The 72,089-nt window shown below is 41.7% G+C and overlaps 1 protein-coding gene across 1 annotated transcript; it reads left to right on the forward strand.

Moving 5' to 3' along the window:
* The first annotated feature begins 27,300 nt into the window (after positions 1-27,300).
* On the forward strand, positions 27,301-60,451 carry LOC147636265 (transcription factor GTE9-like). Its single transcript, XM_086801708.1, has 13 exons — positions 27,301-27,437; positions 27,841-27,999; positions 29,851-30,457; positions 30,563-31,437; positions 31,527-31,569; positions 31,656-31,787; positions 32,039-32,127; positions 32,343-32,412; positions 32,544-32,618; positions 32,711-32,829; positions 59,653-59,719; positions 59,808-59,938; positions 60,019-60,451. Exons 2-13 carry the CDS (start codon positions 27,949-27,951, stop codon positions 60,304-60,306), a joined length of 2,547 nt encoding a protein of 848 aa, XP_086657834.1. The 5' UTR covers positions 27,301-27,437; positions 27,841-27,948; the 3' UTR covers positions 60,307-60,451.
* The last annotated feature ends 11,638 nt before the right edge of the window (positions 60,452-72,089 follow it).

The following is a 72,089-nucleotide window of genomic DNA, read 5'->3' on the forward strand; positions in this document are numbered from 1 at the left end:
CTGATGAGGATAAATGAGGAATTAAGTGTTGAGGTAGAAAAAGATGTGATTAGATGAGAATGGGAATTCTTATGAAATTGTGTGAATAATGTGGATTGATGTGAATGGATGTGTGGATAATGTGGATTGATGTGGATGGATGTATGGATGATGTGGATTGATGTGTGGATGATGCGATTGGATGTGATTTGATGTGGGAATGATGTGATGTGATAGGAATCGATGAACAAAATAAAATTGTGGTAAGATGAGAAAAGATGAGGACTAATGAGAAAGGATGCGGAGTAATGAGAAAAGATGGAAATATTGTTGGAACTGTATTTATATGTGAAATCTATTTTTAAATGACTGTTTTATGTCAAGATTGCTGGGGAAGCATTTTGACCATCTTGTGAATGAGGTCGTGGAGACCTATCTATTAAAGTTGCAACTGCTGAGACAGAGAGTCAACGGAGGACGTCTCGCATAGCAAGGTCAACCGAGGACTTGACCAGCCTCGGTTTGATTTAAATGGTGACCTTCCGATACAGTGGATGAGGGACCAGGGAAGCGGCCTATGAGTGATGCGCTAGGTGATATGCGAAGGATCCTAGAGGGTGCTGACCATATGATGCTCGGACTCTAGGTCGCCGAAGATACCCACAAGTACGTCGGGGAAGATATTGGAACAAGGAGTAAGAGTTGTTTTCTGAATTCGGGCATGGATCTGGTTGATTGACCTTGCTGGTCCTCAAACAGATGAGTCCATGGCTCTTTTATACGGATCTGTTGGTTGATCTTGCTAATCTTCAACGGAGATTCCATCTGGATATTTTTATGTGATTATATTGCCGGGTACTATGAGCTAGGAACTATTGAAAAGGCCCTTGAGTAAATAGTTGGTGAGCGTTCTAGTTGCCAATGATGCCATAGGTACACCGATGAAGGAAGGAATCGAAAATTAGGATTCAACTAGATAATTAGAGGATTATGATCAGTAACGCTATGGTTTCATTAAATGATTGTTTTAAAGATTGATGAATCTGTGAAAAAGGCAAGTTCATATTGGGTGTGTAAGTGGTGTGATTAGTTTTATGTTTGCATGAATATCCAGCTAGGGGGCCTTGGGAACTCTTTTCCCTGGTACCCGGGACAAAACCTAACCAAAATTCCTAATTGGATCCCATCACTACAGTGGTTGGGCGGTTGGCTAACCCATGGGACTGGATGGGGTTAGGTAGGCTGGACTGATGGATCCCTATATCGAGACTCAATTTCTGTATAGTACGATAGATGAAGTAAATCCCGGACAAAAATTGTTCTATGGAAAAGAATCAACGGTTGTGCCTCTCGATGAAGAAAAAAGCGTTGGTCTCTATGATCCAAGTACAATCTTTTCCCTGATTCTGACTATGGGACTTATGGGTTCGGTCAGATCAGTTATGTTAGTTAAGGCTTTTGACTACGTTAGAGAAAAGTTATCCTGGAGGAATCGTCCGTGCTTTTCGGGCAAGGGAAGTTTTTCTAGGTTCGGTTTTGGAAGAACCAATGGATTAGTCTCTTGTCCGGATATCCATGGTGGGCGAGGCCCCGAGTGTGGGACCCTTCCCCGTGCAAGAAGTGCTACTTCCACTGCTAGCACCCTTGAATTCGTTACGCGTTAGGGTCAGGGATCTTACAGCTGGTATCAGAGCAAATTGGCTAATAAGAATCAACAGAGAAGCCAAGAATGTCAAAAATTCATGAAGAAGCAATAAAGGGTTGTAATTGTGTGATAAAATTCATACAAATTGATATTCAAACTGAAATTCATAAATTGGTAATTGGGTCTTCAGATGGAAGTACCACAATTGTATGGAGTCCCTGACTTTCTTGAGGCCTAGACATGATGGTATTTACCTTTTAGTTCCAAGGACCATAACTACCCGTATATACCGAGGGTATAACTGTAGCTCTTTACTGGCAGTATATACGAGTAAATCTAAGACTTGAAATTATAAGCATTAATACTATCCAGATGATGAATTCGAATGTGGTTGATATGATTTTAAATTCTGATTGAGAAATGATGAGTTGATTTGGATTCTGATTGAAAAATGAAGATTTCTGAATTTTGGCTGAATTGTAATAATTAAGCAAAACCACAATGAGGATGAATGGGACGAGTCCCTGTGATAATGTTCGTAGAGCTGGAATGACGTTAATGACTTCAGCAAATCACTATGAGATTAGTGGATTGTATTGTGGCAAATTGGTGTTGTTAACACTTAACCCAATTGATCAAGTTAAGGGGGTGTCAAATTAAAAATCTATAAATTTAAAAATTTCCATGGCGGACTGTTCAGATAGAAACCTCGGTCCAATGGACCATTATTGTGATAAGGATTTAAATGTTATGATCTGAGTGAATTGTTATCTAATGATGAGTTTTATATAAGGGATCTTTATCCCGGGACTCTGTTGGGTTCTCCAGACTATAAGGAGCCCAGAATCAGTTGGATCTTAAGGAAAAGAATTCTCCTCTAGTTTTGCGAGATGAGGACATCTCGCGTTTTTTAAGTGGGGTAGCATGTAAGATTCCTCCCCAGTCTCTCAGGATGTCCAGTATCTTCCCCTGTAATGAAATCCCTCTTCAAAAAAGAAAGATCTTGTTTCTACTTCTTTTAGCTTAGAGAGAGAAAATATTCTAGAGAGAGATTATTCAGATTTTGGATATTTTTGGATGGAAAAATATCTCTTCTTATTAAAATAAATTCCCCTGAAACAAAAGTTCAAAAAGATTTTCACAAGGTGCATTAGAAATCAATTATAATCTATTCAAAAGACCTTATTCTAGGGGTCCAAATTTTTGAAAAATCTTAAATTAAGGTTCTGAGGGGCCAATCAGATTCATCCAAATGTATGGAGGAGATAAATGAAGAAATAAAGAAAATCCCCCCAAACATGAGTAAATACTCACATAAGATGAAGAGTTGACTAAGGACAAGGATATTAGTTAAAAAAGAAGAGATATTTAGTGAAATGATGCATTTTTGACACCTCAGTGTGGGGAAATTCTCCTCATGAAGGAGGCGCCTATTTCACATGTGTGGGTGAGTTTTAAACTCACAAATAATGAGATATTTTCATCTCTCCTCTCTCCTGCCTCAACTAGATCCAAAAAGTAAGCTAAACTGACCTAAAAATGGTCAAAAATTGACCAAACTGATCTGGAAAATTTTAGAAACAGTTTGCTTGGTTAGAGACTCACTTTTTCCTATAAATAGAAGCCTCCCCCTTTGTTAAAGCTTAATAGTGTTTTATGCACTGTTACTCTGCTCCTCCCTAGAGCCAAAAACTGTGAATTTGTTTAATAATTCATTAGTTTTTTGACCATTCCCTCTTCTAAAGAATTGGTGGCCACTCTTGTTGCAAACAAGAGTAGATCCCTCAGACCATCAAGCCAAAGGAAATCTCCCAGAAATTCATGTAAGTAAGAAATCTTACTTTTTCTTTATTCTTTTAATGGTTTTCTGATTTTTTGTTATCTTTAAAATGATCAATAGGTGCTATGCCTTGTTGGAAAGGCTTTCCCCCTCTCTTCTTCTTAAATTCAGCCCTTCTTTATCCTAGTTAAGTAATCTAATTGTTGGAATTAAACTTTTCATATTGTTTCTCTTTTAAAAGTAGAATTTAATTAGTTTGGAATGCTTTAGACCAATTTGGGATAATTTTTAAGTAATTTTAGGATAGAAAATTTGAAAAATGGTCAGCCATACAAAGGAGATTATGGCAAAAGTTTCTTAAATTTTATGAAATAAGTTTTATCTTTTATTATTCAAAAAGAGTAATCCCTATCGTTTGTGTATTCTAAAAGTGTTATTTTCATTCTATGCATAGTAGAAATAATTTTATTATAAAAGTGTTATTTCTATTAAAATTAAATTCTATGCATAGAAAGATGCATATTGGTTATTTTTTTATTATAAAAGAGTGATTTTCATTAGATTTTGATTTTATGCATAGAAAGATGCATAAAGAATTTATTTTTATTCCAAAAGAGTTATTCTCATCAATTTTGATTTTATGCATAAATAGATGCATAAAGAATTTTTTAATCCAAAAGAGTTATTCTCATCAATTTTGATTTTATGCATAGAAAAATGCATAAAAGATTTATTTTTATTTCGAAAGTGTTATTCTCCTTGAAATTGAAATTATGCATAAATAGATGTGTAAAGAATCTTTATATAAAAAATAAGGATTATCTTGCATTCTAAGAATAGATGTGATGAGATGTGATGCTGCGAATCAAATAGATGAGAATGAATGGATGGATAGATGTGATGAGAATGAGAGGTAAATAGATGTGATGAGATGTGATGCGAATCAAATAGATGAGAATGGATGGATGGATAGATGTGATGAGAATAGATGTGATGAGAATGAGAATGAGAGGTAAATAGATGTGATGCAAATCAAATAGATGAGAATGAATGGATGGATAGATGTGATGAGAATACGAGGTAAATAGATGTGATGAGATGGGATGCGAATCAGATAGATGGGAATGAATGGAATGGATGGATGCGATGAGGATAAGAGTGACGAGAATGTGAGGTGAATAGATGTGATGAGAAGTAATGTGAATAAGATAGATGGGAATGAATGGAATGGATGGATGCAATGAGGATAAGAGTGACGAGAATGTGAGGTGAATAGATGTGATGAGAAGTAATGTGAATAAGATAGATGGGAATAAATGGATGGATGGATGTGAATATATGTGAAGAATAGAAGTGGATGTATGTGAAGAATAGAAGTGGATAGATGAGAAAGAATAGAAGTGGATAGATGAGAAAGAATGGATGTGGATGGATGTGAAAGTATGAAGAATGGATGTGGATGTATGTGAAGGATGGATGTGGATGTATGTGAAAGAATGGATGTGGATGTATGTGAAGGATGAAAGTGGATGTATGAGAAAGAATGGATGTGGATGTATGTATAAGAAAAGATGGATGTGGATATATGTGAAGGATGGAAGTAGATGTATGATGAGAAAGAATGGAAGTGGATGTATGTGAAAGGATGGAAGTGGATGTATGTGAAGGATGGAAGTGGCTGTATGTGAAGGATGGAAGTGGATGTATGAATGTATGAGAAAGAATGGATGTGGATGTATGTATGTGAAAAGATGGATGTGGATGTATGTGAAAGGATAGATGTGGATGTGTATGTGATAAGTATGGATGTGGATGTATGTGGAAGAATATATGTGGATGTGAATGTGATGGATATGAACGAGGATAGAGGCGATGAGGTGGAAGTAAATTGGATAGATATGAATGATAAAGGATGTGAATGAATGATAAGGGATGTGAATGAATGTGATAAACTGTGAATCAGGATGTGAATGAATGTGAATCATGATGTGAATGAATGATATAGGATGTGAATGAATGTGATATGATGTGAAATGGATGTGATAAGATGCGATGTAAACTGGATAGATGTTAATGTATGTGAAGTCATGAGATGTATAAGTAGATGCAAGTGGATGAGATCTGATGAGGATAAATGAGGAATTAAGTGTTGAGGTAGAAAAAAATGTGATTAGATGAGAATGGAAATACTTATGAAATTGTGTGGATAATGTGGATTGATGTGAATGGATGTGTGGATAATGTGGATTGATGTGGATGGATGTATGGATGATGTGGATTGATGTGTGGATGATGCGATTGGATGTGATTTGATGTGGGAATGATGTGATGTGATAGGAATCGATGAAGAAAATAAAATTGTGGTAAGATGAGAAAAGATGGGGACTAATGAGAAAGGATACGGAGTAATGAGAAAAGATGGGGACTAATGAGAAAGGATGCGGAGTAATGAGAAAAGATGGAAATATTGTTGGAACTGTATTTATATGTGAAACCTATTTTTAAATGACTGTTTTATGTCAAGATTGCTGGGGAAGCATTTTGACCGTCTTGTGAATGAGGTCGTGGAGACCTATCTATTAAAGTTGCAACTGCTGTGACGGAGAGTCAACGGAGGACGTCTCGCATAGCAAGGCCGGCCGAGGTCTTGACCAGCCTCGGTTTGATTTAAATGGTAAGCTTCTGATACAGTGGATGAGGGACCAAGGAAGCGGCCTATGAATGAAGCGCTAGGTGACCTGCGAAGGATCCTAGAGGGTGCTGACCATACGGTGCTCGGGCTCTCGGTCACCAAAGATACCCACAAGTACGTCGGGGAAGATATTGGAACAAGGAGTAAGAGTTGTTTTCTGAATTCGGGCATGGATCCGGTTGATTGACCTTGTTGGTCCTCAACGGATGAGTCCATGGCTCTTTTATACGGATCTGTTGTAGTTGATCATGCTGATCTTCAACGGAGATTCCATCTGGATATTTTTATGTGATTATATTGCTGGGTACTATGAGCTAGGAACTATTGAAAAGGCCCCTGAGTAAACAGTTGGTGAGCATTCTGGTTGCCAATGATGCCATAGGTACACCGATGAAGGAAGGAATTGGAAATTAGGATTCAACTGGATAATTAGAGGATTATGATCAGTAACACTATGGTTTCATTAAATAATTATTTTAAAGATTGTTGAATCTATGAAAAAGGCAAGTTCATATTGGGTGTGTAAGTGGTGTGACTAGTTTTATGTTATTCCTAATTGGATCCCATCACTGCAGTGGTTGGGCGGTTGGCTAACCCATGGGACTAGATGGGGATAGGTAGGCTGGACTGATGGATCCCTAAATCGAGACTCAATTTCTGTATAGTACGATAGATGAAGTAAATGCATTAAGAATTTTTTTATGCCAAAAGAGTTATTCTCATCAATTTTGATTTTATGCATAAATAGATGCATAAAGAATTTATTTTTATTCCAAAAGAGTTATTCTCATTAAAATTGAATTTATGCATAGAAAGATGCATAAAAGATTTATTTTTATTTCGAAAGTGTTATTCTTCTTAAAATTGAAATTATGCATAAATAGATGTGTAAAGAATCTTTATATCAAAAATAAGGATTCTCTTGCATTCTAAGAATAGATGTGATGAGATGTGATGCGACGAATCAAATAGATGAGAATGAATGGATGGATAGATGTGATGAGAATAGATGTGATGAGAATGAGAGGTAAATAGATGTGATGAGATGTGATGTAATCAAATAGATGAGAATGAATGGATGGATAGATGTGATGAGAATAGATGTGAGGATGAGAGGTAAATAGATGTGATGCAAATCAAATAGATGAGAATGAATGGATGGATAGATGTGATGAGAATAGATGTGATGAAGAATAGATGAGAATGAATGGATGGATAGATGTGATGAGAATGAGAGGTTAATAGATGTGATAAGATGGGATGCGAATCAGATAGATGGGAATGAATGGAATGGATGGGATGCGAATCAGATAGATGGGAATGAGTGGAATCGATGGATGCGATGAGAATAAGAGTGACAAGAATGTGAGGTGAATAGATGTGATGAGAAGTAATGTGAATCAGATATATGGGAATAAATGGATGGATGGATGTGGATGTATGTGAAGAATAGAAGTGGATGTATGTGAAGAATGGAAGTGGACGTATGAGAAAGAATGGATGTGGATGTATGTATGGATGGATGTGAAAGTATGTTAAAGAATGGATGTGGATGTATGTGAAGGATGGATGTGGATGTATGTGAAAGAATGGATGTGGATGTATGTAAAGGATGGAAGTGGATGTATGAGAAAGAATGGATGTGGGATGTATGTATGTGAAAAAGATGGATGTAGATGTATGTGAAAGAATGGATGTGGATGTATGTGAAGGATGGAAGTGGATGTATGAGAAAGAATGGATGTGGATGTATGTATGTGAAAAGATGGATGTGGATGTATGTAAAAGGATAGATGTGGATGTGTATGTGATAAGTATGGATATGGATGTATGTGGAAGAATATATGTGGATGTGAATGGGATGGATATGAACGAGGATAGAGGCGATGAGATGGAAGTAAATTGGAAAGATATGAATGAATGATAAGGGATGTGAATGAATGATAAGGAATGTGAATGAATGTGATAACCTGTGAATGAGGATGTGAATGAATGATATAGGATGTGAATGAGGATGTGAATGAATGATATAAGATGTGAATAAATGTGATATGATATGAAATGGATGTGATAAGATGCGATGTAAACTGGATAGATGTTAATGTATGTGAAGTCATGAGATGTATAAGCAGATGCAAGTGGATGAGATCTGATGAGGATAAATGAGGAATTAAGTGTTGAGATAGAAAAAGATGTGATTAGATGAGAATGGAAATACTTATGAAATTGTGTGGATAATGTGGATTGATGTGAATGGATGTATGGATAATGTGGATTGATGTGGATGGATGTATGGATGATGTGGATTGATGTGTGGATGATGCGATTGGATGTGATTTGACATGGGAATGATGTGATGTGATAGGAATCGATGAAGAAAATAAAATTATGGTAAGATGAGAAAAGATGGGGACTAATGAGAAAGGATGCGGAGTAATGAGAAAAGATGGAAATATTGTTGGAACTGTATTTATATGTGAAACCTATTTTTAAATGACTGTTTTATGTCAAGATTGCTAGGGAAGCATTTTGACCGTCTTGTGAATGAGGTCGTAGAGACCTATCTATTAAAGTTGCAACTGCTGACGGAGAGTCAACGGAGGACGTCTCACGTAGCAAGGTCGGTCAAGGTCTTGACCAGCCTCGGTTTGATTTAAATGGTGAGCTTCCGATACAGTGGATGAGGGACCAAGGAAGCGGCCTATGAGTGAAGTGCTAGGTGACCTGCAAAGGATCCTAGAGGGTGCTCACCGTACGGTGCTCGGGCTCTGGGTCACCGAAGATAAGATATTGGAACAAGGAGTAAGAGTTGTTTTCTGAATTCGGGCATGGATCTGGTTGATTGACCTTGCTGGTCCTCAACGGATGAGTCCATGGCTCTTTTATACGGATCTGTTTGATCTTACTAATCTTCAACGGAGATTCCATCTGGATATTTTTATGTGATTATATTGGCGGGTACTATGAGCCAGGAACTATTGAAAAGGCCCCTGAGTAAACAATTGGTGAGCGTTCTGGTTGCCAATGATGCCATAGGTACACCGGTGAAGGAAGGAATTGGAAATTAGGATTCAACTGGATAATTAGAGGATCATGATCAGTAACACTATGGTTTCATTAAATGATTGTTTTAAAGATTGTTGAATCTGTGAAAAAGGCAAGTTCATATTGGGTGTGTAAGTGGTGTGACTAGTTTTATGTTTGCATGAATATCCGGCTAGGGGGCCTGGGAACTCTTTTCCCTGGTATACAGGACAAAACCTAACCAAAATCCCTAATTGGATCCCATCACTACAGTGGTTGGGCGGTTGGCTAACCCATGGGACTGGTGGATGGGGATAGGTAGGCTGGACTGATGGATCCTAAATCAAGACTCAATTTTTGTATAGTACGATAGATGAAGTAAATGCATTAAGAATTTTTTTATGCCAAAAGAGTTATTCTCATCAATTTTGATTTTATGCATAAATAGATGCATAAAGAATTTATTTTTATTCCAAAAGAGTTATTCTCATTAAAATTGAATTTATGCATAGAAAGATGCATAAAAGATTTATTTTTATTTCGAAAGGAGATTCCATCTGGATATTTTTATGTGATTATATTGGTGGGTACTATGAGCCAGGAACTATTGAAAAGGCCCCTGAGTAAACAATTGGTGAGCGTTCTGGTTGCCAATGATGCCATAGGTACACCGGTAAAGGAAGGAATTGGAAATTAGGATTCAACTGGATAATTAGAGGATCATGATCAGTAACACTATGGTTTCATTAAATGATTGTTTTAAAGATTGTTGAATCTGTGAAAAAGGCAAGTTCATATTGGGTGTGTAAGTGGTGTGACTAGTTTTATGTTTGCATGAATATCCGGCTAGGGGGCCTGGGAACTCTTTTCCCTGGTATACAGGACAAAACCTAACCAAAATCCCTAATTGGATCCCATCACTACAGTGGTTGGGCGGTTGGCTAACTAACCCATGGGACTGGATGAGGTTAGGTAGGCTGGACTGATGGATCCCTAAATCGAGACTCAATTTCTGTATAGTACGATAGATGAAGTAAATCCCAGACAAAAATTGTTCTATGGAAAAGAATCAACGACTGTGCCTCTCGATGAGGAAAAAAGCGTTGGTCTCTATGATCCAAGTATAATCTTTTCCCTGATTCAGACTATGGGACTTACGGGTTCATTCAAATCAGTTCTGTTAGTTAAGGCTTTTGACTACGTTAGAGAAAAGTTATCCTGGAGGAATCGTCCGTGCTTTTCGGGCAAGGGAAGTTTTTCCGGGTTCGATTTTTTTGGATTAGTAACAACTGACCCAAGGGCATCTGGATAGGCGTGGATAACACAGCTGCTAGACTTTCTATATCCCTAGGTTCCTTAGATATAGAGTGTTCTTCCCATCCAGGTGTCTCGTATTCTTCCACGGGGAAAGAATGAATGGACCCCCCAACTCATTTTCCTCGAACATTATAGTCATTGTGTTTGTTTGGGAGTCTGCTTCAGTTTCTTCCAAAATCGGGCTGGGTAGGTTCAAGGCCCTATTGCGGGGTGGTACATCCAGCGGATAGATGGTATCCCTTACTCGGCTTGCCCTAGGCTTAGTTTCATAAATTTGTTGGTACTTTTCAACTAAGGCCTTGGCATCTTCTAACTTCCTTATTTCTTCGTCAACATTAGGATATTCACCAACCCCCTTTGGGGTTACTGGTTGTTCTCCTTGTTTTCCCCAGTCTAACCCTTCCAGATTGATCCCTTGACCCCTCTCTTCCTTTGATTGTGTGGATCCGGTATCAATTGTATCTTCTTTGGATCCATCTTGGATTGTAACACCCGTGTATCTCCCTTTCCTAATTTTTTCACTCTTCTCATCGCTGACCAGATTTGGAAATAGTAGCATCCACCCGGTTCCTTCCTTTGTCACCCAACTAAGCTTGAGCTCATGTTAGGACATTGAGAGGTGTGATCTTCCTAGATTGTACACTAATGGTATGAATGGTGGCTTGATTAGCAGTAGAAGCTGAACCACTTGCTCGGTAAGGACAATCTTTGATCAGATGATCAATTCCACACAGCGCAAGTGAACACTGGCGGGTGTGGTCACCACTTGTTGTGGCTGGTGTGTATATGAGTCATATTCTTATTTGGGCATTCGGCTACTCGATGTGGCGGGCCCACCATAGCCATAGCATTGTAAAGGTCCTCTTCTCAGATTTGAGTTGATTTCCTTGCCCTTCCACTCTACCATGGTTTGAAACACAGGTAATGGCTTGTTATTCTGTAGGACATAATACTCTAGTGTGACATCACCCATATCCTCATAGTATTCCCCACTAAATTCTAGTTCCCATGACAGTTCAATATCTTCTGATGGCTCTTCAATCACTACTTGATTGATCTAGGCCTGTGGTGGTTGTGGTGGTAGAATTGGTGGTGGCAAGGGCGAAGCGTCTTGTACTCGGAACATCCCCCTAGGTAAGTAAGAAGGGTTGGGTTATGCAGCACTGGCTTGCACAGGTGGTGCCGGCAAAGCCAATGGGGCTCTATTTGTTTGCAGTTGTGCTATATTTTGAAACCTTGGAAACCTACACGATAATGTGTCATGATTGCCCAATTTTACACAATGTGCACAATACAGTAATGGTCTTGCCCTTAACTGTAGACATTCAGTGGTGGTATGGTTTAGTCTGCACATGGAGCACCACACCAGTTCCCTGCGGGGGTAAAAGTGACTATGCCCATGGCCCAACATCTCTCTTCCTTCCCTTACCTTTAATTTCTCCAATATGGCATTGCTGAGCTCATACACAGCCGACTTGTTTGCTTCGAGTTCCAATTTCTTGAGAACTCGAGACACGCAAAGTCGTGGTTGCTGCTGATGTTCTAACATCCTCAGGTTGTGGCAATTCTAACATGTTATCTTCGTATTCGATTGCCAATTTACAGCATGCATCAAGGGTAGCTGGCCGGGCTAGTACCAAATAATCATGCATTTTATGGTCTCTAACCCCTCTCCTGAAACAAGGTAACAATTGATCATCTGTCAATCTTTCCCGAATTTTGCATCTTGAATTCAAGTGTTTTAGGCGAGAAACACAGTCTCTCATAGACTCATCTTCCTTTTGTTTGATGTTATGTAGTTGGGCCACAAGGCTCCACCTGTCACCCCACTACGTGTAAAGATGGGCACAAAAATATTTTTTAACCTGGTGAAGTTAACCTTGTCCTCAAGCTTAAGGGTTATGAACCACTGATAAGCTTTTCCTTCTAACGTCAGCAAAAAAGCATGTATCATGGTCACATCACTGACTGGTCCCCAAAGGTTTCACATGTTGATTCAAAAATCTCTACATGTTGGATAGAATCTCCATCCCCAGATAACTTTTGGACAAGTTTTGAGATGATATGGGGTTTCATCTGGGAAGGTCAAGGTTCTAGAGTAGAACCCAACTCCCTGACCATCCCCCTACCTATCTCAGCTGCAATATTCAACAAGTTTGTCCTTATGGCTCCATTAAGGTCCATGGTTGGATCGTTTCTAGGTCTCTGGGGAATTGCTCCCCCCTTCCTAGACCTCGTCCCCTACCCATATTGGCTCTTCTTGATATCTCAAGTTCATGGACTTGTCCGATTGTGGTATCCTAGTGGGATTCCCCAATAGTAGCCTCTGTGCGTCTTTGTGTAATTAAGAGCTCCATATCTTGTAATAATGTAGGGTGATTGATCATTAGCTCTATGTCCTTCTTGGTATAGAGCCGGTCCTCAACTTCTACAGCCAAGTTGGCTATGTTACCCTCTTCTTCTCTAGTTATAACCCCTTCCTCCATTCTGGATTCCTCATTGATGGGTTCCAGGTTCGAAATATCCCCATCACCTCTACCTGTAGGCAATTTCAGATTCCTTTCCTCATGATTGGAGATGGTTAACATTATCTGTCTCCTTTCTCTCAGCTCTTGTCCTACGAGTATCAAGCTCTTGTTTTCTTAAGCTCAATTCTCAGAGTTGTCGTTCCACCTCACTTCGTTGTTGGAAGTCCAATTCCATTTCCTCAGTGCTCGGAAAGAATATTTCACACTGCACTTTCCATATCTCGTCTAATTCAAGGGGTGCCAGTATTTGACAACCTAGAATTCAACGTTTGGAATGGCCCTTCTTGTCTTGGACCGAGTCCAAGACACCAGTGCTAGTTGATGGACCCATGCCCATAGATTGCGCTTCTTCATCATGACTGGTTTGGAGATCAAAAAATCCCTGAGCTATATCAATGATCCCACTAGACTTGGTTGGAGAGTGTGGTTTGTCACCTTCCCCAAACCCAGTGTATCTCAGCCCTTCTTCCATGGATTCCTCATTGCTGGTTTGTGCGGTGGTCAAGTTTCTCAAGACACTTAAGTGTGTGCTTGCAGACTATCCCGATCCCACACTTCTTTGATAAGAAGTTCCTGGATTGCACTATCGTGAGGCGTAAGATCGTCTCCGATGAGTTTTCCAGATCTTAAGTGCATGTATGTATGATTTGATAAGATAGTATCCAACCCAAACTGATTCGATTCCTGGTTTTATTGCTCTGTTTAGGAGGCCTGAATTAGCAGAGACAATTTCACGTCATGAAATAGCAAGACTTAGTTCACGTCATGAAACTGCAAAACAAATGGTTCACGTCGTAAAACAAAGTGTTTCACGCTGTGAACTACTTCGAAAGTGTTTCACATCGTAAACTACTTTGAAAATGGTTTGCATCGTGAAAGTCTACTGCACTTTCAAGTGATCCAATTTTTGGCGAGCTGAATCGTGTCATCAGAGGTGTCAGGATAAGGGTTTCTAAAATTTCATGAGCGACTCGCGGCGTGAAATTGCAGGAAAATGGTTCATGCTGTGAACAACTTCCTGCACTTTCACGTGAAGTTTTTCGCGTCGACAATTTGTAGTCTTGGGTGCATAATACTTATCCAATTGATGAAAATTAGATTAAGCCAATGCTAGGGGATGAAATGTAAGTTCGTGGCTCAATGAATGGTTCCTTATGTTTTTGAATTTTTTGAATTTTTGAAAAAAGAAGAAAACAACACACAACTAACTTCTTTACGTTGGTGTTTTTTTTTTGTGGTGCTAAAATCAAACTTATCAAGAGTAACCAATGAATCCTTTCCTAAACTACTTTCCACAACATTCACAGCATCAAATCTATAATTTTTTTCTCAACCACACACACCTTATCCTTCCATTTTCCACACAATACATTACCAAAATGCAAAGGCAACAATGAATACTATGTAATGGGAGCTGAAAATCAAAGAGTATAGAAGAAACAAAGGTGTTTCCCCAACACCGGCGTCAAAATTGTTATGCTAAACCACACCTCCAAGAGGGAACTCTACACATTCACCTAATGGATGAGCAATGAAACACAACCGTCATGGGGTACTTACCAATGATTTGAGCTCGTGTCTCTTGAAGCCTCCAAGCTCACATATATGCTCCAAACTCCAAACTCCACCTCCACACTGTCACCGTGAAGTTGCTCACACCATCACATAGGCCAATCACACTCTCTCTCACTCTCTCATACAAGCATAAACACACAAGCATGAGGGAGGCACAATGCTAGAATGCTCTCACTCCTCACTCTCGTAAGTACAAAGGAAGAGCTCTCAATAGCACAAAGGGGACTGTGTCCTTTCATTATGAGAAAATCCCTTATATACAATTGGCCCTTATTCACACTTGGGTGCCCAAAACTTACTAACTCGGCCTTGGGTGGCCAATGTCTCATAATGTACAACCTTTATGGTGCCTTTACATGACACTTATTAATGTCCTTAATTGAGGATCGTAGTGTTAATCCAAATGGGATTAACATCTTGAGAAGGTGCTCTCGATTTAGTATCATTCAAGGCACTCTCCTCACATTTAATCGGCCTAGGTTCCCATTTAATCGGCCTCACTCAAGCTAGTGTCTTCGCTATCGCTCAAATGCTCAATCACCAAGGTTGTTTGGCTCTTGTGAGGTCTCAGGGATTATGAAGCATGCAGAGATTCCTCGTGAGAAGGTGCTCTCAATTTAGTGTCATTCAAGGCACTCTCCTCACATATGGGATTGAGTCTAAAAATCTCTCCAGACCTCATGGGGTGATTAGGTTAGAGCACATCCCTCCTGACACAAGTCAAGTGGTGGTCCTAGATATTATGGATTCAGGTGAAATTTTTATGTTTTTTAGTCCCTACTGACTTATAAATGTGCATTGAAAAGTAAGAACATGTGTTCCCACTTTGGAACGTGCGCGTTAGGTGAGTTGGGAATGTACATGGGCAGGCCCCAGTTAAACTTGCAAGCGTGCGTGTACCATCTTATAGGAGCATGCATGGGGAACTAAGAACGTGCAGGGCTAGGAAAGATAGGAACATATGGGGCCAAGTAGGATCTATGAAAGCACATTCGAAATAAGAACATGCATGGTTAGGTATCTATGGACTTGTGAATGTGCATTTGGAAGTGAGAACATACATTCCCACCTTAGCACGTGTGTATAAAATTCTGATAGGTTTGACCTTGCAGTGGTGAAAATTAGGGCCATGTGTCAGTTTTCAATTACTTTTATCATTACAATCATTAATGGAAAAAATATTGTTTAACCTTTCCTTAATGAGAATATCATTGTGTAGATCTTCCTTATCAAACTTAGGAACGTGCATTTCTACCTGTGAACGTATGTATGCAGGCCTAGTCAAGCACATATGTAGGCAAACCAGAGAGCAGCTTTCTATGTTTTAATAAAAAAATCTACATTTTTCCCTCTAATTTCTCCTTGCTGGTGCATGTTTTTGGGTTTTTGATTTTATAGAATGCTTTAGCTTTCCCTAACCCATCTAATAATATATATATACGATCCAACCTAATGGTTTTTCTACATAGATTAATGATGAGATTAATTCCTAAAATGAATAAAAACTCAAGAATTTACAAATATAAAAAGGAAATTACATATAGAGTAGAATACTTACTCGTAATCATGCAACTTGAGCCTGAAGGGTTACTCCATGCTCCTGAAATAGAGTAGAATACTTACTCGTAATCACGCAACTTCAGCCTACATGGTTACTCCATGCTCCATTGCACCAAGGTAGCAAAATAAACCAAAAAACAACAACAAACAAGAGTTAAACTGTGATTTACACTCCAACTGAGCTATGGCAACACTTCAAATGCAAAGTAAAGCAAGGGAGTACTAAGCAATGGTGTTCCCCAGCACCAAAGATGTTCACCGATTTGAGAACATTTGAGCCTTGCAATGTAGGGAGAAGGAGGAGCATGCAAGGGTCTTCTTGCACATGTAGCCACTCTTGGTAGAGTAACCCTCTCTTATGGAGAGCTAGGGTCCTCAACTCCTTCATTGTCATCATAAAAGAGCTTTGCAAATGGGTAGAGAGAAAAGAGAGATAGAGCTATGGAAAGTTCAACCTCTACTTTGATGCCATGGTGAGTGTGAGAGCACAAGAGATTAGACAAGAGAAAGAGAGATGGAGAAGAGAACATACGTGAACACCATCACTCACCCTCACAATCCCTAAGCATGCATGCAAAAAAAGAGGAAGAAGAGAAAGCATACAAGCCACTTCAATCATGAGAGCAAGAAAACTGAAACTCAATTGTGAGGATAGAATTATGTCTTTTCTCATTAGTCTAATTATCTTATATACAAGACTCATTTGTACAATGCCCGGCCTCCCAAATAATGTATGGGGGCCTAATAAGTTAGTCTAGGCTAATTTTCTAATCTAAATGTATATTAACACTGGCATTACATAAGTCTTAAGCTCGGTGTTTAACTATCTTCCAGCATTACACAAGTCGTAAGCTCGAAGATTTCCTAAATCATTTTACATAAAGTGCATTTCACGGCACAAAAATATATGGCTTAAAAGTGTTGTCGCATGTTCTGAATAATGTTAGGTAATGTGGTTAACACCCTCTTATTAAGAACACATAAGATAGGGTCTCGATGCCTATATAATTATGCATTATACAATTATTGTTGTGATGTGCAACAACTATCTCTCTCTTGTACATGTGTTTGTTAGCCTTGGAAGTCCTGGTGTGAATAGCCCTACACACGGGCACTTTTTTACCATGTGCTGATAGGGTTTTTCCCCCTGTGTGAACACATTCTAGTGTGTTAGCCACGTCAATTCTAGGGCTAGGGCTACTAGTACTTTGTACACACATTCATGATCATTCTATCAAGTACTTTCAGCTATCGCTTCTGGTCTCTCTCTTGCACTCTGTGCTTGATACAACTGTGTGTCTATGTGTGTGTGTGCAAAGCATCTACTTCCTCATCCAACATTGGTATCAGAGCGATGTCTCAGAGCTTTATTTCAAAGTCTAAGTTTCAGTGCCTAGGTCTTAGAGCTTGGTTTCAAAGCCAATAGCTCCATACCGTTATTCTCTATCGTCGCAACAATTCATTAATCTATGCCAATGTGCATCTCAAGTACACTCATGCCCTTCAATACTTTGCTGGTGTCATTAATCTTTGTTGCCGTACATTCTAGGTAAGCTCTTGCACTTTCCACAAATCTAGGGTTTTTGCCTCCTTCTGTATATTGGTGTCATTCATTTATGATGTCGTACATTCTGGGCAACCTCGCACACATAGATTATAGAAGCTTTCAGCATCGGATTTCAATATCTAATTTCTGTTGTTTCTACTATTTGCTGCTACTGTTTGAGTATCAGCTTTCAACTTTTGACATTGGTCTTCTGCGTCCGTTGATTTTGCCCGGTCAACCATTCAGTATTCCTTTTGGCATTGGACTTTTTGCGTCCATTGAAATTTCTCAATCAGCCATTTAGCTACGTCCATTAGCTTTACCGAGTCAGTAGTTCAATCTTTGGCTTTCCTCATTCAGCATACACACATTCAACACTCAGCTTTAGTTTTGCTCGATCAGCTATTCAACTACATCTGTGGTTTTTCCTGGTTAGCCTCTCATCAGTGCTTGGCTTTCCGCTTTCAACAATCAACTTTTAGCGCTTGGATTTCTACATTTAGCTTTCAACATTCAGGCTTCAGCTTTCCACATTTAGTAGTTGGCCAAGTTTACTTTCTTGGTCAAGCTTACGTTTCAGATTTTCACATTCAGCAGGCAGCTTTTAGCCTTCATCTTTCCACCAATGATTTGTTTGGAATGTTGTCCATTGAGGAGGACAAGTTAGATATCACTAGTTATCCCATGTGGGCATATATGATGAGGCATGTATTAGTGGCAAAGCACTTGTGGGTGTATGTATCTAGTACTGACTTAAGGCTTGCTGGGCCCGCATCCACTATCAGCATGTCAAGTGGATCCATTGTTAGAACCAGTGAGTGGTTTCAGTGGAACTGTACCGCCTGCACCTATTCCCCCTACAATAGAACAACTCAAATGGGATGCTAAAGATGTGCAAGTGCATGCCTTGATTACTCTCTCTTGCAAATGGTAAGTCATACCTTATATCTATTCATGTACTTATTCTAAAAGTGCATGGGATATACTTGCCTTTGTGTATCAGATCTACAATGAAGCTCGAGTTGCCTATCTATAGAAAAATCTTGACTTGGAGTATCTGATTGAGGATGAATCTATGGATGCATTTCTGACCCATGTTAAGGATGTGAGAGAGTAGTTGATCAACATTGATGAGGTGATTCCTGATAGTTCTCATGTCTCTACAGTTCTCAATGGCTTACCTGAATCCTATCAAGGATTTACTACCACTCTTTTCCTCCTGACAAAGAGGAATACATATTTGTACACATTTGATGAGTTGGTAGCTCTCTTGTTTACAGGAAGAGAAGTCTCGAAAAAACATGCTTGCTTCCAATCAGGCTTTTTCTACCTCCCATATTGGCAAAGGAAAATATAGGGATCCTTCTCGCGCTAAACCTAAGGGTAAAGAAGATCCTCCTAAGTCCCAAGAGGAGAAATCTGGGAAGAAAAGGAGATGCATTGTCGAAAACCTAGTCATGTAATTGAGAAATGCCAAAGTGGATAGAGAATGAGCAGAAGAAGAAGTAGCAAGGTCTTGCTGCCACCACAACAGCAGGCTGACAATGTAGAGGAAACCAATTTTGCACATGATGTCTATGCTTTAATAAACAGTGATCTTCCTGCCTCTTATTTATCATTATTGGATGTTGATTGGTGCTTTGATGATTCTGGATTTTCAGTTGGTGTTGGTCTATCTGATGCAACGAAAGAGGCTCATGATGGTTATCCTTAGTCACTACATCTTCATTGTATGATGTTACTCTGCCAGTCTCATAGATTCTCGTCATCTTTAGATTATGCTTTATAGCAATTGTCAATTGAGTTTTCTCTATGTTGTTGCATTTGAGGGGGGACATGTTGTGTTGCATTTGAGGGGGGACATGTTGTGTATTACTATTGGTGATGTCCATGGTCACTTATGCACTTGATCTCTCAATTGTGCTATGTCTTGGAGACATACCTTTATGTAGTAATGTTTACATGCTAAGATGTATTACTCTCTTTCCTGGCTTCATGTTTGAGTTACCTCCCCTTTGCAGCTCATTTACATGGATGCTCATGGTGTCAAATGTCACATTGTCTTCATCTTGGTTGCCTTGTCACTATGCATAATTCAGGGTTTCTCTACATCAATTTCTATGGGATTACACATCTCTTTTATTTTGCCATACAACCCACAATGCATGGTGTTACTAAGAGATTGTCTTATACTCTCACAGTAATGGCTAGATGTATGCCTTGCTACCCCCACTTGACAGATTTGTTATATCAACACATTTCCATTTGTTGATTATTGCCTTGTCAACTTGACCATTGACTAAGGTTCCTTTATTGATGTATTGGCATTCATTGGACCTTGATAGCTTATGCATTGTTGTTGTTCATAGTTCTTACATCTTCATGCCATTATTTGGTACTGGTGCTAAATCAATTGAGTTCGCTTTGACTTCAACTCGGCCTTCTACTACTATTGTTGACAATCAATCAATTCAGCAGCCTAACTTTCCCATATTGCTCTAAATCAGCTACGCTTTGATCATGATGCCACGGGTGACTCTCAGATAGTTCTCTGCCTAACAACATACACTTATGTCATGTCGGACATGCGCTGCCTCTCGACATGCATCTCATTTTGTTGATTCCGCCCTTGTTGCTTCCATATTAAATAAGGAGCCACTTTCTCCTTTTGATGCATTGGAGGATAATAATTGGGTTGATTTTCTCATTACACTCCAGCTTTCATTGATGAATTATAGCATGCATTTGATGTTACTGACATGGGGCTTTTGCATTATTATTTGGGTATCCAATTCTGTCGGATGCCTCACCCATCTCTTGACATTTAGTATGTAGTGTCACAATTGAGCAGATTTATGCATTGCCCCCTGATAGTCAGCATTGACAAGCAGTGTAACGTGTCTTTTGTTACCTTCAAGGCACTCAAGACTTTGCATTGTTTTACAACAATGCGTCTTCTTTATGCTTGTTTGCCTACACTGATAGTGTGACTGGGCAAGATGTTATGACACTTGGGTGTCAACCAGTAGTAACTGCTTCCTAATTGGAAGTTCATACATTTCATGAATCAACAAGAAGCAACTGATAGTGGCCACTTCTAGTTGTGTGAGGTTAAGTATAGGGCAGCATTCACAACTACTATTATGGAGTGTGTATGGCTCCGCCTGTCTATGGGCAGATCTTGGCATTAGACAGCTGCTGTTACCACCATTTTCACTGACAGTCAAAGTGCATTAGTAGTTGCGTGGAATCTGGTTCTTTATGCACCGACAATGCACATTGAGGTGCATTATCATTGTTAAGAAAGGTTCCATACAGGATAGATAGCCTTAACTTATGTGCCTACACATGCCAATGTGGTAGATGGGTATACCAAGACCCTTTCTAGGGAAAAGTTAGAGGCTTTCCGCAAGGCTTTGAACTTATTACCTCTACCAGAGTAGTCTCCTACACCCTGTACACGTTCACACCATTCACTTTCCAAGGGAGTTTATTAGCCTTGGAAGTCCTAGTGTGAACAACCCTACACACAGGCACTTTTTACCCTATGCTATGGTAGGGGTTTTTCCCCCATGTGATTTCACTCTAGTGTGTTAGCCACATCAGGGGATACCAGTACTTTGTACTCCACACATTCATGATCATTCTATCGAGTACTTCCAACTATCACTTCTGCTCTCTCTCTCTCTCTCACTCACTCTATGCTTGATATGACTGTGTGTGTGTGTGTAGAGCATCTACTCCCTCATCCAATAGTGTTATCACATCTCTCTCTCTCTCTCTCTCTCTCTCTCTCTCTCTCTCTCTCTCTCTCTCTCTCTCTCTCTCTCTCTCTCTCTCCATCTTCCACCCACCCCCATGTGTACGCACCATGGCTTGATCTCTCCTTCTACTCACTCACACACGCTCTCTCTCTCTCTCTCTCTCTCTCAGCGGTTAGAACCATGCTCACCTACAAATTCTTGATATTATTATACTTTTATCGCTATAATAGATGTCTCTCGAAAGGAACCCAAGAAGTAATATTCACTATATGGAGGTTTTGAACAACAAAGATGAAGAGGGAGAGTGGATTCCAAAATATTACACTAAGCTCTCTTGGGTGTTATGTAACCATGCACTCGTGGTAGATTTAGAGTTAAGTCTAAAGATAACAACAATTTGTCCAAGCATTGGAAATGGAGAATCTTAGATTTTTTACATCGAAGTGATGGTAGATGTAATGTGGCATAGGTTCTTGTTGGCATGTGTACATGCAAAAATATATCCACTTGCATCCTACCCAATAAATTTTAAGACACAACCAAAACAGTAAGAGTATGTATATTGTCTGTTTTTTAGTCAAGAATTAATCATGTATTAAATTGTTTGTGTAATAGTGTTTTACATTTTATAGCTTTGTATCCCTCTAATTTTGAATTCAGCCTATGCAGATTTCAAACGACATCATAGATCAGCCTATTTCTGATGCAGATTTACAGGATGTAATTCATGAGGATAGGGCTGAAAATGAGCAGGCTAGAGGTATGCCTAAATGGCTGGTGCAAACCTTGCGTGATAGTAAGATTGATGCACCTATTACTAGTCGTACTCGTTCAGGTTTTCAGCATGCCTCTTATGCATCAGATTGTTATGCTTTGGCTGTGTCTAGTATGTGTGAAGAGGAAGAACCTCTTTCATTTGATGAGGCACAAAATTCAAAAAATTGGTTGGCTGCAATGCAAAGTGAATATGATGCTATAATAAAGAATGGTACATGGTCTTTGTGTGATTTGCCTATTGGTAAAAAGGCCATTGGATGTAAGTGGGTTTTTAAATTGAAACGAAAGCCAGATGGTAGTGTTGATCGCTATAAGGCTAGACTTGTTGCAAAGGGTTATGCTCAAGAAAAGGGCATTGATTTTGATGAGACCTTTGCTCCCACTTGTCGTATGATTACCATTCGTAGCATTTGTGCATTGGCAGCTCATAATGGTTGGAATGTACATCAGTTGGACATAAAGACTGCGTTCTTGAATGGAGATTTGCATGAGGAGGTGTATGTATCGCAGCCTCGTGGTTTTGTTCAAAGAGGGCAGGAAAACAAAGTGTGCAGGTTGAAAAAGGCTTTATATGGTTTAAAGCAAGCTCCACGAGCTTGGTATGAAAAGATACATGCATATTTGACTGCACATGGGTTTCAGAATAGTCCAACAGAAAGCACTTTGTATGTTAAACGTGTGGATGGTGTACATCTAATCATTGCTCTCTATGTCGATGACATGCTGCTCATAGGACCAAATGAGAGTCATATTGCTGATTTTAAGGCTGATTTGAATGCCTCTTTTGAAATGTCAGATTTGGGGCATTTGCATCATTATTTGGGGATACAATTTAAGCAGTGTGATGGAGGTATTGCTTTGTGTCAGACAAAGTATATTGAGACATTGTTGCGGAGATTTGGCCTTGAAGACTGCAAGCCTATTGCTACTCCAATGGAGACAGGTTTGAAGTTGAGTCTTCATGATGCTGGAGATCACTTTGATGTCACACTCTATCAGACAGCTGTTGGTTGCCTCATTTATGTATGCATTACGAGGCCGGACATTCAGTTTGCAGTCTCACAGGTGAGCAGGTTTATGCATAGCCCAGGGTCTCAGTATTGGAAGGCAGTTAAACGCATCTTTCGCTACTTGAGTGGCACCATACATCTTGGGTTGTTTTATCCCAAGGGGGGATCGTTGCCGCCAGATTTACATGCTTTTTCGGACTCAGATTGGGCTGGTTGCTATGACACAAGAGTGTCCACAAGTGGTTTTTGTTTCATGCTCGGTAGCTCATGCATATCTTGGTTGAGCAAGAAGCAACCTACTGTGGCCACTTCTAGTTGTGAAGCTGAGTACAGGGCAGCTTTCACAGCTACGGTTGAGTGTGTGTGGCTCAGACGGCTTATGGCTGACTTGGGTGTTGGACAGGAGTCTGCCACCTCTATCTTCACTGACAGTCAGAGCGCATTGGCAGTTGCGAAAAACCCAGTTTTTCATGCTCGCACAAAGCACATTGAGGTGCATTATCACTATGTCAGGGAGAGACTCTCAGCAGGAGAGATCAGCTTGGCCTATGTGCCAACACAGGATAACCTCGCCGATCTTTTCACAAAGGCGCTTCCTCGTGAGAAGTTCGAAGCTTTCCGCAAAGCTTTGGGCTTGCTCCCCTTTGTGGATTGATCTACTTCGGGCATGGCACTCCCCTATACATGAGTGCCAGCTCTCGTTCACACCATCACTCCCAGGGGGGATTTGTTGCCATATATATAGGCAGTGATGTGTGTGAACACACTTAGGACCGTCGGGGCACTTTTTCCCTCTTTAGGAGGTTTTTTCCCCCGGCTTGTATATACGCCCATCCTTCTAGGGCTAACTTATCTTTGTACATTGACACAATCTAATACACTTTGTGTTGTGTGCATTCTTGCTTCTTCTTCTCCAAGCTTTGTGTGCTTTCCTGCAACCCTAATTCCAACAGATAGACTGATGATAGAGAACTAGCAATTCTTTAGGAGAAGCCCTGTGATACAATGACAGTGACCCATACCTTTCTCCTTGCTCAACATATATGATCAAAACCACTTTGCAAGGTGGGCGCACCACTGAAACTATGAATATCTCCAAATGGTTTGCAAAAGCGCTCAAATGGAATCCAAAAGTTTGTAGGATTCTCCCTCAATGAAAGGTAGGGCATTTTCCTCTCACTAAGTGGGGAGGAAAGGGGGCCTCCTTCCCCATCTCTTGAGCCAGAATAAACCAGTTGTTTACTAATGATAGAGAACTAGCAATTCTTTAGGAGAAGCTCTGTGATACAATGACAGTGGCCCATACCTTTCTCCTTGCTCAACATATATGATCAAAACCACTTTGCAAGGTGGGCACCACTAAAACTGTGAATATCTCCATCGCATGTTGTCTAAACTTGCTAAATTTTTACCAGAATTTAGAAGAGATAGATTGTGAGCTCCATATAAATTTTGCTCAAAAACAAACAAGAGATATGGCGAGGTCAAATTTTACATTCGAAATAGGGGAAAAGGAAAAGAGAGAGAGAGAAGAGGAGGGAAATAAAAGAGATGAAACTAAAATTCATAATTCAATATGAATAGGTAATTTGACATTCACTTTATTTTAAGATGTGAATAAAGATATACATCTAACATTTAAAAATTTATAAAAGTGGAAACAAAGAGGTACATTATACATTTTCCCTTTAAAAAAAAATATAGGTGAAGTCTCAATTTTATATAAGATATGCTTGATCTTGTGTCATAAGATTCAAAAATAATATATGTTACATAGATCTAGAATCCAAGCCTTCCAAAGGGTCCACTTTTTTCTTAGAGGCCCCTTTTTAAAGTCCAGAAATCCGTGATTGGCTTACAATTTTAATAGGCAACACATAGACCTCTCTAATCAATGAGCACAAGATCGATTGAGCTAGGATAGAGAGCCAAAACAAGAATAAACACCTTTTTTTATGTGCAAAACCTTCAATGATGGCCTTAACCTTCTTTGTTTTTAGTTATGAGCATACGGGCTAAATTGCACTTGAAGGGCATTCATTTCACTACACTCACATGGGACCTTAGGGGCAAAGGGCACTCATTTCACTACCCTTACATGGACCTCATACATTGATTTCACTACACTTACATGGACCTCATACATTGATTTCCCATAAAGTAAAATAATTAAATAATCAAAATTTATCAAGAGGGTTGGTCATGAAGAATCATTCGTAATCCTTCTTTTTTTTGGGTGGTGGTGGTGGTCGAGGAAAGAAGGGGGGATTGTTCTTGTTTAATGGTTAGTTGGCTTTAAACAAATTAGCCTACTTTTGTTTAATGTTTAGTTGGCTTTAAACAAATTAGCCTACTTTTGTTTGGCATTTATTACATGATACTAATGGAGTAATGCAACATCAAGAGAAAGAGGTGGTTTTGGAGTTATTAGAGGAACAACAACGCATAATCAAGGAAGCCATCTTGGGTGTGTTTCACTTATTGTAAGCTATCAATTATAATAAGAAAAAGAGCAACCACCATGACTTACGTTTCGTTGGATGAATGCAATGTCCTCTTTGTTGTATAAGCAACTTGGACCATGGTGTGTGGCAAGCGGTGCAAATGCTCTCCCAATGATAATCTCAATTACTTTTCAACGAGAGGTGAATGGGTTGCATGTAAGCACACTTAAGCAAAAAGAACATGGAAAACATGAATGTGCTAAATTTGAATCGTAGTGGTGACGAGCATTACCTACATATATGTAAAAGTAGGCCTCTCAAAGAGTAGGGAATAATTAAGCCTTTGTTGTTCGTGTTGGAAGGTGATGAGCATTACCTACATAGATGTAAAAGTAGGCCTCTCAAAAAGTAGGGAACAACTAAGCCTTTGTTGTTCGTGTTGGAACAAGGGAGGCTAGCATGCCCACCTTGATTTAGGGAACAACAATGTGAGATTGTTCTCTTTAGTCATGCTGGCAGCTTGCTATTTCCTAGAAATAAAACCAAGGTTAAGGTTAGATTCGAGACATTAATTATGGACATTGGTGTTCTAAATCTAGGACAATGGCAATGCAAGCCGTAGCAAACCTTGATGTTGATTGAAATTCTTGGAGCCACAAGTTATCAATATGATGAAGTGCTAAAAATCCCCATTTTCTAGTTGACCACGCAATTATCTTTACACCTCCAAGTGTGTACCAAGGCTCTTTAAAAGCCTTGCCCATTTGATGTGTAGGGCTTGGATGAGAGAGAGAGACCCTTGCACTAAAGGAGCATGGACCATACATTCATAGTCATAGGGGACGGAGGGGACGGAGTCTTGGAACGCTGAGACGGCGATTCGGGACGGGGACGGACGGACGTCCCCCACGAAACGTTTCTCACAGGGGACGGCGCTGTGGGGCATAGGCCTCAAATTTGAAGGATGACCACATTAGTTCATTTGAAGGATGAAATTTTAACCATTTTTCTTTGTTGTTATCTAAGAAGGGCATATTATTGCTGTGTCCCGTGCTCCCTTGTGAAACGTAGACAACTTCGCCCTCTAGTAGATTGTTCACAAATGCCATTCCAGGATTGGTTTTCATTATACTTATGCACCTTAGCAAACATCTAATAAATAGCAAGTCTTACAAAATGGAGCATTTAAAAGACTTTTTAAAAATTAAGCTTTTATTTATTAAAAAAAGAGTGGCGACTAATATAATATTTTTATTACAAATCTCATATGTTAGTTACAACACACACTCAACACTCAACATATGTTGGTTAAATTTTTCATCCCCTAAGGTTTCAAGTTATTTGAGGGGCTGATTGGGCGGTCGAGCTGGCCCCCTAGTGTGGGCGCAAAGACTTGGTAAAATTTACATGAGAGGTGACGTGAGAAGTTGGTTAGGAGTTAAAACCACAAGGCTTTTTTTTGGCCGACCGGGCAATCCGACGTGGAAAAGATGAAAGCCGTCGGATCCGTGGGGCAGCTTTTTCAGGGCAGCCTGAGGGGCCGTTAGATGGCTAGATGGGATTGGACGGCTGGGATGATGGAAACGCGAGCCGTTGGATGGGAAACGAGATCGACGGTGAAGAGGAGCCCGAGTTTGTATATAATGAGGTGCCGGCCCGGTAACGGGTGCTCTATTCTTTCATTCTTTCATTCTCTCTCTTCTCCTCTTCGTTTCTCTCTCTTGTTTTTCCTTTTCTTTGCAGATTGTCTCCCGTCGCAGGGGCAGAAAAACAGCCCGCTGTCCGCCATTGTCAAGGTAATTTCTCTCTCCTTCCTTCTCTCCTTCCTCTCTCTTCTGCCCACTCACTCCGCTTGTTGAATTCTGCCGAAACCCTAATCCTTTGTAGAAACCCTAGCCCTCTGCTGATGCCTTATCCCTCCGCAAACAACTGCAGAAACCCTAATCCTCTGCAGATGCTGGAACCCTCCGCAGAAATCTGCAGTAACCCTAAGCCTTTGTCGAAGTCCTAACCCTTCGCACAAATCCCAACCTTTTGCAGTAGCCCTCAAAGCCGACTGGCTTTAAAGAACTCTAAGTAATTAATAACGCAAAAGTCAAGCGAAACCTCATCGCTGTTGAGAAACCCTAAAATTTATCACTCTTGAGAAACCCTCACATAGCAAGTAAATTAAGTCTTGGGAAACCCTACTTTTTGCAGGAACCCGATCTGCGGAAACCCTAATGTACAACGCAGTGGGAAGCCTGGACACATCCTAATCTTGCCGAAGCGTCATGGAACGATCATTTCGGAAGTTTACGAAGAGCCATGGGAAGCGGGGAAGAGAAAATAGAGCAGACCCCCACCCCCGTTCTGCAGGTACTTCATGTACACAGGAAAGACCGTGGCCATCTGCGCAGTCTCCGTTTGTTCCTTGGAAATTGCCATGCGGGATCTGTACACATCAGCTAATTTGGAACAGATGCAAGACCGGAATAGGTCACGACGTGGTGAAATTGGAATAAATCACGATGTGCTGACGAACCTTCTCGTGCCCTACATGCAGAAAGGGGAATGACTTAGAAGCCTGTCATTCACTAGCTCTTCATGGATTCTCGAGAATCCTTGATCGGCTGTTTTTCGGAACGAACCTCATGGATTGCTTGTTCTGCAACCATTGTCTCATCGATCTGTGATCCCAAAATCCTGTCAACACCTCAGGAACCTGAAATCTTTAGGTTTGCAGTAACTGCAAGGGCCCCTTATGTGCAGGAGGTGCAGAGACTCCTGTCCTGCAGATTGCTTCTGATCTGCTTCAGATACATTAAAAACAAAGTAGAAATTCTGTGAAATCCTAGATTTATAGTAAATCCACGCCAATACTGCATTGTCAGTGGGCCTGGCCTTAACTTTTTGCGCAAATATCACTCCTGATAAGTTGTACCTTTAGCAATATTGTTGAGCTACAAAATCCTACAACTGTAATCTCACTCTTTCCAGATTGTAATGTATGCTAAGGAAAATAGGTATCTTGTGCACCATTGCATTATTGCAACACTCCCATGGTACAATGTCTTAATGAACTACAGGATGGTGGCTTGGATCAAGTGTGGCTGGTTTACATACAGAGTTTATCAGCGATCTTTAGGTTTTGATATCAGATCTTTCACGGTGTGTTTGGTTGCTGAACATGGACCTGCATAGAAGCAAACTAATTCCACTGCTATACTGATGATCTTTCCAGACGTCTACTGATGGCCCTATTGTGATTCAATGTTGAATTGAGTCGTCTTTCTGGCTATGTACATTTCTGTGGCAATATGAGGCTCAGTGTCTTGTTCCTTTAGAAGAATTTCAGGTTTTTGTTGTGAAGGAATATTGAAGGGAGGGTGTGGGGTGGGCATATCGGAATGGTAACATTCAAATGCATGCACAGTGTGAATAACAGAATGTAAGAAGAGAGGGTTATCCATTTAGCTGTAGACTTCGGGTTTATAGAGCCCCAGCAAGATGAGACATAACCGGCCTGGCTTTAAGTGGAGTTGCTTGCTCATGTCAATGCCCGTCATTCCTCGTAACCAAATGCACTCCCTCATCTCCAGTACTGGATTTGGGAGTTGCTGAGACCCATCCCTTGGAATGTCCATGTAGTCATGAGATCAATTGGCACTGCCCAAATTTAGTAGCTCTAGCGGCTTATAAGAGAAATTGGCATCAACTTCCATTTTTTTCAAAAAAAGGTTTTCACGAGCAAACTTTTGGTTCACTGTCACGTATCAAAAATTGTCATAAGACCTTTTATGTCGTCCAACTCCAGTAATGCAGCCGTACAAACTTGTAAGAATGTTAAATGAGAATTCAAATTGAATGATTTCCCATCGATTTGCCCTGTAAGCTGTGCCCCCTTCATTGTTTTCCTTACCCTCTCTACTCTCCTCCACCGCTACTCACCATTTTACCCGCCTACCAAACCTTTCATTGGTGACTACTGCTCTCTTCATTTGGCTTCCTAGCCTCCATGGCATCCACCATTTGGCAAGCCCTCTTGGCATCCCCTTGTCCTAGAACGAGCCATTGCTTTCTGACTTTTATCATTGTAAATGTGACCATTTTCATTTTCAGAAGTGACACTTAAATGTTCTAGAATGAGATCTGTCTCTTACTAGATATTTATAGTGGATGCTGGAATGTGAACAACATACTAATCTAAATGTTTTTGCTTAATTGCAGAGGGGCAGGAAGAGCTTCCCTAATCAAAGTCAATTTGCATGCAGTAAAAGTTCCTCAAGCAGTCCATCATACATGGCATCCACATCCACCCTGTACGCAACGTATGAAAACCATCATAACATACACAGAGTGAGTCATAACTCTATGAAGAAAAGCCAGCACCAGCACCCTTCAAGGAGTTACTCTCTTGATCATCCTTTGAGTTTTTACGGCCTCGAGACCGTTGGAGAATCCGACGCACGAAGCCAAAGGACAGCAGAGGTCTGCCATGATCGACCATATACCCTCTCTGAAACAGCATCAGAGGACTCTTGCAGTATGAAAAGGAACCTTATGGGTAAATGCAACACTCCTGTGGATGCTTGCAACTCAGCGGCAGCATATTTCAGCTCCAAAAACTCCCTCACCACCAGGGCTGAAAGGAATCAGTTAAGGAAGCAGTTGAAGTCGGAGTTGGATCAAGTTCAGAATTTAATCTCAAGATTGGAAGCCCGGGAGTTTGATCTCAGGAGTTTCTTGCAGATGCCTGAGCTTGAGAACAATGGGTCTTCGTCAAAGTCAGTCTGTGAGCCAACGTATGCTCGAGGGGAGTTTTCTGAAAGTAAAGGTAGGTTTTTCTGTGGACCCAACGTTGTTGTCTCTGATCTGTATCCAGAAGCCAACTTCAAAGAGAAGCGGACTTCTAAGGCCAATCAACTTTACTCCCATGCAGATTTTGTGCTAGGTGAGGAACGGATGCTGGTCTTTGAGAAGCCGAAAGCAAAAGGGGGTGTGAAACGAGCCTTACATCTGAACGCGGATTTGCAAGTCCCGAAGCGGCAGAAGTTTGATTCTAATGCCAAGAAGGTAGCTGACTTGATGAGACAGTGTGGCACAATTTTAAAGAAACTCAGAACTCACAAGTATAGCTGGGTTTTCAATAATCCAGTCGATTTTGTAGCGCTTCAAATCCCTGATTATCCAATGATAATCAAACAACCCATGGATTTGGGAACCATAAAGTCCAAGCTAGAGTATCATGAGTACAATTCCCCACTGGAGTTTGCAGCAGATGTAAGATTGACATTTGCAAATGCCATGAAATTCAATCCTAAGGGCCACGATGTCCATTTCATGGCAGAGTTCTTGTTGAAGGTATTCGAAGACAGATGGAAGGGCTTGGACAAGAAACTCAAACAGCTGAATCTGCATTCTGATAGCACAATGAGGAGATATCATGAATCAGCTAAGACGGTGGTACAAAATTCATGTCCCACAGCTTCTGCTACTCACTCGGGTGCTGCCAGAGGCCATAACCAGTCAAAGTCAGCAGACGATGATGGAACCACACGCCAAATGACATATGAAGAGAAGCAGATTTTGAGCCAGATGCTGGAGGAAGTCCCAATGGACAAGTTGGATCAAGTTATGGCAATCATAAAGCGAAAGGATCCTGATGTTAAGCCAGTAGATGGTGAAGTAACAATTGAAATAGATTGTTTGGATTCGGTTTCGTTGTGGGAACTTTACAATCTGCTAAAACATCCGAAAACGGCTAGTAAATCGATATGTCAAGACTCCAAGCAGCCAGATGGTGAAATTATTCAGGTGCTATTTTGTGTCCATATAAATTTTATTGATCGTAATAGTTTTCATCTGTTTCGCTTAAGCCATTTTGTGTTGGTGCATATTTGCAGCCACTTTCTGGAGTTGGCAACCTCTCTAGATCTGCGTTTGGGGGTGAGTGGCATATAGTTTTTTTGTAATGAGGCTGGCAGTATCTCTGATGGACTTGCAGTGTCCCTAATTTCTGCAAATGATTACAGAGGGTGATGCCAAAGATGAGGAGGTTGACATTGGCGTTGACGTGCCCACCACGAGCTATGCGCCTGTCGACATCGACAAAGATGCAGCCAGCGCAAGTAGCAGCTCTAGTAGTGACTCATCATCTTGTAGTGGTTTGTATTTGTACTAGTCTCTTGTAATGCCTGCTTTTTTGTTATGCTTGTAACTGCTTATGATATGTCCATGGTTGTAAGGGTTTCGCCCCCCAGGGTAAGGACCTGGTTTCATTACCTGCCAGCGTAAACCCATGGGATGCTCTGTAACTCTACATATTGTACATCCCACAAAAGAGAATAATTTTTTATAGCGCGTTGTAGGCATAAATTCTTATGTATTGCCAGTGGCGCTTTCAAATTCCTTGCAGATTCTGATACTGGCAGCACATCCGGGAGTGAGTCAGATGCAGATGATGCTCAATCTCGTGGGTCTGGATCAAAGGTTTCTCCTGGAAAGGTGTGGGAGGGTTCTCTTTGCCATTGAAATGAGAAGGTTCAATCAGGCTTGCCTGGTTAATTTTTCCTTTTGCATCTGTTACAATCTTTTTTTAACCTTTCCGCTTATAGGCATAGATACCTCTGTGTATGTATAAAGTTTGTGAACTTGATGTGGAGGAGGCTGAAAATTAGTGCCCTTCCTTGTGGACTGTGTCCATCCTTCCGCCACTGCAGGAACCCGTGGGTTCAGGTGCTGTCTGCGAGCCAAGGGGCAGCCCCACCCCGAAGATGGATGATGCAAAAAGTGCGTGTGCCCACAAGACACACAGTTGCAGTTTCTTATAAATACTGTGGGCAAACTTTGAAAAACTCAAGTGCTCTAAAATTCTTCTGTTGTGAAAGTGTTTCTAATGGAATGTGTGATGTTGTGAGCAGGACCTGTGAGTGATTTAGACGAGGAGATTTCCCTGACCAGACCAGCTGGCATGGATGGAGAGTTAAATCAAAGAGGTGGTTTCTTTTGCAAGGGGATGATCATGCCTTGATATACACAGGTCACTTCTCTCAAAATATTGAAGGAGAGGACTTATTTTTGGGTGCAGGTGAAACTGGCGCCCCAGAATACCAGCTCCAAGAAAGGCTTCTTCGAGCAGCTCTTTTGAAGAATCGATTTGCTGATACCATTTTGAAAGCTAGGGAGAAAACTCTACCACTGGCCAAGGTACTTGCTGTTTTGGATCACTACCTATGCTTTTGCTATGCAAATCGATTGCAGCCTCTAATTTATATTTTAATGTAAAGGGCCTTAAAGCATCCTCACATGTCACATGTAAGGTGTTGAGCCCCTTCTGTTGGGGCTGTAGAACCTATGCTTTTGGTGTAAGTCGATATCCTCGTCACTATCTTGTGTTCTTAGTTTGTGCTTTTACCCCATGACTGTCTGATCCAATCTTAGTCACCTAGTAACTACGTATAGAAAGCCACTATCTTGGGCCTCTAGCACCTATGCTTTTGCTATGCAAATCGATTGCAGCCTCTAATTTATATTTTAATGTAAAGGGCCTTAAAGCATCCTCACATGTCACATGTAAGGCGTTGAGCCCCCTTCTGTTGGGGCTGTAGAACCTATGCTTTTGGTGTCAATTGATCTCCTCCTCACTATCTTGTTGTTCTACCACCTATGCTTTAACTACGTGAATGGATCTCAGCCTCTAGGTTATATTTGTAAAGCCCTAGAGCATCCTCACATGTAAGGCGTTCAGGATTTTAAAACATGGGACACCAGGAGCCACTGTGAGCGTCCCCCTAGCACCTATGCTTTTGCTATGCAAATCGATTGCAGCCTCTAATTTATATTTTAATGTAAAGGGCCTTAAAGCATCCTCACATGTCACATGTAAGGCGTTGAGCCCCTTCTGTTGGGGCTGTAGAACCTATGCTTTTGGTGTAAATTGATCTCCTCCTCACTATCTTGTTCTTCTACCACCTATGTTTTAACTACGTGAATGGATCTCAGCCTCTAGGTTATATTTGTAAAGCCCTAGAGCATCCTCACATGTAAGGCGTTAAGGATTTTAAAACATGGGACACCAGGAGCTGCTGTGAGTGTCCCCCGCTTGAAGTGCGTGTGCTTGCCGCCATCACTGTCTCCCCCCCCTCCCTGTTTGCCTTCGCCGTCTCTCCTGCGCCTCGCCCTCCTTCGCACTGTCGCCCCAGCGAGTCCCCGTGCTCGCCCTCTGCACCCCCCCTTTCCCACCCGCTCACCTCCTTCGCGCCTCGCAGCCTCCTCCCTGCGAGTCCCCCGCCCTTGCTACCCAGCTCGCCGCCATAGCCCCCTCCCTCTCTTGCTCCCCCCCCCCCCCCCCAGGTTGGCTGTCGCTCCCCCTTTCTCTTTCCTACCCGTTGCCACCTGTTTCCCTGCCCTCTCCTGCGCGCTGCTTCCCACCCCCCTCCTTTGCCTCCCTCCCTCCTCTCCCTTGCCTCCCTCCTGTCCCTTGCGGCCTCTCCTGTCCTTCCCCCTGTCTCCCTTTTGGCTTCGCCTCTCCATTCTCACCTCTTTCCCTCTGTCCTTATCATACTGTTTTTTCAATTCTTGGGTTATATCTTTCGGCAAGCTTCGGCCTCTTCTGGTCTTCACCCCTTAGGAGGACTCCATGGCAACCGCTTCGTCATCCCATCCGAGGCCGTTGTCCCTTGCCTACCCTTCTCACAAGCGGACCTCCAGCTCCTCGCTTCGACAATTGCATCCCTAGTGCGTCCCCCGCTCAAAGTACGTGTGCTTGTCCCCCCCTCCCTGTTTGCCTTCGTCGTCTCTCCTCCCCTTTGTGCCTCGCCCTCTGTCATGTGCACAATGTGTCTACCGTGTGCTACACGCACACAAGACTAGCTTCGAGGTTTGGGGAAGCTTGGAACTAGGCAGGCAGATTAGCGAGCTGAGTTAGAGATAGACTAACGGGCGGCCACCCAAGTATGGAAGGGCGGGCGCCCAAGTGTGGACGCCCGATGATCGGCCAAGAGCCTATAAAAAAGTGGCCAAGGTTAGTCATTAGTCATATAGAGTCTCGCATGATTTGTGAGAGCTCTATGGTCTGGAGTCTGGATCTAGTGCAGACGTGCACTTGCTTCATGCAGCCGAGGACGGCAGCAGTGTGGAGGCTCGTGAGGGTAGCTTCGTGGCGGTATGGGACGTCACGAGGTAGAGATTGGTTGGTACGTCCATCTAGTTAGCTCAGCTTGTGGCTTCGTGGGTTAGTCAAGTCTGTGGGCTTGCCCACGGCTGTCGTGGTTGGGAGGTGAGTCAGGCCTGCACCCCTTCTTGTTTGTGTGGTTTGTTTGCAGGTTTCGAGGAGGAACGTTCTACGAGGAGATCCTTTGGGGATTTGACAGTGGTATCAGAGCATGTCTCGTGAACGAGCAAGTCGGTAGGTAGAGAAGATGAGGTCGAAGATAGGTATGTGTTCAAGAAGCTTGCTGTTTTGTTTATGCATACTGCTGTTTTTTCAGATTAGTATGTGCTTTTTCATCAAAGAAACCCGTGATGATAGAGATGGTGGTCTAGTAGGGTTGTTTTGCATAGCAAGAAGAAGGTTGGATGCGTTTTTGCAGTCGCATGAACAGTTGAGAGAGAAACAAAAAAGCATGGCGGCTTTTGTTGGTAAGAGAGAGAGAGAGAAAGAGAGAGAAGTTCGTTGGCTGTTGTATGCACAGTCGGGTGCTGGTTGGGTGCTGCTGGTCTCGTGCAGTTTGGTGCTGTCGACTGTTGTGGGCGCATGCATATAGGCGGACATCACCACTGTATAGGTGACAGCGTCAGCCAGGCGGCGCCAGCGCACATGTGCAGTCGTCATGGGCTATGCAGGCCGGTAGACGGGCCAGGTATGTGTGCAGGCGCAGGCAAGCGCTGGTGCGCAGGCGGCACATCCGCAGTCGGCTCTGTACACAAGCCGGTTGTAGGCGGCAGGAAGGCACTGCAGAAAAAAGCGAAAGCAGGTGTTGGGTGGTTAGCATTTGTTTTTTTAATTTTTATAAAAAAAACATTGAACGAAGATCCACCTACGCTACCTTTCTTTCGTTTTTTTAAAGATAAACCTTATAAGAGGGGTTTTAAGACTTTAAAGCTTAAAAGTGTTAAAAAAAAAAGAATATATATATATATATATATATATATATATATATATATATATATATAAACACAAAAGCAAAAGCTCAAGTTTGCTTTTGGGAAAGCTTATATAAACCCCTTAAGTGGGCTTCTTGCCACACATCTCTCAAGTTTTCAAGCTCTCAAGCTCTCAGGTTCTCTAGCACTATTCTTGTGCAAGATCGAATTTTCTCTCCTTGTCCTCTTCAAGATGTCGATCCAAGAATCCGAGTTGGAGCCCCTTATCGAATGCGAAGGCCAGCTGGCTACGGAAGATACCGATGCCGATCTTTTTGATGATTATGTGTTAAAATCGGATTTCCAAGAGTTTGAAGTGGCTCTTGAAGCTTCTTCTTTGGAACGTCAGGCACAAATCGCCGCACAAATGCAGGCTTTGCAGAACTCTCTCTCTCTCTTTTGACCACTACCCTATCTACTCTTTCGGGTATGGATACCTTGGCCTCTGCTTTAGGCTCCAACATTACTCCGGAACAGTTCAGGGGCGAGCAAAAGCAACGTACCAAGGAGATAGTGGACACTTGGCTACATAAGTGGCAAGTCCATTTTCAGTTCCATCCATATGATGATGGGAAAAAGATCCAGTTAGCAGCAGGTTTCCTCTCAGGCAAAGCTTTGCTTTGGCGGAAGGAACTCAACCCTAAGTCAACGACTTGGGCACAATTCGAAGATGTCTTCAAGAAAGAATTCCTCAAGAAAGAGGATGATTATGATGTGGTTGCCCGGTTTACAGCTTTGACCTTGATCTCACAGCATCTCACGTATGAGGTCTACCTCCAGAAATTTAGAGACTTGCAGATGAAAGCTACGAAGATGGATCCCACAACTCTTTTGGGATTCTTCGTAGCCGGTTTACCCGACTCATACCGTTTATAGGTTAAAAATAACAAATGCAAAACTTTGGACGAGGCCATTCATTCAGCTCGTTTCTATGATGATACAATGATCTCTTCCAAGTCTAAACCCGTTATCGAGCAGGGAAACAAGCACAAAAGAAAGTTCTCCGCACCAATGGCTAACACGACTGAAGGAAAGTCTTCGGACCAACCTTCGAAGAATTCAAGTTCGACACTAGCGAAGAAGAAACGTCTCCTTAAAGCTTTGAAGCTCAAGAAGGAGAGACATTGTTTCATCCTCGAAGAAAAAGGACACATGCGTAACGAGTGCCCGAAGCAAAAGGGTCCAAAGACCAATACAAGACCCAAGCCAAAGGCAGCCAACCAATTGTCTTTGACAGGTACGTCAATTACTGTACTTTCTCGCCTTAGTACATGTTCTGATTGTTTGTTCAACTCTAAAGTTTTTGGCTTGCATGATCTTCTCCGAGTTTATGGAGAAGTGAATGGCCATAGAATCCACATTCTTCTAGACCTTGTTGGCAGCTCACACAACTTTGTTAACTACAAACTTGTGCAGAAATTGAGTCCTGATACGACACCCAGTGATCATACCTATGAGGTACGCCTACCTGCGGGTCGGTAAGTATGGGATCGAAAGGTGGAGATGCTAGCAATCCGGATTCAGGACTACAAAGATACTTTGGAATGCTATATCATGCACCTAGAACATGTAGACTTGTTATTAGGGATTGAGTGGTTTAAGACTCTTCAAGTCCAGATAGATTGGTCTAGTCATATTTTTTCTTTTCAACATAGGAACACCCAGTATAGTATCTTAGGTGATTGTATACATCTCTCTCAGGGACCTCTTGTAAATACAGTTGATTTTGAAAATATAATGGATTCTTCTTTGTATACTGCTTTCCATTGTGTATTGATTTCACTTTCTTCATTTCTCATTCCTTCCATGGATGTCAGTGAATTAAGTGTATTTGAAAGCAACGAATTACAGAAGATACTTGATTCATTTCAAGATGATCATCGTATTGACTTGATCCTCGATGCTCATCCTGTCAGTATTCCACCTTATAGGATGAGCCACGGAAGATGAGTTGGCTAAACAACTCAAAGATTATTTGAGGATGGGCCAGATTCGTCCGAGTAAATCACCTTGGGGTGCACCTGTGTTGCTTAGGAGAATGTGTATAGATTACAAGAGATTGAATAAGCTGACAATTAAGAACCGTTATCCTCTCCCTAGATCAGATAACCTGATTGACCGGTTAGCATGAGCAAAATATTTCACGAAGATAGATTTACGTACTGGCTATCACGAGATACGTATTCATGAAAGGCATGTCGAAAGAACCGCCTTTCGGACTAGGTATGGTCATTACGAGTTTCTCGTATTACCTTTTGGGTTAACCAATGCTTCAGCCACTTTCCAGCAAATGATGAACGATCTTTTTCGTGAACATTTGGGAAAATTTGTGATTGTGTTCCTGGATGATATTTTGATATATAGTCGTACTCTTGAGGATCATGTTAGACACCTCACGATTGTCTTATCTATTTTAAGACAGAAACGACTATATGCTAAGTTAAGTAAATGTGAGTTTTTTATGACAGACGTCATTTACTTGGGACACAAGATCACTAGAGATGGATTGAGCATTGACTATGACCGAGTTCAGAAGGTTCTGGACTGGTCTATACCACAAACAGTGAAACAACTTAGTTCTTTTCTCGGTTTTGTTGTTTTTCTTCGAAAATCTGTGCGGGAGTACTCTCAGCTCACACCACCGATGACCGACTTGTTGAAAGGTCATGGACGTAAGTCAAATCAGCCTATCACTTGGAATAACGATTTGGATATGGCCTTCCGACTTTTGAAAGATAAAGTCAAGGAAGCACCTATCTTAGCATTACCCGATCCTAGTCGGCCTTATGTTCTTGAAACTGAGGCCAGTGACTATGCCATCGGGGTTGCTTTATTTCAAGATGGTAGATGTCACCAGCCTGGACATTTCCGAGTCTGAAAGAGGTTTGGTGGACTCCAGGATGTTTAAATATTTGGAAAGTACAAGCTTTGGGAATGGGGGATTATCCTAGAATACAAAGGACCACACTCCTAAAATTTAGGAGAGTTGCTATTTTTGGCCAGACTCCGATGGAAATTCTGTTCGCGTCATTACATCTGGAATTGAGCAGATACCAAGAGTTGGCAAAGTGCCTATGACAGAATGTCTACCAGTTGGGATATTTTTAGAGGTAAAGATTATGGAAGGACCCATCTCTTAGATTGGGACATGTGGCAAGAAAGTGGACCAAAGTGAGACAAGTGGCCTGACACTTGTTAGAAAAAGGATCAAAGTGAGACAAGTGGCCTCACACTTGTCACTTCAGCTATTGTGTGGCTCTCCACTTGTCATCGTAGCCTTCTCTTGCCATTTTAGCTCATGGGAGGCCCAAATCTATAAATTGGAGCCCTCTCTCTTCATTAATGGAGGCTCTCTTGCTGCACACTAGCCTCTACCACCGTTGAAGGCTTCTCTAATGATGGCTACTCTCTTTCTCTCTCTCTTGAAGGCTGCCCATGAAGAATACTGGCTGTTGGGGACTGTTTTGGAGGCTTCCATCGCGAAGAAATACTGAAGGCAAGGGTATTCAATCATTTATTATGATTTCTAGCCATTGTATGTGTTGTACCAGCATTTGTACTTGCTGTACCTGCTGTACCTACCACCGTACCAACTGTATCAGCTTCTGTACTTGCTGTACCAGCCACTGTACCGGCTGTACCAGCCACTGTACTTGTTGTACCAGCTTTTGTACCAGCTGTACCAGCTTTTGTACCAGCTGTACCAGCTGTACCAGCCACCGTACCGGCTGTACCAGCCATTGTACTTGCTGTACCGGCTGAATGGAGAGTTGTACTTGCTGTACTCTTTCTATTGCATGAAGACCCGTGGTTTTTGGGGAAGAATCAGTACCCACACGGAGGTATATGGATTATATTGTTGGCTCGACATTTCTACAGCCTATGTTCCGGCTCAGTTGCCTTGTGTTGGGCTGTGTTATGGCATTTGTATATGGATAATCCGGCATCTCCCGTGGGGAGAGTAAGGCCCTCAAAGCTTGTACATGATATTATTCTCCTTGGGTAATAAAATACTCCAAGGGGGGGGTTGGCCCATTCCGGCCTCTATGCGGTGTCACACGTGCAAGCTCCATTTTCAGCATTTATGGATGTTTTGTCCAGCTTTATGTTTTATGCAAAGTGATGATGGATATGTGTTAAGGCTGTGGCCATGTTTAAATGTTTTAATATGCATTGATGGTATCAACAAGTGTGTCAAAGGCCCTAGTCCCCCGGGCACCGCCGCGAGTTACATTGGTATTAGAGCCAGGTTTTCTTGGAAGCGGAGGCTTCCTTCTATCAATAACGAAGAGAAAAGATCTCAAGTGGGGACCACACTTACCATCATTGGTGTTAAGCATGGCCAGCCGCTTCATAGCTTATGAAGCAAGAGCATGAGCATGAGCAGTAGACAGCTTGTTGATCTAAGGATTTATGAATTCACAGAATTTTATCGTGAGAGTGTGAAGTTGGCTTTATGTGCACACATTTAGCACTCTTTCCATATGGATATTGTGGATTATATTATCAAGCTTACAGGCAAGCTATATGGAGATATATCTCAGGATATCTTAAGGATATGGTGACGAGATATTTCTTTTGGCTTCATGACCAACCTGGCAAAGAAAAGCTAAGTATACTTTGAGTTTGCAAAGTTGGTGCTTTGGCTATTTACTATGAAGCGTTTTTGATGTTCACTAACCCTTGTATAGCTATGCAAGGAGAAAGGTGTTGTTGTTTGTCTTGAGATGGTTTCAGGGAAACATTGTTTATGGCTCCCTTTAATGGGATGGATTATATCCATGGAGATTTCTTTCTTGGACGAGATTTATATAGATATTGGGCTTCACAAGCAATTTCTATGGACGAATCTATCCGAGTTTATAGAGAAGAAATCTTTGGATCTCATGAATATGATGCTTTTGTGGATAAAGTCCACCTCTACTCCAAGGTGTGTGGTTAGCACAGAGTATGTGGTAAGAATTATGGTATACAGGTCTATGGATTCTTGGACTTCTTTTCTAGGAATTTGGATCCATCCTCAGGTTTATGGATTATGTTTATGGCTCCCTTTTACTGAGATGGATTATTCTTTTTGGCTCCCTTTTTTTGGGATGCATTGGACTTACGGAACTCATGATTCACATACCCTGTGTAGTGTTCTCTTGTCCTACGTGCTCTCTTGAAGATTGTTTCTACCATGTGAGGGTGGAACAATAGAGAGCAGATGGAAGGGAACATGGGCACTTCAAAGGGTAGTGACAGGCACAACATACCCTGTGTAGTGTTCTCTTGTCCTACGTGCTCTCTTGAAGATTGTTTCTACTATGTGTGGGTGGAACAATAGAGAGCAGATGGAAGGGAACATGGGCACTTGAGAGGGTAGTGTGGGTTGGTGGCCGAAATGCCTATAAACTCTGTGTAGCAGAAATGCGTATGGAACACCAGGTTATCTATGCCTGCAAGTGATTGTTTTCAGGACTCCTTGTTTAGCCGCCCTGTGTAGTATTTCTCTTATCCTAAGTGCTCTTCAAGATGTTGCTACCTTGCTTGGTAGAACATAGAGCCAATGGTAGAGAATATGGGCACTGAAGTCGGGCCGGGCATCAAGGCAGCTCCTTGGTGATCTACATCGACATACCATTGTTTTCTAAATGCTGAATTTCATATGCATTGGCATGGAGGATTTAGCAATGGATGCCCGTCAAGCTATGTATTGAATTTCTCCAATAGTAATACAATTTACTCAAGGGAGGGGTCGGCCGTTCCGGCTCATTGTGTGTCTCTTGTAAGCCCACCTCTCATCCAAGGTGTGTGGTCAGAGTACCAACACGGAGTGCAAGTGGTAAAGTGGACATGACGGGACTTATGTCTATGCCAAGGGTCATGTGGACCGATGTCTTGTTGACAGGAGACTTATTGTCTCGCCCATTTACTTGGGACATGGATTATGATATCTGGACTTATGGGACTGATTTGTCTCGCCCATTTATCTTGGGACATGATTATGATATCTGGACTTATGGGACTGTTTTTGTTTCGCCCATTTATCTTGGGACATGATTTTGATATTGGTATTATGGAGACTTATTTAGTCTCGCCCATTTCTTTGGGACATGGATTCTTCAGTTATATTGGATTTTTGAGACTGTCTCGTCTCGCCCAATCGATGGGACATGATTATATCTTGAATATATGGCTTAAAGCTTAAAGTTGCGGACAACTTTTAAGAAGTTGGGGAGGATGTCACCAGCCTGGACATTTCCCAGTCTGAAAGGGGTTTGGTGGACTCCAGGATGTTTAAATATTTGGAAAGTACAAGCTTTGGGAATGGGGGATTATCCTAGAATACAAAGGACCACACTCCTAAAATTTAGGAGAGTTGCTATTTTTGGCCAGACTCCGATGGAAATTCTGTTCGCGTCATTACATCTGGAATTGAGCAGATACCAAGAGTTGGCAAAGTGCCTATGACAGAATGTCTACCAGTTGGGATATTTTTAGAGGTAAAGATTATGGAAGGACCCATCTCTTAGATTGGGACATGTGGCAAGAAAGTGGACCAAAGTGAGACAAGTGGCCTGACACTTGTTAGAAAACGGATCAAAGTGAGACAAGTGGCCTCACACTTGTCACTTCAGCTATTGTGTGGCTCTCCACTTGTCATCGTAGCCTTCTCTTGCCATTTTAGCTCATGGGAGGCCCAAATCTATAAATTGGAGCCCTCTCTCTTCATTAATGGAGGCTCTCTTGCTGCACACTAGCCTCTACCACCGTTGAAGGCTTCTCTAATGATGGCTACTCTCTCTCTCTCTCTCTCTTGAAGGCTGCCCATGAAGAATACCGGCTGTTGGGGACTGTTTTGGAGGCTTCCATCGCGAAGAAATACTGAAGGCAAGGGTATTCAATCATTTATTATGATTTCTAGCCATTGTATGTGTTGTACCAGCATTTGTACTTGCTGTACCTGCTGTACCAGTCACCGTACCAACTGTACCAGCTTCTGTACTTGTTGTACCAGCCACTGTACTTGCTGTACCAGTTGTACCAGCCACCGTACCGGCTGTACCAACCATTGTACTTGCTGTACCGGCTGAATGGAGAGTTGTACTTGCTGCACCCTTTCTATTGCATGAAGACCCGTGGTTTTTGGGGAAGAATCAGTACCCACACGGAGGTATATGGATTATATTGTTGGCTCGGCATTTCTACAACCTATGTTCCGGCTAAGTTGCCTTGTGTTGGGCTGTGTTATGGCATTTGTATATGGATAATCCGGCATCTCCCGTGGGGAGAGTAAGGCCCTCAAAGCTTGTACATGATATTATTCTCCTTGGGTAATAAAATACTCCAAGGGGGGGGTCGGCCCATTCCGGCCTCTATGCGGTGTCACACGTGCAAGCTCCATTTTCAGCATTTATGGATATTTTGTCCAGCTTTATGTTTTATGCAAAGTGATGATGGATATGTGTTAAGGCTGTGGCCATGTTTAAATGTTTTAATATGCATTGATGGTATCAACAAGTGTGTCAAAGGCCCTAGTCCCCCGGGCACCGCCGCGAGTTACAGTAGACCTGTTGCTTTTGAAAGTAAAAAGCTAGACGACACTCAATCTCGTTGGCCAACCCTTGAGAAGGAGCTTTATGCTGTGATTCACACTCTCAAGGTTTGGAGACATTATTTATATGGCTCCAAGTTTGTGGTATTGATTGATCATCAGTCAATCAAGTATGTGTGTGATGCGGATGATTTGAGAGGAAGGAAAGCTCGTTGGGCTGAGTTAATGCAAGATTTTGATTTTGAGATTCGTTATCGTAAAGGGTCCATGAATAGTGTTGCAGATGCGCTTAGCCGAATTAGAGAGGAGGAATACTTTGTCGTTCACCGAGATTTCTACTGACTTATTTCAGTCATTAAGAGGTCTTTGCAGGATTGATAGTTATTTTGGTCCATTTTGGCAGAAGATCCAGGACGGGAGCTCATTGATTGACCAAGACTCGATGATTGAATAGCCTACCATTCAGGCTGCAGGAGGCCAGTAGATGATTTGGAATGATTTACTATTCCGTAATGACAAAATTTGTGTACCACACAGATCTCGGACATTAGGTCCAAGATTCTTAAGGAGTGTCACGACGCCCCTTCTGCTGGACACCTTGGGGTACACAGAACACTATCGTTAGTAAAACACACTTTTTATTGGCCAAAGATGAAAGAGTATGTAGAAGATTATGTTCTCAAGTGTCAAATTTGTCAAGCAAATAAAGCTGAACGCTTTAGATAGAATGGGTTGTTGCATCCTTTGCAAATCCCAGGTAATAAATGGGAAAGTATTTCCATGGATTTTATTACCGGATTGCCAAGAACACATCAAGGCCACGATTCTATTTGGGTAATGGTTGATCGATTGACAAAAATGGCTAGATTTTTACCGACCCGGAAGACTATTACGGCTACGCAATTAGCATGACAGTTTATCGAGCAATTGTTTAGACTGTATGGGTTACCGCAAGACATAGTCAGTGATAGGGACTCTAAGTTTACGAGTGATTTTTGAAAACTTGTTTTCAAGAAGTTGGAAACAACTTTGAATTTGAGTTCCTCAAATCATTCTCAATCTGATGGCCAGACTGAAAGAGTGAATCAGATTTTGGAGGATGTGCTTCGAGCATATGTATCCAAAAGACAGAATTCATGGGAGGATTATCTTCCTATGTTAGAATTTGCATATAACAGTACTAAGCATACGAGTACAGGTTTTAGTCCTTTCATGCTTATGTATGGTTTTTAACCTAGATCACCTGTTACAGTAGGATTCTCAGGACTTCAGCATGATGCAGCGCGTAATTTTTTGCAAGATATGCAAGAAATGTTACAAGTTGTGAAGGAATCTATTAGAAGTGCTTAAGACCGAGAGATTTTATTCTAATAGACATCGTTCACCCAGAGAGTTCGAGTTCCAAAAGATTCCGAGACTTTACGAACAGGTCGATCTCCGAAATTATCCCTTAGATACTGTGGACCATTTCGTATTACACGACGGATTGGTTTAGTTGCATATGAACTGGATTTGCCTTCTCATGTGAAAGTTCATCCTGTATTTCATGTCAGTAGACTTAAGGAAGTACTGGGTGGAACAGACCAGTTAGTTACTCCTCAAGAAATCATAGATATCGAAGACATGACATTTGTTCCACACGAACATGAAAGATTCTTGGATTTCGTGAAAGAAGATTACGTAATACGCTTATCACGGAATATAAGATCAAGTGGAAGGATCGTGTTGAGGAGGACGCTGTATGGGAGACATTGACTACTCTTTAGACAGATTACCCTGGCTTTTTAGTGAGCTCAAGAGTGAGCTCTTAGAGGAAGGGGAGTATGTCATGTGCACAGTGTGTATCTACCGTGTGCTACACGCACACAAGACTAGTTTCGAGGTTTGGGGAAGCTTGGAGCTAGGCAAGCATATTGGCGAGCTGAGTTAGGCATAGACTAACGAGTGGGCACCCAAGTATGTGTCAGAATACGCAGCGGAGATGATGACCAGATCTGGGAACACTAGAGCAAAACGCATGCAGAAAAAACAGCACAAGAGAGAGAGAGAAGTAGGCGTGTAACTCTGCTCTATATACACAAGAAGATCCCGGTATGATACACAAGTGGTATGGGGGCTGCGGGCCTATATATATGCTCCCACATGAGCAGTCAGCCTGCTGAAAAAGGCTCCACGGCTGCATCATCAGTCGGCCAGTACCATGCAGCCAGTCGGCCAGCAGTGAGGGTCCACGACTGCATCAAGTACAGTCGGCCAGCTCCAGTACACACATCTGATGTAGTCGGCCAGCAAATGGATCCTCCTGCCAACTCAGGGCTACCTCCCAAGCCACAGAAAAAATGAAAAAAATAAGGGAAAAATGCAAAGAGTGGGGAAAAATGATAAAACACCTCTTAAGGGCGGGCACACCCACAACAAAGGTCCTGGTGTATAAAACTGGACAGGAGATGACTTCTAACACCCCCTCTCAGCTCCTAGCTGTGAAACCAACCACTGGGAGCTGGGGTGCCGCCTGAGCAAATCCTGAGAGGGCGACTTCGTGAAGAGGTCCATCGTACTGTCCTCCGTCGAACAGAACTCTAGCAGGATGTCATCAGCAATGATCTATTCACGAACAAAGTGCCTCTGGATGACCATGGGTTCCTCCAGTGGAAGCCCAAACCTGCAATGCAACCTCTGCATCCTCATCACCTCACAAGCAGCATCACAAGCAGCCCGATACTCTGTCTCTGTCCGCGACAAGGCAAAAGATGACTGCCTCTTACTGCTCTGTAAAACTGCTCCTGGGCCTGAAGTAGATCTCCTCGTGTCCGGATCTCCTCCCCAAACCGAGTCACTCCAACCGTGGAGTCGGACTCCATCCAACAATCCCCCTCCTGTGTACAAGAGTCCATGATCCTTCGCATGCCGCAGAAACCACAGGAAACGCAATCCTGCCTCCCAAAGAGTCATCTGCAACCATGAGCTCAATTGCCTCATCAGGAAGCTCCCGTCCAATCTGGTGTCCATCAACCAGATCAATGAACCATACTGCTTCTGAGTCAAAGAGGCATCACACAGCCCACAAGGATCAACACCTGTTACGGTGTACAAACAAGTCTTGGAAACCTCCTGAAGACCACACAAGGCCTTCTGAAACTTGTCAACCACCCCCTCTGAATCCGGAACCACAAAGCCTGGAGAAACCACCTCCTTCTGCAAGTAATCACCTGCCACTTGCTTGGCTTTCCGAAAGGTCCCCGTGGAAAGAACATCCTCATCAACTAGAGGTTCTATGTCCCGAACATGACGAGACATCAGAGCATAAGTGACCTGTTCAGTTTCCTCTGACTCACGAACACAAGAACCACCAACATCAGTACTGGAAAGTTCCTGCCAATTGCTGCCATCTACTGGCAAGCTATCCACCATCTGGTCTCGGAAAGCCCGCACCTGCAGCGTATCCACACTTAAGTGGCAATTACCAGACTGTCACTCATCACAAACTTGAGGACCTGGGAGAGAGAGTGCTGAAAGCTTGTAAACTCCATTCTCCACTCCACCTTCCCAAACCACTTGGCCTGTTGCTTTGTCTCGGAGAGCAACAAAATGCTCATCAAACTCCACCCGTACGCCAGTCTTGCAAACCTGATGCACTGACAACAGATGAAAACCAAGTGTCGGAACATACAACACCTGGGAGGAATGCTTCCCCCCTCTGCCATTGGGAACTATCTCCATCCTGCCCTCACTGTGAACTGAGATAGTGGACGTATCCCCAGTAAGAATATGACCAGAAAGCCTGTAGAGAATATGACCAGAAAGCCTGTAAAGAATATGACCGTTGGCCAGTAAAGGCCTCCGAACCTCCACCCTGAGGAGGGTTCGTGAATCGTTCCTCCTGGTCCAAGACCATGGGCACAAGCTCCTCCCACGTGATGGTGTTGAGCCTGCCACTGGTAATCAAAGACGAGTAAAATGCTGAGTACGAAGAGGGCAAATGTGATAGCAACGTGATGGCCATGTCCTCCGACGATATCTCCTTCCCAGCCTGAAGAACTTCCCACTGAAGAGCGTGCAGCTCGTTAATATGCTCCCGCATCGTCGACGACTTTGCAGGGCTCATAACCCGCATCTGTACTTCCAAGGAGATCCTCTTCATTGGCGATACCCTGTTGTAAAGAGAGGCCAAATGCTGCCATATACCTCTGGCCAGCGTCATATGCTTTACATGATTGATTACCTGCGGTGTGCAGTTGAGAAAGATAAACGAACGGACCTTGGCGTTGACACGATCCCACATCTGTGTCTGAGCCTCCCGGTCTTTCGGATCGACGGTAACTCCCCTTCCTCTACTTCCGGCCGTGGAACACCAACAACGACGAAATCGGCAAGGTCGTAAGACTCCAGAACAGATTCCATCATCACCTTCCATATGCCGTAGTTGCTCCCGTACAATTGACGGTCCACTGGGAACGTGGGGACTGTCGGGATCTTCACATGTCTCTCGGCCATCTCAAACAGATCTGCCATGGCGGGGATGTACTCTGAAAAGGGTGGGTGGGTGTGAACAAAGAAGAACTAATACCTGCAAGTGGCTGTCCAGCAAATCAGCCCGCCGTCCTCTTGCTTCTCCTCTTCCCGAACAGTCCAAAACAGTCCACCAATCAGCCACACAACAGTCCCCCTCTTGCTCACACAAATCCCAATAACTATCTAGAGCCTAGGCTCTGATACCATGTCAGAATACGCAGCGGAGATGATGACCAGATCTGGGAACACTAGAGCAAAACGCATGCAGAAAAAACAGCACAAGAGAGAGAGAAGTAGGCGTGTAACTCTGCTCTATATACACAAGAAGATCCCGGTATGATACACAAGTGGTATGGGGGCTGCGGGCCTATATATATGCCCCCACATGAGCAGTCGGCCCGCTGAAAAAGGCTCCACGACTGCATCATCAGTCGGCCAGCACCATGCAGCCAGTCGGCCAGCACTGAGGGTCCACGACTGCATCAAGTACAGGCGGCCAGCTCCAGTACACACATCTGATGTAGTCGGCCAGCAAATGGATCCTCCTGCCAACTCAGGGCTGCCTCCCAAGCCACAGAAAAAATGGGAAAAATGAGGGAAAAATGCAGAGAGTGGGGAAAAATGATAAAACACCTCATAAGGGCGGGCACACCCACAACAAAGGCCCTGGTGTATAAAACTGGATAGGAGATGACTTCTAACAGTATGGACGGGCGGGCGCCCAAGTGTGGACGCCCGATGACCGGCCAAGAGCCTATAAAAGGGTGGCCAAGGTTAGTCATTAGTCATATAGAGTCTCGCATGATTTGTGAGAGCTCTATGGTCTGGAGCCTGGATCTAGTGCAGACGTGCACCTGCTTCATGTAGCCGAGGCCGACAGTAGTCTCGAGGCCCGCGAGGGTAGCTTCGTGGCAGTATGGGACGTCACGAAGTAGAGATTGGTTGGTACGTCCATCTAGTTAGCTCAGCTCGTGGCTCGGTGGGGACAGCCAAGTCTGTGGGCTTGCCCACGGCTGTTGTGGTTGGGAGGTGAGTCAGGCCTGCATCCCCTTCTTGTTTGTTTGGTTTGTTTGAAGGTTTCGAGTCTCGTACCAGGAACGTTCTACGAGGAGATCCTTTGGGGATTTGACACCCTCCTTCGCACTGTCGCCACTAAGTCCCCGTGCTCGCCCTCCCCCCCCCCTCCCCTCCCCCCTTCGGCGGCCTGCTTGCCTCCTTCGCGCCTCGCAGCCTCCTCCCTACTTGCCCCCGCCCTCGCTACCCCCCCTCCCCCTCTTGCTCACCTGTTGTTCCCCCCTCTCCCCCTTACTTCTTTCAACCCCCCCCCCCCCCCCCCCGCGCCCCCCGCCCGACAGCCTGCTTGCCTCCTCCGTGCCTCGTTGCCTCCTCCTTGCGTGCCCCGCCCCCGCCCTCGCTACCCCCCCTCCCCCTCTTGCTCACCTGTTGCTCCCCCCTCTCCCCCTTACCTCTTTCACCCTTCTCTCTCTCTCTCTCTCTCTCTCTCTCTCTCTCTCTCTCCCCCCCCCCTCCTCTTGGCCGTCGGCTGCCCTCTCTCTTTCCTACCCGTTGCCACCTGTTTCCTGTCTTCTAGTGTGCGTTGCTTCCCCACTCCCCTCCCCCCTCCCTTGCCTCCCTTCTCCTTTCCCTTGCGGCCTCTCCTGTCCTCCCCCTCGTCTCCCTTTAGGCTTCGTCTCTCCATTCTCACCTCGTCCCCTCCGTCCTTATCATGCGGTTTTTTCAATTCTTGGGTTATATCTTTCGGCAAGCTTTGGCCTCTTCTGGTCTTCTCCCCTTAGGGGAGGACTCCATGGCAACCGCTCCGTCATCCCAACCGAGGCCGCCATCCCTTGCCTATCCTTCTTAGAAGCGGACCTCCAACTCCATTCTTCGACAATTGCATCCCTAGAGGCCTCCACTCTGGTGTGCAAGATTGTTGGTAGCCGCCGGGCGCGCGGACAACTCAGAGATCTTTTATAGGCTAGCCTCCTTGGAGTGCTTGTAAAGATTATTGATATTCATCCTTTGGGACTTGGCTACTACCAGGTTGAGTTTGACTCGCCAGTGGCATCCGACAGTCATGCAGTTGAGCCTCATCACACTACATATGTCCAAGGAGTGCTTGTAAAGATTACTGATATTCATCCTTTGGGGCTTGGCTACTACCAGGTTGAGTTTGACTCGCCATTGGCATCCGACAGTCATGCAGTTGAGCCTCGTCACACTACATATGGCCAAGGCCTTCTTTGTGAGGTGGCAGCACGACTTTGATCCCACATCCGACCCATTGGCTGGCGTTTCAGGCTTTTCTCGTGACAGTGTGCTCCCCAAACCTTAGGAAGAAATACCTTCCTCTTTTGCCATTGATTGGTGGAGCCATTGGGAGAGTGATGGAATCCCTCCCCATTGCCGCTTTGGCTCTCGCTCGAGTGGCCGAGATTCCATCCCTTCGCATTTGTGTCGCCTCTTTGGAGACAGTGCTACATGTCATATCTCTTCCTTGTCTCCGGGGAGACTCCATTCTGCAAAGATTAGAGTAACCTGACCTCCCAGGCCAATGCTTCATATGCAGGCAGATGGGACATCTCATTAGAGCTTGTCCTTGTTGCCAATCTAGGAGACCGCCTCCGGTGGTTCCCTTCGGGCCCAACTCAAATCATCCTTAGGGGTTTGGGAGGGATGCAGGCCATGAGGCAGCACAACACCAGGACCCAACCGTGGAGGACATTGTTGCTGGAGAGTGGTAGACTGTTGGCCCGCGCCAGGGTTGCCAGTTGACTTTCAGAGCTGAGCGACGCCACCGTGCGCGCCATGCTCGCAGAGCACATGAGGATTCGGTTCTGTGAGAACCTTTTCGAGAATATATTTCAGCATCCACTCGTCGGCGATAGGCTCCCTCACAGTCACTTTGAGGATCCCTCCTCCGGCCCCTCCAGATTCTAGGCCGAGCGCAAAGCAGGTTCCTGGGTCCCCGAAGGAAGGACGGCTTAGCCCTCCTCGGTGGTGTCCCTCACCCCGTCGAGATTCCTCTTCAGGTTCTCAAATTCCAGTGAGGCCAATTGGTCCCACTAAGCCCTCGGCGAGCCCCTCTCCACACCCTCCCTCTCCGGCGGATTCCTCCCTACTGTTTCCATCTTCCTCTTCCCAGCTTTCCGGTCCCCTGATATCATGTGGGACAGGGGGTTACACTATGGAGGTGCCTCCATCTCATAATATGTGCCGCATCGGACGCTGGTGGATCTCCTTAATATCCTCTGTGGTCAGCACCCTGACTGGGTGTCCCTTGGAGATTGGCTTGCATTCAGATAGCTTTCCCCTGAGGCTCAGAAGAGAGGCTTGGCTAGGATCCGGGGCAGAGACAGACTCAGCTTCGACATCGACTCTTATTCCTTAGGAGTGGCTGAACTCTATCCCTGACCCCTCTCTCTCTCCCCCGGCAGTGGTTGGGCGTGTTTACTAGTCATGATATTCTCTTGGCAATTTATGGCACGGATGAGAGCTGCACTTTGCTCACTTTGTCAATTGAACCCCATGGCAGACTAGTGAGATTAGACCTCCCTTTGGATGACTTCAGTGGATGCACCTTGTAGAGGGTGAGCATGATCAGACTTCATGCACATGAGTGGCACATGGACCGCCCTCCGACCAAGGTGGCTAGGGAGGGACTTCGGCGTTTATGGATTTGGGAGAGCCGGCCCGTGCCTCCAATGGGACCCAGGGGAGTGGACTTTCTATAATCCTGCAGACAAAAAGGAGACTCTAGGTATCCCATTTTTTGCACACACCGCACGGCTAGGCCACAAGATCCAGATTCTCGAGGTCAAGGGCACCCTGGTAGCAGCAAGACATTGGCAGTCTCAGGACCTCTCATCGCATTTTCTCTCAGATTTTTGGAAGACTCTGGACAGTTTTCAGCTCGAAAGATCACCCTCTTTTTGTGGCTATTGGCACATAGGAGTTTCGCGATTTGCACATGGTTGGCCATTGGTGGTAGACCAGCAGCTTGTTCGAGGTGTGGCCACCTCAGGAGTCTCAGCGACATTGGCTTTGGGATTGTTCGAAGGCTTAGCAAGGTTGGTAGAGAATTCTCTGCATTTTCACGTTAGATAGGACCTCTAATCATATCGTTTCATGGGGCACTGTCGCTTGGGCCACTGAGGCTGAGATTGTCATGGCTTATGAGGAGGAAGTTGGGGGGCTAGTCCTTTAGGTCTCGCACCTTCGGATTTCGTTAGTTCATCGAAGGCACCCACACTCCGCTTGCAGAGTCCATCAAGAGCATTTGGCTCGACAACATTCATACCCTCCGCGGCTAGTGGGGCAAGTTGCAGGGTAGCTCTGATCGTATGTGAAAACGGCGGGAATGCCTTCTTGAGGCTCTGGCAACCTTGCCCTTTTCTCATAGATAGAGGTGGTGAGTCCACTTGGCACTACAAACCACCTGTGTGGTTATTCCTTCCCCCACCCCTTGTATGAAATAGCCATCTCCTCATAGAGCGGCCAGCGGGAGGAGGAGTGCATCTTTCTTCCCGTCTTGTTCTTTGATCCTTGCCTGTACGTGGAGGTGAGTTTGTATCTAGCCCTTCGAGGTTGTATTTAGTCCTTCGAGGTTGTTTTTTTGTTAACTAATAGAAGGATCTTATTTCCGGGAAAAAAAACGGTGAAGACCATGGTTGTGGCAGCTTGGTTGGCACCCAAAAAGGTGCCATGGCTTGGTTAAATCCAAGGGACCTAGGGACTTAAGGACAAGGGACCAGCTAGGCCCAGTTAGGGGCATGACTTTTCATGCTCATCCAGCTCTCTTCCAATGGTTTTTCTCATTTAGCGCCAAGTCAGACAGTCGGATACCCTTTATAAAAGGGGTTCAAGTCAGCCAAAAGAATTTGACTAGAGCTTAATTCTTCAATACTTGAGTAAATATATAAGGCAAAGAGCGGAAAGTTGCGTTGGTGCATTAGACACAGGCTCCTTGTTAAATAGGAGCTGCAAAGGTACAAATGAAGAGGCATATTCCTTAGTGTAAGGGTGACGCTTGAATGAAAAGTTCTCTCCTTTGGACGCAGAGATGTGTCCTTTGGTGATGACCCATGCGACAGGATGTGACCCTTCATTTCAATGATTGAAGGCTAATCAAGAGTAGTTAGAGAAATCAAGGCACAATCATGACATGCCCTCCCACTTAAAATAAGAGTATAGTTAAATAAGAGACTTCTGATGTTGAAAGAGTTCTAGAAATATTGATAGATGTTGTTAAAGGTCTTCGTCATTGGGTCATTTATGCTTGGGGTGAAGCTCACACTGAGAAATAATGAAAAAGTTTCCTCTATTGTCTTGTTGTCGTCGTGCTTTAAATTCTAAATCCCAAGTTTTGACACCATTCTTTAATGTCTTCTTCTTTGTCCGCTTTCAAACGTTGGCTTGAAGTTGTCTGAATTGAAGATTCAACCATGAATTCGCTCGATGATACTTGAATAGTATCTATTGAAGTTTTGGATGGAAAGTAGTGAAGTACTCGTACAAGTTATTAGAAGAATGTGTGAAATTTTCAGCAGTGTTAAAAACGTTATCCTCTTGTTTGGTATCAACCATGTCATACCATGTGGGTAAGGTTGAAACAAGTGTTATATCTGCTTTGGTAGTCTTTGTGTCTTCAAAGAAGTCTACCGTTCGTGACTCATCATTTTGAGATGAAGAAGCCAAAGACTCTTTAATATCATCCTCGTGTTCTTGTGAACTCATGCTGAAAGAATCCTTGGTGTTATCATCAAGTGACTCAATAAAGTTTTCCATAGTTGTGTCAACAAATGTGTTCTAAGGCAGTTGTGAACTCTTTAAAGAAATGATTGAAGCAAGGCTAGCACTAACATTAAGTGCATGAGCTACTGTATGTTTTCCTTTTGAATTATCGGAGCAATCTTCTGAAGTTAAAGGTTCCACATTATGATTTTGAGTAGCATTGGGTTGTTTAGTGCATTCAAACCATCTATGATTGCCATGACAAATTGTGCACAATCCCGTCTTTTGTTGTCCACAAGAAGATGAGGCTGCTTTAGGGTGAGGATTGTGAGACTGGTCCTGTCCATGATCAAATATATGTGGTTGAAAGAACTGTTGACGCTGAGAATGATAAGAAGATGACTCTTCCTGTTGGAGGTTGCTGCGAATGTTGCCAAGGGGAGTTATACTTGTTCATAACCCTCACGAACGATATGTGAATTATTGTCATAACGACCTTGAGAAGCTGATGTTTCCTTATACGCTCTCAGCATTATGAATGGCAGCAACAGCAAGGTTGATAGGATTGTACTTTTGCGCATCGATACGAAGTGTGGGATTTAAACCTTCAATTAAGGCCTGAAGCTCCTTCGTTGGGGATAGAGAATCAATCTCGAGTATGAGATTAGTGAATTGTGAGATATAAGAAGCGAAGCTATAGAATCAGTTTGATTCAAGTGGCTTGAAAATCGGCACTGGCAGGAATGAACTCCTTACGGATGACCTGCTCAAATTTTTCCCTTGTCATAACCGTTTTTCCAGCGCGTTGTCGTCATTGCCACCAAAGTAAGGCAACATCCTTAAGTAAGGATGCGGTAATGTAATCTTCTTGGCATCGGAGTCAAAATACATGAAGTTTAAGTGTATACTTATTGCATTGTTCTCCATAGGACTCAATGGTTGAATAATTTTCAATTTCTTTGTTTTACTAGGTTTCAAAAGTCATCCGATAAAGAGTCTTAAGATCGTCACCTTCCACCTCATGAGAATATTGTCTTCATTTTGTGGTATTGATGTTGTAGTGTCAACTGCTGGTGTAGAACTGGTATAAGAATGGTGGTCCGTCTACAAGTGCTAGATTTGAGAAGCGATTGTTGCCATGGACTCTTGGCTACTTCATGTGCTGCAAAGGTTGTTGCGAGCCGGCTAGAGCCGGACTGCCAGGTTGGTGGGTATCGTCCTCCACATTAGTGTGCTGAGATGAAGACTCTGGAAGTTGAGGTTGCGGGGGTTGTGGTCGCTGATGCCTTTAGGCTTTGGGTCCTAGTGAGGACCATTAGCAGGTGGGTGAGGCAGAGGTTGTGGTTGCTGATGCCTTTGGGTCCTAGTGAGAACCATTAGTGGGTAGGTGAGGCAGAGGCATATTGGAAGCTTGAAAGGGGTAGGTTGCAAGCTGGGGAGGTTGTTATAAACTACCTTGTATAGGCAAGAAGATCAGCTGGAACCAAGAGCACTGGGATTGGTTGTTGCTGTAGTAATGAATTTGCGGGTATCTTGTAGGTAAAAAAGCCAAAGGGTATCTTGGTGCCATGAAGCATAAGAACAACTTGTTGCATGGCTGAATGTTGCACACGTCGGAGAGTGGCCATGCGCTAGTTGTAAGCACAGAGCACTGAGGAGAAAGAGGGAGTCAAAATGACGAAGGAGAGGGGAGGGAAGGGCTGATGCGGCCTTTTTTTTTCCTTCAAAGGTGACAAATTGTTTTGGTTTTTTTTGCAGCTTTTGCATTGGGCTGGCCATTTTTGCATACGTGAAGAGCTAACCGTTTTTTTTTTTCTTCTTCAAAGAGCATGTTAGGATGACCAACCTTTATTTTTTGTTTGGTTGTTTGCATGCCTGTAGGCAATTGGTCGTGGCTACCAGTAATTGGCCATGCTGCATACATGGCGTTTTGAAAGGCCTAATGTAAAAGCCTTAGGTTATAAGGCTAAGGCTTATGGTCTTAATGTTTACATTAAACTTATGATATTTGAAGAGTCATGGCTTTCTTCCATAACGAAGAGGTGGCGACTCCTATGTGACAATTCAGCCTAGGAGGGTAAATAGCAAGCGATGCTTCATACAGGTAGAGAGGTAGCTGATTAGAGTCCTAGCAAGGCACTATTGTAAGTGCTCATATGTGGATGGTGACTCTAGTGGGAGTGTGGCATTCTGTCATTGGTTACTCTTGGTACACAGAGAACCAGGGGTTATTTTGAGGACACCCGACAGTGATCCAAGTGTATGGAGGTCTACTTAGGTTAGACTAGTTGAGATATGATTTTAGGGTTAGGGTTTGGCTATGGACATGGGTTGGAGTTTGTTTGCTTTGATACCATTGTTAAGCTTTTAGCTTAGTTAAACATTATTAAACATAATTAAAGAGCTTAATACTTGAATATTTGAGTAGATATGAGGCAAAGAGTGGAAAGTTGTGTTGTTGCAAGCCTTGTTGAATAAGGCTTGAAAAGGTACAAATGAAGAGGCACATAATTAAACATAATTAAAGAGCTTAATACTTGAATATTTGAGTAGATATGAGGCAAAGAGTGGAAAGTTGTGTTGTTGCAAGCCTTGTTGAATAAGGCTTGAAAAGGTACAAATGAAGAGGCACATCCCTTAGTGTAAGGGTGTGACTCTTGAATGAATAGTTATGTCCTTTGGATGTAGAGGTGTGTTCTTTGATCAAGAGATGTGTTCTTTGATGATAACCCATGTGACATGGTGTGACCCTTCATTGGTGTCCTTTCAATGATTGAAGGCTAATGAAGAGTAGTTAGAGAGATCAAGTCAAAATTGTGACAACTATATGCCAAGTGTGTGCATTCCTCGTGGGCCAGCCAACTGAGGGAAAACCCAACAAGACAAGAGATACTCAGATCAGCAATCAATGCACAGCTTTGAGGCTTCCTTGGGGGCAAACAATGTCCAACTAGGGGCAACCAGCTCAGATCAGTCATCATTTAGGGCAGATTTAGTCCATTCTTTGTGGTCATTATAGTTGCGGCAATATAAGCTGATACACTCGCAACATTTAGTAATTTGGAACCCATATTGTGTACTGTGCAAAGCTCTCTACCTCTTCTCTGTTCTAATTTCTTCCAAATCAGTTATTAGCTAGTTGCCTTGATCACCATAAAAGTGCTTTCATTACCACTCATGTAAACAAAATCTTTAAATTTATTGGATGATCAAGTCATGTGAATGATTGAAGTGATGGTATGAAATTGACTGATTAATAATAGGCTTGGATGTTTAGTACAAGAAAACATGTCCAAGAACCTGTCAATCCTCAAGCAACCCTATCACCTTGTTAGTGTAAGCCCAGCAGGGCGTGTTGTGACAGATTCAACCACGTATCCAAAAGATAGAAATATAGAGAGAGAGAGAGAGAGAGAGAGGGAGAGAGAGAAGGGTTTAGGGAACTTTGCATAGTATACACACACACTGAGCGGGGAACAGGCCCCGTCCTCTGTCAGGAATTTATTCAGGAACAATCCACTGGCACGCAAGCTAGGATCAATACAACCAATGAATACAAAAGCAAACAAATATGCTGATGTAGAATCCCAAGTTGAAGTCGATGTCAAGGCATGAGATCTTTAATGCCAAGCACACCATGAGGATGACCCACGAGAATCTCTCACTGGGCTAGTACCAAATCCAATATCCAATATCCAAGTCCAAGTTCAAATCCGAGTCTAGATGCAAGTCCTGTTCTACAAGTGCTCAGGCGATGATACGAGTAGTGTAGAGAAGCACTACTGGCTGCTTTACTAGGCGTTGAATGGACAAGTCTGGGCAGCGCTGCTGAGGTGGCACAGGTGGTGAGGAGGTGGCACAGGTGGCTTAGACGACACATGCGGCTGATGGTTGTAGTGGCACAGGCGGCTGGCGCTAGCTGCACTCAGGTGGCTGAGAAAGGCGCAGTGCTGGTGGCAAGTGGCTGAGACATGCGCACAAGTGCTGGGGCAGCACAACTAGGTGGCGGTGTACAAAGGCATATTACTCAACCTTTGTCAAAGTTCTTTAGCTTTGCTTTTTTAACTTCAAGACTTTGCTTTTTGGCCCTGGAGCTGCTTTTTGAAAAAGCGGCATTTAGCCTTTTGGTATGGCTCAATCTCCTTTTGCCAATGGTGCTCTTGGCTCGCAGTCAACCCAATTTGACTTTTTGCTTTTCTCTGCGTTTTGACCAAGACTAGTGCTTTTTCTTGAGCAAACCTTATGGTCCCTGTCCCTATGCCTTCTTCCGCCTGTCTTGTGTCCGGGCAAGGGTTCCATCATGTGAAATAGAGCTAGGAGGGCCAAATGGTTACAGTTAGTATCAAGTTTGGTTACAAAGGTCTTGTTTGAGCTTCTCAATACTTGAGCATTAAAAAAAGAAAATTACAGTTAGTATCAAGTTTGGTTACAAAGGTCTTGTTTGAGCTTCTCCATACTTGAGCATTAAAAAAAGAAAATTACAACCCTCCTAAGGCCCCATCTTAGATATTGGTGTCTTTTTATGTGCGCGCGCGCGCACGCGCACTTGCATGTGCCGGCACGCTTGCAGACTTGAAAAAATCCTTATCTAGTTCTTCCGATTTATGAGTCTGTGCGCCCAGACTCTTAATTTCTTCCTTACTACTACTAGGCTGTGTGTTTGACAATTAAGTTGGTAGAAAGGTAGGTTGAGGGTACCTTTCATTACAGAAAAGGGTGCATTTGAGGAATTTATGAATCATTTGAAAGCTGTTTCTTTGAAATGTTAATATTTAGCTGTGTGATCAAAGCTCCATTGGTTTTTTGCCAAATTTCTAGTCTTCTGATCTGCGCTTTACTTGGCACGGTGGTTCATGTATAAAGATATGAACATGATTGTACATAATCATGTCTTGAGCTAGATATTGTAGTGAAGGTCTTTTCTATTGTGTATTTGCAAAATGATTAGTGTTAAGCTCTATTTGCATAGGCATTAATCAAAGTTAACTTCCACATCCATGTGACATTGGTATGAGAGCTGTCCATGTCAAGTTGATGGCCTGAAGCTTTGTGAGTAGATTCTTGTGAAGTTGAGTTTGTGGAGTTCGATATAATATTTTTCTGTTTCTTAGTGAATCCACGACCATTCAAGATAATGGATGAGCATCTCTACATATTCTAAAAGCTAAATACATGTAAACATCAAACTTTGCTCTATATAATTACAATGGGTTCATATGTTATTTTATTTAAATAAATAATCAGTGATAAAGTGCAAATCAAAATAATCAGGGATTAGAACAATAAAATTACATACCAAATGAAGACAAAGTGTGTTCAATGACGAGCTTCAAAATCTCGTCTTTGGTAGTATACCTCAAAGAAGGGGGTGTCAGGAAACAGACAGCTGCAGTCAGTTTGTTTAGATTTGAAGCAGAGCAGAGAACAGCTCTTTTTTTTTACAGTACTACCATTCAAGGTGACTAACAGCCTGGAAGGAAAGCCCATAAATGGGCTCCTGGTTAAAACCGTTACTTCTGCCCTGCAAGTACTGTAGATTTCAATACTTTTGCAGCAACAGCTTAAACTCAACAGTCATACCTTGTGCGGCCTGTCTTTATGAATTTTATTTTTAAGATTTATATCAAGCAGGCGTGCAAAGTTTCATGAATAGCAAGGATGGACACTAAAACAGGCATGTGAAAGGTGGAAGAAGTAGATGGAGATTCGAAGTTGGACACTGGGTTTCTAAAAAATGCGCGATCAAACATTATATAGGATAAAATCAATCAGATACAGCTGCTTGTAAAATGAGTATAGATAGCCATTCTGTCTTCAGCAGCACATTTTTAATTGATCATCTTTGTCTCCTCCAACTTTGCTCAAAATATTTTAACACGCATACACGTCTAGGAGAGAAGGAAGCATGTAGCAATGTCATCTAGATTGAGTTTACATGATCCCCATAGGATATCATCCTACCCACCTGCTTGTGTGGCCGTTTAAGTGTTGCACCATGGTGTTAAGGTGACTGTTATTTTGTAAGCTGTCATCAAAGACAGTTGTAAAGTGGATTGTTTGATGCTTGCTATTCTGAAGGTTGTAACGACTGCTTGGTTTGGCAGAGCAATGGTACTGATCCTGAGATGCTGAGAAGAGAGAGGGAAGAACTTGAAAGACTCCAACAAGAAGGTATAGCGTGCAGTCCTAGTTTGGTTTGCATAGCAATCTGCAAAATTGCTGTGTCCATACTAATGGAGCTTCTTTTATGTACTAACAGAGAAAGCCAGGCTACAAGCTGAGGCTAAAGTTGCTGAGAATGCCCGGAGGAAAGCAGAGGCTGATGCTGTTGCAAAAGCAAGGCGTGAAAGGGAAGCAGAACGGCGGGCAGCTCGTCTAGTGCTTCAGCAGGTTTTCATTCTCTTTAGTTGACACCTGTGTGATGTCAACCTATGGATTTTTAATGATCTAATGAAGGCTTTCTTTGGCAGATGGAGAAGACTGTAGAGATGGATGAAAATAGAGATTTCTTGAAAGACCTAGAAATGCTGGGAACTGCTCCTGTTGAACACCTTCCAATCGTGTGTGAATCTAGTCCGGCACATTCGCAGGAGGGTTTGCCTGCCTTCCCTTTTCAATGTGGCAATCCTCTTGAGCAGTTGGGCCTCTTCATGAAAGTGGATGATGAGGAAGATGACCAAGAAACTCTACGACCTTTAGGACCACAAATGAACGTCTCTCCCCATGACCAGAACGAAGAAGGGGAAATAGATGATTGACATGCACATACAAAATATATTGAGATTGGTGATTTGCACCTCAATAAGAGTTTCCATGTACATATTTTACCTTCCTTTTTTGATAGGGGGAGTTTTGTATCTCGAGCGAGTTGTAATATAAGAATTCACGGGATTTTCTTTCAAATTCTGGTTTCCAAAACTTAAGTTGCAAATGGAGTGGACTCTCTGTCAATTATCCTCCATTGATGTAGGTGAGCTCTCTTTCTACAGTAAGCATATTCATTACGAATCAAAGTTGTAACATATAAACACGGGTTTCCCAAGCCCAAAGCCATGTCCGTACTTACAAGAAAAGACGTGCATCCTTGATCTATAATTGGCATAATAATGTTTCATGTACTACCAATGGTCAAATTGAATTTATGATTAAGGTTCATGACCAAAGAATATAATCCATAGTTAGATCTAGAGGTAATCCTTTCTTATACATTCACTCAACACTAAATTAAAATATTTTGCGTAGGTACCTTATTAGCCATATGCATTTTGCATGGTGGAAAACAAAATTATTTGGAAATGAAGTGTTAAGTGGAAAGCTTGCATATTATACAAGATGGACAACTTTGATCATGGTTGGTTTTGTCTTGTTTAGGTAACAGTGTGGTCTTGTAATGGTTAGCTAAGCAGGATGCAACTTCATTTCCATTACTAAGGACCTCATCTATCAATTCTAGCTTGATCTAAAATTTCGTAGAATATATCACTTTACGTTTGACAAATGGATTGTAAAATGATATAATAGGGTACTTGCATATGCAATGAATGAAGTACATGTACTAGCAAATATTGATATGATGCACATGACGACATTAGGAATGAATAGAGTTTTGGACATAAGACATTGATACACCACCCACCTTTCTTCGTCAACATAAGACGTCAATATGCCACCTAATTTTGTGTACTCTCCAATGACGTAACAAGCGATGCATGTCAGTTTGCACAGACATCTCTTATGACATAACAAGCCATACATGTCATTTTGCACACATTGAATAACCTTCTCTCATTTGACATAATAAGAAAAACATGTCATCTCACACACCCTAAATATTATGTGAAGAAAAATACAAAGTGGCCATTAAAAGTAGACAACTTAATATCCAATGATACATCTATACAAGGCAATGAAACTATGCAAAAAGAGGCCTATTCATGGATTTTAAAGACCTTTTAAAGAGAGCTATGAGGTTAGTGGCTTATGTTGTATTTTATTCATATATATTGCATGTGATAAAGAAACATATGAAAAAATCTTGGAGAGGAAGCCTACCACTTTTCAATCTTGGAGAGGAAGCCTACCACCTTTCAATCATATGATTTGAACACATGACACATAAGGAACCTTCGTTTTATAGTTTTTTAAGACAAGTTTGCCACCTCTAACTGTTATGCGGTTGTAAAGCATATTTTTCTATATTAGACACCATTGATCCACATTATATATAGTAATGCCACATGAATTAAAAGAGAGGATGTGCACTACCTACTTGTGTGTGTGTGGGTCCACGTGTCCATGCATGCAACTTTTTTCCTACCAAAACACATGATTCATGGCATTCATGACGTAAATTTTGAACTCCTTCGAGTGTCTCTCTCTCTCTCTCTCTCTCTCTCTCATAGGTGATTTTGCCATGGTTTACATCCACCCCTTTACAAACTTTGAAATTCTTTTAACCTCTAAAAGACAATCCTCACAAGACAACCTAAGATTTTTCTCTACCTTGAAGTCTATCTTAGCTACATTAAAATTTAAAACATTTAAATTTTTTAACAAATAGAAAGTGAATATCGTAATGTTTTCAAGAGTTGTCACTTCAAAAGAAGACAATTATGCAATTAAGTACATTAAATATATGATATTTAGCTTTTTGTGGAATTCTTTAACCTTCTAAAATGTAATAAGTAAGCAATAAATAGTATGACACCAAATCTACCAATATGAAAAATACAGAATTCATATTAACCCCAATCAAAATTTGTCAAGTTTGACCAAAATGTTTAGAAAACCTTAGGCTTGGAATATTAACCTTAGAGACAGAGTATAGAGAAGAGCAAAAGTGCATTTGTAACTATGATAGGTTTATGTAGATTTTCAAAAGCAACAATTAAGGTGCATTAAAGGTGGGTATGAGGTGTGCGCAGGAAAGCAATTGCACTATGATATGGAAATTAGAAGAGGTGGCCAAGTATAGCCACTTCATGCACACAAAGGATGTTGCATTCAGAGTCGAGTTCACCAATTTCACATAGTCTATAAGATTATAGAGAGAGCTTCACTTCCATTAACCCAGTGCGTGCTTTTTCAATATTCATTGCCACCATACTTGCCTTGATGTCATTCATATGCGACCTACACAAAACTTTAGTATATATATAGTACCTAGGGTCGATATTGACGTAGGTCATCGACCTATCAGCTAACCCACAACTTGGTCCAAAATGACCAACGAGCCATATCACCCAACTGGGACCATATTAGACTAACAAAATTTTGTAGGAACCTTGCGTAGCTCTCTCGGTCATCTTAGATCATTTGGGCCCTCCCCGCATGTGTCCTCGGTTTGCTGCCTAGCACTCACTAATGCAATCACATAGCCCGTACAAGCACGCATCCTACTTGGCAAAGTTCCAAGTCTACATAAGCCATCTCCTAACCATCTAGCCACATTTGGCCACCATACAGTGTCTAAACCAAGTGCTTAACACCATACAGTGTCTAAACCAAGTGCTTAACACCATACAGTGTTGTGAACACTACAATCTTGAAGCGGACATGTTGAGATTGCATATGTAAGAAAGTAAGAATGGTCTCTACATAGGTCTCGTTGATTATGGAGTTTGTACATGCACCTCGCGTACTTTGGTACCTGGACCACTTGCTCTCGAGATTCATAAGATGTAAACATTACTATTTGAGTTGCCTTACCATTTTTTTAAATTTATCATCAAAATAATAAATGATAAGACATGACTTTGATCTAAATTAATTATACAAATTTGGGATAAATTTGTTTTGTAGATTTTTGAAGTCGATTATGGGAATTGAAGTGAATTGAATCATGGGCATTCACAAGGTATCAAAACTGACCTTGGCATGTTCTATCCATGGCCTTGCGGCATTGTGGGATGTTAGTGAGATTTATACTTGGATACTTACACATTTCACGATTCGTCTCTTCAACCAAAGAGTTAAGCCAAAGAGTCGATTAAAAACAAGAGATAAAGCAAAATGCCAATTCCATAGTATTAAATATTCTTTTAAGTTATTGCATTGCCAAAACCGATAATCTATTATGCTAGTCTGATGCATATGACATCTTAGAGCCCAAGAAATCTATTTTAGTACTCCAAAATTGATATACACTAGGGATAATCGGTCATGCCCTTGAGAACAATCCATGTGAAGCTTTGTTAATTTTATCCCTAAAATTTTCTCTCGAGGGAGAGAGACTAGTGATGCAAGTAATTGTGTTGTTTATAGAGATTTTTGGTCCTTAGTTTGACTAAGAGAGATCACACACTCTAGGAAACCATCTTGATCCTCAAATTTATCTTAGGAATATTCATAGATTGTAGTGTTCACATGGAATATCAATCATTTTAGATCTTATCTTAGGAAATATTCATAGATTGTAGTGCTCACATGGAAAATCAATCATTTTTTAAGGTTCTAGATCTTATATTATCTTAGGAATATTCAAGTTGCAATCTATCGACACTTGACAACGTAATTTCTATGATGAAGTTTAACAAATCCAAGTAAAACATTGAGGAGTGCCAAGATTTCTTTGAAGGATCTATACCCTAAAAGACTGTTGCTATAGATTCATGCATAAGGATTTGCACCAAAGGACATCTAGGCACAAATTCTATTCTTTTGTAGTTGAAACAATGATCCAACCAAGGATGAGTAATTGAGAGATGATATGAATATTGTTGTTCAAACATTATAGTTAAGTCTCATCAAATAAGGGCCACGTCGAGCCATGACTCCCCATGATAAACATATAGCTTAATTTTATATATGCAATAGAACCAACTTGGAAGAATCTTCTCATTCTCGAACATTCTCGTGAATCTCTAGGATAGGTTCACTAAAGTCCTAGACGAGTAAGAAAATTTGGATATTGCTATACATCCAGTAAAAAATTTTCTCATGAAATCGTGGTGTCCACCATTTCATGAGAGATTTGGTCCACCATTTTATGAGAAATTTGGATATTGCTATACATCTAGTAAGAAATTTTCTCATGAAATGGTGGTGTCCACCCTAGGATTTCACCATTCTTGCACATTTGATGAAAGAGATGTAACCACAAAAGCCTCATGGCCATAACACTTGGCCCTAAGGAGAAACTCTAGACATGTCTCCCTAATGAAACATAGTTACACAAGGCCACAAGAACACATGAATCATCTCTAAATGTGTCTTTATCACATTCAAACACTTAGAAAATGGGCCACTTTTGTTTTCTACTAAAAAGGGCACCCTAAATAAGTAAGAACTACGTGTAAATTATAAATGGTGCCTTTATCTCACTCAAACACTCAAAAAATGGGCCACTTTCCTTTTCTACTAAAAAGGGTTACCCTAAACAAAATAAGAACTAAGTGTAAATGATCCAGAGGATGCCCAGCACACCATTCCATTACATGAGGTGTCGGGTGAAAATACAGTGCCCATTCATGTACACACCCATCCACTCGCATAGTCCCCAAAGCCCTATTTATAACCTTACTTTTATGGGATTATCAACTCACTCTTTAGTAACCAAATTGCTAGACCATTTTACATTGTGCATGATCTGTAGAGTGCATAGTCACAATCACTCAATGCCAAGCTCTCTCTCTCTCTCTCTCTCTCTCTCTCTCTCTCTCTCTCTCTCTCTCTCTCTCTCTCTCTCTCTCTCTCTCAATTCTTCTATGCTTCCAAAGTGGTGTGTGTTGTGCATGCAAGAACACATTGGAGGAAGAAGAGAAAGGTCCATGCAATCACACAAGCGTGCTCCGCACACATGATGGAGATGCATCATGTAATCTATGTACATCTAATCCAAATGAAACATGCATGTCATGCAACTAACCTAGCTTTACTCAATGCCATGAGCTTAAGCACCTCACTCTTATTCCAACTTGGAGGCATGTTAAATATATGATTAGTTTTACCTATATTTGATTAATTTAGACTAGTCATCTATCATTTCTCTCTTTTTTTGTGGACATTTAAATAGTTCACAATGATTTACTCAATTTTTATCTATGTCTCAGCTTGTGCTATGGTGTCTTTATAAAGGTTGTATTGTACTCTCTCTCTCTCTCTCTCTCTCTCTCTCCCCCCTACATATTTGGCTTAAGACCTTCATGGTCTTCATAATACATATTTGGCTTACATTTACATGGTAGGCAATAATATATCTTCGAGGAGTGTTTCTATTCTTTGTTTTGCCCCTTTCCAACAGAAGAGCCAAACAACATCACACAGAAGCAACCGGTGTACAAAGGTCTATGCACGATCTTCGCAGGCCAAGATTTATCTTTGAGATTGCATGATATGGCCTAGACAACATTGCATCCCCCAGGGTTCTTTTTTTTCACACAATTCTTTCCATATGATATTTTTTCATGTTTTTTTTAAAATATCTATGGAGGCAGTTTCATGATCTGTGTAGTCGTTGAAGAGAGCTATTCATTTTTCTAGAGCTCCTGAGGCATTAGACGGAGTCATTCTCTAAATTATGGTCCCTTATTATCATGATTACAACTAAATTATTATTAGGTTGTAAGGGCAAACTTTCTTTTTTGGGAACATAATTATATTTATATTTATAAGCTATTCAAGGACATATATAGAAGTCCACTTTTTATAGCTGTCACTCCTTCGTGGTCTTCATATTATATATTTGGTCTCATATGTCTTTTTGGCCTTTTGGAGATACGTTGATGTAATTTTTTTCCCTCTCCCCCTTTCGCACCCCTCAACACACATGGTTAATTTTTTCCCTCTCTCCCCTTTTGCACACCTCAACATACAAACATTGCAATATTTATCTATGTTTCCTATGGTGTCTCTATAAAGGTTGTATTGTACTTTGAGTCTCTCTCTCTCTCTCTCTCTCTCTCTCTCTCTCTCTCTCTCTCTCTCTCTCTCTCTCTCACACACACACACACACACACACACACACACACACACACACACACAACCCCTCTGCAGATATGGATTAAGAACTTCATGATGTTCATATTAATTATTTGATTTGGTCTCACAGGCCATTCTAGCCTTTTGCAAACATTGATACAGTTTTGCTCGGTTTTGTTGTCTCGCTTTATTTGGTCTCATAGGGCATTCTAGCCTTTTGCAATCAGTGACACAATTTTCTTGTGTTTTTTTTTCCTCTCTCTTCTCTCTCTCCCGCATTCTCCAACCCTCCAAGGCACATATACACACACACACACACACAGATAGATACAAGGAAAATTAATGTGGTAAGAGTAGAAGATGAAATAGTCATGAATGCAACATGGGTACATGCAAATGTGCTAGGATTCCTACACACATTGACCAAGTGTTGAGAGTTCATGGCACAATAGTAGTGTAAGTGTGATGACCTTAGCCAAAGACCTCTCTCTCTCTCTCTCTCTCCACACACACACACACACACCTTCTACATACACGTGTGTACGCATACCTATGTGTGTGTGAATATGATTATATATAATATTATTTTTAGTTTTCTTATTTTGTATATTAGTTATATCTGTATATTATATTATTATGTATATTTATATATTACATTATTCATATATTTATATTGATTTTTATATATTGTTATATATATTTTCTCTCTCTTTAATTTTCTTATTTATACTTGTGTGTGTGTGTGTGTGTGTGTGTGTGTGTGTGTGTGTGTGTGTGTGTATATATCATTTTAAAAATTGAGAGGAGATGAGAAAAATCAAAATTGAGAAAGAGAAAATCATTAGGTAAGAAGGACTAGCTCTTCCTTTGCCCTCTCCCTCCTCTTCTTTAGTGGCCACATGGAAGGGGAATAGCTTGTGTTTAATAAGAGTATAGATTTTATATATATATATATATATATATATATATATATATATCACACACATGTGCACACACATTCCCTCTCTCTTCTCTCACACACTCTCCCACACACAGAAACTCTCTCTCTCTCTCTCTCTCTCTCTCTCTCTCTCTCTCTCTCTCTCTCTCTCTCTGTGCCGATCTTAAGAATGACACCTATGCTTACGAGGATGCTAGTTATGAAGCATGTGCCTTTACATTTTGTGGATGTCGATATATGATTCTATGATCTATGGGAATGGAGCATTCATTTTCACATGCATCTTATGTCAGTTGAGATGCATGATATATGATTATGTGGCATGCCATGGTACACCACAGCATGGTGTGGCTATTAGTCAAGATTCCTATGTGATAGGAGGATTCAGTGCATGCATGATGGAGTTCCTCTTATCGATGTGGTGTTGGATTTATGTTTTGGATTGTTGGATACATCGTTATGTTTTTTAAAAAAATCCGGGAGGTCATATATTTGTTTTATGGTTGGATTATCTACATTGTGGTTATCCATTCGACCTAGGAGGATTATCTAGTCACATCACCGACATGGGCTTTCTATATTCTATTTTCGATCCAGGCAATTTGAGAGCCATTGATTTGGATTCTACATGGCTTGGATTTACATTTCATCCATGCGGTCGTCGCAGTTGTATGGATTACTATCACACGGAACCCTTTGTACTTCTTGAAGAAAATAATTAAAAACTCATAAAATACATCAAAATTTAAAATAAAGACTTGAATTAAATTGAAATCAAATAACATAGCATAACACCAAGCAAAGGAAATAAAATAACGTCATCACATCAAGACAAGATTGGGTGCAATCTCGCTCCCCCCATGTCGTGTAGCTCCACTTCCACGACTTGAGATTAAAGAATTTTATTCATAAAAATAGCCCAAGGAGCTAAGAATAGATGAGCGTACAAATTGGGCTTGCTTTTCCTACTTTTGGGGTATTGCTTTACATATTTTTAATCATATCAAAATCCCTAAGGTTTGTACATATAAAAACCTTTGCCCAAATATAATTGCTAGTGGGCCTTGTTACATAAAATGACTTTATGCACATTTGCACATATATTAATCTTGTGCTCAGTTGCACATTCCATTAAGTTGAATCCTGCACAAATTAAATTAAATATATTTTTGTATGATTATTAATTCATCAAAAATATGATAAAACGTATACCTGTAAGTCCTCTTGTTTGAGGAAGTAACTGTCCTCAGTTGTGTAAGAAAAATGCCGAGAGAACAAGATTGTTGATGTCATAACCTGCACGGTAAACTCAGAGGTCCGAACATGGCTTAAAGGTTCTTCTGGACATGGAATATCAATAAAAAAAACTCATGCGACACCAAAATTGGTGATCGTCACACTGATTAAAAATAATATGCACAAAAATTTAATACATGATTCACAAAATAAAAATGATCATCATCTTTACACCACCTCTCAATCCACCAGCCATACAACACCTCAATCGGTACCCTCATATAGTGCGACACCTCAATTGGTACCCTCACACATCTCATGTAGTGCGCCACCTCAATCGGTACCCTCGCACTTCTCGTTGCTATACTCAGACGCTGTCCACATTAGTTAAACAATTAGTTGATCACATTAATTAATCCCAACATCGTCTTAAGATATAGACAACCCATAAATAATCAAATAACAGCCATACACATGTTTTCTTGCCAGGCGTAAGTACCCCGGGAATCACCCCTCCATATATAAACCAACTGAAACAAACAGTGGAGGCAGCCACACACATGTTTGCTTGCCAGGCGTAAGTACCCCGGGAATCACCCCTCCATATATGAACCAACTGAAACAAACAGTGGAGGCAGCCACACACATGTTTGCCAGGCGTAAGTATCCCGAGAATCACCCTTCCATATATGAAACAACTGAAACAAACAGTGGAGGCAGCCACACACATGTTTGCAAGGCGTAAGTACCCTGGGAATCATCCCTCCATATACGAACCAACTGAAACAAACAGTGGAGGTCCACAACATACCATATACGGGCGTCCCCGATATACAGTTACATAAAAGTATGAGAGGATGGCTTCATGATTGGTGTGGAAGACTAGATTTACACAAAATGCATATGCAGTGAACCAATCAAATGAATGTATGTAAGACGAGTCTAAGTGTCCCATACCACATAGGCATGTTGTACATACACACATAGGATGGTAGAAAGATAGAAGACATAAATGTGTCTAGAGTAAGTATATGAAACTAATCTAATGTCCCATACTACCAAATTAATTCCATACATCACTTCCTTCAGAATAAATGTGTACTTTGGTTGTACTTCTATCTCTCCTTGCTTGTTGCATCTATGTGTGTGTGTTGCTACTTTGATCTCCACTCTAAGACCCTCCACTCTATGTTCAGTCTCACAGTCTAACATTATTATCATTTTCAATTGGTTCTAAGATAAGTACTACCTTGAACTCTAACTACCTCGTATATATTAATAGATTCTCGGGTTAGGAATTATTTGCTTCATTATCTCAATTTTACTACCACGTTTATCTACTTATTGCCATCTATGATGTAGATGATTAGCACATTATTAGAATATTTACAAAATTCTAAAGTTTCTTAATAATCAGTGATCAATTATTAATAATCGTGTGGCACAAACTGCATGGAAGGTTAATACCCTTAATAATCACTGAGCCATTATTAATAACCATTATTAATAATCAGTGAGCCATTATTAATAACCATGCGGGGCACAAACTACATGGAAGATTGATTTCCTTAATCATTGTCAAGTTCATGATTTTCTTTAAAATCACCTTACCATAAAACAATATGTTATATGGAAGTCCTTATGGAGATGTTTATTCATGATATGGGTGATTACTTTTTTTCAATAATATTATAATTGTTTTGTAATTAATGCATTACAAATTTCATGGTTGGTAACATTATCAACAACTACATGTTTTTATTAAAATTGCCTTAGAATTAGATTGGACGTTGTATGCCAATCTTGATTTATAAAAACTAGATAACTGGGCAAGTATTGATCCACATCTTCTCATTAATCTCCATGGTACTTTATTTTGGTTTCATTGACCATAATACCTTCACAATTACCTAGTCCTACAAGTAGATAGTTATTAGTGCACTTGCACACTTTAAAATTTTGCTTGAAACAATGTATTAATACTACTTTGTGTACAAGGAGCACCTATGCTTAATTATCATTTTCTCTTATTCATCACACTAAGAAATATGTGAGACCATTTTCCAGACCATTCGCCAACCCAAATGCTTTGGCATTACAAAAGGTACTAATAAACATTGTAAGTCCTCCATTTTATAAATTGACCATGTTTTTTGGTATATGCTCAATCACCTAGATATATTTTTTCCATGGCTATTCTCCAAGCTAAAATCTTTTTCTTTCTTACATGGATTTCCAAATTTCTTGAAGAACTTCTCTTAGCCTTGGATACTTTCTTACACTTCATGGTTAATTTATTGGAAGTTGCTAGTTTATTGCTCCCTGTCCTCCCTCTTCTTTCCTCAACTTACTTGGTCATATCCCGAGGCGGTCACTCTTTAAGAGTGTCCATATTACATGCGTTCAAGCTCCTATGTATATTATGTGCATTCAAGCCCCTAAATATAAATGCCCTTTTTACATTTTTTATTTTTTAAGGACCCCTATTGTATACAAACTCCTTTTTATAACACGGTCTAATGTATGTATACATATATCCTTCCATATTTTTTACACCCCCTATGTATAAATACTACAAACCCTTGTATATACATTGTATATGGCATGATTTAAAATATCTCAATGGTTAAGTCACGTGATATCATACATTTCGATGACCACCTTGGGGGTCATATGCACTTGCTCTTTCTGTTCTTTCCCTTTTTCCTATTGAAGCCATTGTTACCAATTCCAAAAGATATTATTCTTTTAAGAAATATATCCCCAAAACATAAAAATTATTGCCTCCTATTCATGTACCTTTTATCTCCCCTTCTCCAAATTTCTTGAAGAAATTCTTTCTTGCCACCACTTCTTTCACCTAGCCTATTAAGCAAGCTCCACTAAGGAAGACGTCCAAGATAACAATGTCATCAATTGGTCTAACTGACATCTTTGGCAAAGATTAGAGATGGAAGAGGCACAATCTCTTTTCACAAAAGAAATGGCCTTTTTTTAGTTTAAAACTAGCAAAAAGTGTACCAATATTTTTATTCTCCATCTTGTTTTTATTAACAAAATCTATAATATGTGAAAACTATTTTAAGAAGTTTTTTTGAAAAATCTCTTTAATGTTACCGCTATTTGAGAATCATTTGATTTAGTCATTCTTTAGTGGAAGTATACCAAGTTCATTAAGGGAATTTTATACAAACCATGCAACACTTTCTTGTCTTTTGACAACATTAGCACATGTCACTATGGTCATTCAATTGTTTTAGAATTTTTTGTCAAGAAATTTAGTAATAGTTCACATGTTTACGCTACTAAACCTAATTTATCCCATCACAAAGCTTTTAGAGAAGCCTTCTGTAGAGGTCTTAGTTTTCTTCCATGTTATCCCCTTGAATTAGTCCTATAATTTGAGGAATGATAATGTACATGACATCCTACGATTTGACTTTAGAG

The sequence above is a fragment of the Cibotium barometz genome, chromosome 8, assembly GCF_041138505.1.
Source record: "Cibotium barometz isolate CiBa-2024 chromosome 8, ASM4113850v1, whole genome shotgun sequence".
Taxonomy (NCBI): domain Eukaryota; kingdom Viridiplantae; phylum Streptophyta; class Polypodiopsida; order Cyatheales; family Cibotiaceae; genus Cibotium; species Cibotium barometz.

Bases quoted from the DNA above. Each gene is read 5' to 3' on its own strand.
- LOC147636265 (XM_086801708.1), top strand. From the start codon at position 27,949: ATGGGAAGCGGGGAAGAGAAAATAGAGCAGACCCCCACCCCCGTTCTG. The intron at 31,438-31,526 runs GTGCTATTTTGT...GCATATTTGCAG, and splicing joins CAGATGGTGAAATTATTCAG to CCACTTTCTGGAGTTGGCAA. The intron at 32,830-59,652 runs GTACTTGCTGTT...TTGGTTTGGCAG, and splicing joins AAACTCTACCACTGGCCAAG to AGCAATGGTACTGATCCTGA.